Source organism: Humulus lupulus, chromosome 4 (assembly GCF_963169125.1).
Source record: "Humulus lupulus chromosome 4, drHumLupu1.1, whole genome shotgun sequence".
NCBI classification, from domain to species: domain Eukaryota; kingdom Viridiplantae; phylum Streptophyta; class Magnoliopsida; order Rosales; family Cannabaceae; genus Humulus; species Humulus lupulus.
Window position 1 is genome coordinate 216,395,646 of NC_084796.1, and position 72,089 is coordinate 216,467,734.

Genomic DNA, 72,089 nt, shown 5'->3' on the forward strand with positions numbered 1-72,089 from the left:
TACACTACTACAAAAAAAGACTTTTTAGGGCTCGCGGGGGTCGAACCCCCTATTTGAGAGCCTTAAAACGTGAGGATTTTTAGGACTCACACTGGGAGCCCTTAAAGAATATTTTTAGGGCTCGCACTGCGTGTCCTAAAAGATCTCGTTGAGTGCCTTTGGGTGAAGTTTTTAGGGCTCTCTTTGCATGCCCTAAAAGAATATTTTTAGGGCTCGCAATGCGTGTCCTAAAAGATCCCTTTGAGTGTCTTTAAATAAAGTTTTAGGGCTCTCTTCGCGTGTCTTAAAAGTTAATTTTTTAAAATAAAAAATATTGCTCCATTTTTCATTTTGATTTAAAAAATAAATCACATTGAGTTTCCAAAATGTATTAAAATGTAAATAAAAAGTCCAAAATGTTATATTTCTAAAATTTCAAAAGAAAATTCTACAAAAATGTAAAACAAAAAAAATTAAAAATTAAAAATTAAATTTCCCATTAACATGTATTGTAAGCTAGCTTATAACATCTTTCATTTTGCTCTAACCAATTGTAAAAATGACATCGCCCATTCTTCTCGAACTTCGTCAATTTCTTGAGTAGTATATGGTTTGTAAGAGGTGAGTTGAAAAAACAAAGAAACAAAACTTTAATTAGAATTATATTAGTAGTAATAAATTCAAAGCATATAGAAAAATTATACTATATTTATATTATGTAGTTGTATATTCATTGTTACCTGTTTTGACAAGAAATGTTTGATATGAGGGGCATTTATAAGTACATTCTTCGTCATCCTCATAACGTAATATCCACAATCAATTTTGTTTGATTGTTTACGACACTATAAAGATTTGTAATACATGTACAAATCTTAGTATTAAATATCTTAATCATCTATATATATACATAAACTCATATACAAAAAGAAGCGTACCGTAGGTTGGAAATAAATTACTCCCACAGGGCGTTTATTGATCTTTTTACGTGCTTTAATTCTTTCTGTGAAATACATCTCAAATACATCATGGATGGTCTCCTGGATGGTTGTCCTGTTTTCTAATGGTGGATTGAGAGGATTGAAAAAATAACAATAATGCCAATTAAGATATGATAAAAATAACATCCAATCCTCCCTGTTGAAAGAACAAGTATTACAAAGTTGTTAACTTTAGATGCATGGGTAAGAATATTAATTAAACTTACCCATGCATATAAGGCATAACTATCCAATCATGCTTTTTAGACATGCAGTATAACATCCTATCACATAAAGCTTGAGCATGACTATCTGCACGAGTTACGGATGTAGAAACCTTATTCGGAGTCATAAGCAACAAATATCATTAATTAAAAAAAGAAAAGTTAAAAGAAAACTAAATAGTTGATGATACCAAAATTCTTACAATAAATATTATTAACTTCATATAGAGCATACCTCATGTAGAAGACAATGCATGATTTTCCAATCATCTCCTTTCTAAAAAATCAAGTATTTCACCCCGAAACAGAGGAAAGTATTTACTAGCGTGGCCAAACACATCAAAGTCAATGGACACTTCAATGACATTATCATGTTTAGGTCAATTATTGAAGATTTCATATACTTTTCTCAACTTAGGCAACAATGGAGATGGTTGTTGTACCTCTTGTGACAATAATGTCTTAGGTGCTCATTTTGGAACTAGTTTTTATGTTTATGGTGCTAATGATAGACAAGCTTTTTTTTCCATCTTGCTTTCCTATTTTTTCCACGACCTCCTAATAAACCCATAACAAATAATTAATAATGGAATAAGTAAAAAAAAATTTAATAGACATAAATAAAATAATTACCTGTGTCGCTCCATTGAAGATGACTAGCAATTTGGACCACGAATCAAAGTCCCAATAGCTTGTTTGACCCTATGATTCTCACTGGTATGGATTGGGTTAACAAGTAGAGCATTAGGTTGGTCATCAAACTCAATTGCACTATGGTAGTTTTCTCCTTTTTCTTCACCATGGATATCTGTGCTACTAGTAACTAGAATGTATCTCCTACCAACGATGTTGGTGATAGACTCCAATGCAAATTTGCATTCATTCATTTTATCATGCACATATATGTGAATTTGTATGTATAAATATTTTATACAAGTGCAAGAATTTAGATTTAAAAAAGATAAAGTTAGATCTGATTTGAGCCAGAGGTTGGGATAAACACAGGTGCATCCTCTAGCTGTGGGGGTTGTGGTGCTAGAGGTTGATTCTGCGATTTCGGTGATTCTTGATGATATGGTGTAGCCTGATATATGGGTGGTCCATAGTTTGGCACTTATGCACAAGAAGATCCTCCAAAGCCACTATATTGTCCTTAAATCTATTCCATAAATTATCGCATCATTTCCTCTTGTAGTTTGATCATTTCGTGTTGTTGTTTCATTATTTATTCTTGTTGACTATATGTTTTCTTCCGGCATTGCAAATCAATCGTCAACTTAGGAAGTCTCAACTTCTTTTCCCTTCTTCTTACTAGATCGTGGGGTTTTCCAGAATTGGCTAGGCGTTACACCGAGCCCAATACCCTTGACTCACTGTATACTCTCAAGGGTGCCTAATGTCATAGTAAGCAAATCCTTAGACCCATCAGGTTCAAATTTTCCATCACCCATGAGCTGACTATAGTGCTCCTGTAAAAAAAATATAAAAATATAGTTATTATCATTAAAACTAAGTAATCCAATCATATAAAAAGTATTACACTTACTATGTTGCGAGCTACGCTTGTTGCCTCAGTAGCAATCAACTCACCTTTTTTGTTAGAAATTCCCACAAACCACAACTGCGACCTGTCGATTTCAGACACCTCGAATCCAAAATTTTGTTGTCGTAGCCTTTCCACTGCCAAAAAATACACACCTCGTGACATATAGTGGTCAGGTTTATTTTTGTTTTCGTAGATCTTGATGTATTTTTCTCTTTTTCTTCCAATCATCAATCATACATGAAGCACAAAACTCATCCCATTCTGTTTTACTGATCAGCTGTGAGTAACCTCTTGGAATTTTGAACATCTTGATGGTCGGATTTGCATCTAGCTTATTCTGGATGCATACTTTAGTCAAATAGGATTTTAATGCTCTCCATCGTTTTTCCGCCTTTGACATAATTTTGTCTTTTGCTTTATAGTCTATGTGAAACGTGGCCTACAATTGAAAACAATACATATCATTAGTCTATATTAAAAATACAAACAACGTATATTATAGTGATAGAGAAAATAGCTTAATGATATCCCAAAAAATTTCTTTGTCTGATTATGGGATTTTATCCTAACTCGCATGTGTGATTGAAGCACACATCTTTATAGTTGATCTGATCATTGATCCTAATTTTGATCTCGTTGTAACGATAGCTTGTCCATATTCGTTGAGCTTGAGCGGTACCTTAACGCCTTCACTTCGCATCTTGTCTATGTCGAGCATGATACGTAGTCCTCTACCAGATCCCACCTCCTATATACCATTATCTTCATTCTCCTCATGATCACCATCATCATCATCTCCAGGAAGTCGACAATCATCATCAACTCCAGGAAGTGGATAATCATCATCAAAACCTCTTGGATCAGCCATGGAAATATCTGAAAAGGAAATGATGATAAAAAATGTTAATAGACAATCATCAACATAATAGGAAAATTAAATATAGAATGAACACAAACAACTATTATCATGTTTAAAATATCCAGTGTAAGAAAAAAAAAACAAGTCAACATTTATCAACTCATATGATCAACCCATACATCGTCACCATCAAAATGCAAACAAATATCATCGTCATCTACACCATCATCAATAGGGTATTCGGTAAGTTGTGGTTTGGGAATTGTGACAGGTTGTTGAAGGAGTGGTAGGTCATGTACATTTCTCTCTTTGTCTCTCCAATCTATCGGTTGAGTAGGAACAACAACTGACCATTGCTTGTCAGATGGACAGTTCACATAAAAACAAGTTTGGCTTGTGTTGCCATTATGAAACGATCATTTTTGTGCACAATTCGATTTAAATCAACTGATGTAAAACCTAAATCATCAACCTTTACTTCCTTGTCACTTTTCACCCAATCACACAGGAAGACTGGCATTCTAGTTGTAATATAATCTAATTCTCAAATCTCTTGGATTACTCCATAAAATGTCATATCACACTCTAGAGGAATTTTGTCCTTTGAAATAGAGATTTGCATAGTTTTTGCTACAATACATACTCCACTATTATGTGTGGTTCTTACATTATCTCGTTAAAAATTATTGAATTGAGTACCATTTATGATGTATGATGGGTACTTAAACGCATTCAGAGAAGGACCACGGAAAATCCACTTAACTATGTCTGACACATGACTTGATGTTTTAGTCACTTCAATTGCAACCTTTGTTAAAAAGAAAAAAAGAAATAAAAATTAATGACATGTCATGCAATCAAAACAAAAGATATAAATTATTCACCCAAATCAATACCTTGTTCTTTAACCAAGTACTAAATGTACAATAGTGTTCATCGTAGATCCATTTTTTTGTTTTTGACTTAGATGGATATTGTTTTCGAATCCAAATGAAATGATCCCTTCAGAAATGTATACAAAATTAGTATGAATCAATACAAATATCAATACAATGTTTTAATATCAACTATCAAAGATAACTTACTCGATGTAAGGTTGAATCTTATCAATGTTTTGCAATAAAAGACAATGTGCTTCGTGTCTTTCATCTAATAGATTGATCGCCCATGCTTGTCACACCATGCAAATATTCTAAACAAAATTCAATGGCTTCTTCTACAATATAACATTCAACAATACATCCTATGGGTCTACTTATATTTCTAACATAACTCTTAAGAATATTCATGTATCACTCAAAGGGATACATCCATCTTAGGTAAACAGGTTTGCATAGTTTAATCTCTCTAACCAAATGAATTGTAAAATGCACTATTATGTCAAAAAAAGGTTGGAAGAATCGGTCCATGTAACACAAGATTATAGCAATCTCCACTTGTAAGTTTTCCAACATTGACACATCAATCATCTTACAACACAAATACTTGAAAAACAAACACATCATGTGATTATCTCTCTATTCTTTTTAGGTAGCACACCACGAATAGCCACTAGTAGAATCTGTTGGAATAGGACATGGCAATCATGAGATTTCATGCTGACCAAATTCAAATTCTTCATATCCACCAACGTTCTTAAGTTTGAAGAAGACCCGTCTGGAACTTTAATATTGTATAAACAACCACAAAGTTATATTCTCTCATCCTTAGTGAGTGTGTAACAATCTGCTGGTAAAAAAGCTCTCTTAGGGCCAACTTTTGTATGTAGCTTTCTTTGCAAGCCCATTGTAGCCAATTTTTTCCGAGCTTTAATGTCATCCTTACTTTTACTATGAATATTTAACAAAGTTCCTATTAAACAATCACACATATTTTTCTCGATGTGCATAACATCTAAATTATGTCGCAAAAGTGTTCCCAATATTCAAGCTCAAAGAAAATTGATTTTTTTCTTCCAAGGACATGTAGACTCATCTGGAATAGTCATACGAACTTCAGTCTTATCCTTGCCAACATCCTTTCCACGACCCATCCTCTTTTTAATTGATAATTAGTAAGCTTTCCTACCTTAAACTGAATTGCAGATACTTTATTAAGTACTTGATTCCCAGTCAGAGGTTCAGGAGCCAAACCAAACTCTTGATCACTAGTGAATGCATTTTTCCAAGTTCTAAATAATGTCTCCAGGGCAAGAATTTTCTATATCCCATATAGCACACATTGCGGGAATGTTTCAAATATTGAGAAAAAGTATTCTCCTCACAAATAGGACAAGCTTTGTATCCTTTTACATTGTAACCAGATAAATTTCCATAAGCGGAGAAGTCGTTGATTTTCTATAACAACACCGCTCGAAGGGTAAACTCTTCTTTTCGGTATGTGTCATAAGCCTTAACCCCTTTATTCCATAATGTTTTCAAGTCATCAATTAGGGGAGCTAAGTAGAGGTCAATATCATTACCAGGTTGTTTAGCTCCTGATATCAGCAAGGTCAATAAGGTAAACTTCCTCTTCATACATAGCCATGGCGGTAAATTTATATAACTAGTACTTAGTACTGATAGAAGTATGAGGATTAATTTCATTTGTAGAAAGAGCCAGTTGAATATTTGAAGGTTTATTGGAAAATGAAGACCATTCAAAATCCACTGTCTTCTACGTTGGTGAGTTAGCAGGATGTCTAAGTCTACCATCGTTTATTCTCTCATTCGATTGCCAAGTCAAATTCTTAGCATGATCAACATTTCGATAAAACCAAATGAAATGAGGAATTGGTAAAATATGCCACAAAACTTTTGCTAGTACTCCTTTCTTAACTTTCTCATAATTCTTTTTCTTTTGCCATCTGGACACACCACAAGTAGGACACAAATTCACATTTACAAGGCTATTCCAATATAATACGCAATCATTAGGCAAAGCATGTATTTTTTCATATTGCAATCCTAATGAGCACATAGTTTTCTTAGCCTCATAAAATGACCCGGGCATCTCCTTTTTTCAGGCAATAAATCTTTCAAGAAAACTAACAATTCTGTGAAACTTTCATCACTCCATCCATTGGCTTTAATGTTGTACAATCTAAGAATGGCTGACAACTTTGTAAATAAAATAAAAATACAAAAGAAAACTAAGTACAAAAAAATCTACAGAAAATTTGACAGCATGTCCCCTAATTTGCTAGCCTAGCCATCTGTCACAATCAACACCATCAATTCAAACAAATCAAACAACACACAGGTTTTCATCCATATATCACCGCAACACATAGAATTCTCAAAACCTACTTCACTAATACATCCAAGTTTTCAACCTTTTGTTATCACCGCAGCATAAAGAATTCTTAGAACCTACTTCAATGTGGATGAATATCTAAGATATTCAAACTCCACTAAAGTTATACAGTTATTCAAAATTGTAAAAGATTGAATTTTTTTTAAATAAATCAAATAAAACATACCTCTTGCAATTTGTTACCAATCCAATGCTTTAAGACCAATCAAAATATTAACATAAACATTATTATCAACGCTATAAAAAAATGTTAGATGTATGTTCCATATCACACGAGGAATTTTAATTTCTTGTAATAGCAGTTCATTTAACACAAGTCTAACACTCTTGTTGTTACACCAAGTCATGTTATTGCCTCCAAAATGGTCATTTAAGTCATACCAAATTGTCCTATATAGTCTATTTCACGCATGTTTAGTTGTACACTCTTAAAGGCTGAGAGAGTTCAAAAACAAAAAGAAAACCAACACATACAGCAACAGACTTAAAATTTAACATAATTTTATAAACTATCGGCTATAGGCAAGGGACAAATTCTTCTACTACTTCCCATATATGTTTTCATCATCATTACTATACTAGACCACCATTACTAAGCTACCTTGTAATAAGTTAAATCTTGTTATTATTAATGTGAGTTCTATTCGTATGCATTTCTAATATATATATATTTATATATATGCATATACATATAGATAGCAAGGAATATCAAAATATAAAGACAAGAATAAGGAATATAACAAAGAAAATCACGCCTAAGTTTTTGTAATATCTAGATTTATATATTTCCATATGTATACTCAGTAACTATGTATAAAGATAAATTATAATTATATAATATTGCTACACTAATAGTTTTGATTAAACAAAGCTTTCAAATGTGTACGTAAGCAAGAATGGAATAATATATATTATAAATGTCCACACATGAATGAATAAAAGATTTTTAAATATATAATATTTTCAAGCAAAAGATAAACGGTGTGCATAGTTAGTCATGTGACCCAACAATATATATAATATAGTTAAGTCATGTAGCTAACACTTATTTTTTTGTCGACTAATGTCATATTTCAATGAGAAAACAAAACTAAAAACAAACAAAAAAATTTAGATTAAAAATATATTATTCCATACTATCCAAAGACAAAAGGAGAATAAAATATGAAGAATCATCCTTTCATGTATCATCATAATTAAACCAACTCCATAAAAAAAAAAACTCATAATATAACTGTATATTGTAATTAGTTGAAAAAAAGACAAAGAAATATCCTCAATCAATTACTATCTGTTATAACTTTAGATTGTAATATACATAAAGATTTAAGGAGTTTGAAACAAAGAGACCTATCTAATATATATAATTACTCTAATTTTTGGATTTTTAGTAATAGAAACTCAACAATTGACAAAAATTTCATATAACATAAACATAATCAAATAAAAGACTTACTCACTCAATATTAGAAAATAAGACAGACTTCAATTTGAATTTAGGAATTTGAAATTTATCCAAACCCTACACAAATACACAAATTAAAATTCAAGAAAAATCAATATATTTTAGAGAAAGCATTTACATATTTACTAAATAAAAGCCATTATTTATAAAAAAAAAATGAAGAAATAAAGAACTATACATAGCTAAATAGATGTTGCACTGCTAAACTATCGTCGCTTCCTTTTCTTCCCTTTGCAGCAGCCGCCGTCGCCGAGAAATCCAGGAGCAGGTAGCGCTATCGCTGAGAACTCCAGGTGCATTCGCCTTCGCCGAGAACCCCAGGTGATGGTGCGAGTCTTCTCCTCCATTTGCACATTCCCTCCGTCGCCGACCACTCTGTCGTCATGACCTCTCTTCCCCACCCCCTCCCCCCCCCCCCCCCCCCCAAATTCAAAACCAATAACCTTTTTCCCCCATTTGATTTAATATTTTCTAGGGCACACTATGGGAGCCCTAAATACTCTTTTAGGACACCCAAAGTGAGACCTTAAAAGTGACCATTGAAATCCACTCTTAAATTATCTCCTCAAGCTTTTTTAGGACCCACATATTTTATTAGGACACTCATTGCATGTCCTAAAATATATTATTAAGAACTCTCAGTGAGTGTCCTAAAAACTCCATAAATATTTTTTAGAATTTGCATTTAGGTGTGTCTTAAAAAGGTGACTCGTAAAGGGTATTTTGTACTAGTGCTACTACCATCTCTCTCATTTTTACTCTCCATCCTTCCTTTTCTCCATTCATCCACTACGACAATATAAGGGTTTTATGACTTTTTTTTTACAGACATTTAAAGTTTACAATGTCTCCCGCTGGGGGAGAAATCGTAAGTGGGGCATTGTAGGTGTACATCCCATGCCATTGGGAGAGGTGAAAGACATCCCACGTCTTCCAGTGGGAGACGTTGAAAGGTGTCCAAAAGCGTGGACTTTCAATGTCTTCCACTGGGAGACGTGGGATGTCTCTCACCTCTCTCAATGGAAGACATTGGAAGTCCCTAGGAGACTTTTCAATGTCTCTCCACTACTACAAAAAAGGGCAATTGTGTCAGTCAAATGCGTCAGTCAACGCAGTTGACCAAAAATTAGCATTTTTGACAGTTGGGCACTGCCACAAATGAGGGGGCAATTGCGTCATTTCGTACATTGACGCTGTTTAATTGGGTTGTTTCCGTCAGTGGCCCACTGATACAAACGGGCCATTACCGTCAGTGGGGCATTGACGCAAACGACCCTATTGCAAAATAAAATAGCCATTCGTCCCCAACAACCCCATTTTCCCTAAACTTTCAAAAACGAAAAAGCAAGAAACCAGCGGCGCCATTTTTTACTTTTACTCTATTTGGTACGTTTTTATCCATTTTTTTCAATGTTAATGTAAAAATAATTATTTATATATGTTTATGAAACTTATATATAGTTTTTTTGGAATTTTTTTGTATAGATTTTGTATTTTTGAAGATTATTGTTTGAAAACCCATAAACTTTCTTCGTTTTTTGGGGTTTTCTACTTCAAGAACCCACATTGCTCAATTACCACAAGTAAGTGCAATTTTATTAATTTTTATGATTTAAATTTAATTTGTGATTTTTTTTTATAAATTGACTTAAATTTGGATTTTTTAATTTTTGGATAGTTTTATATTAATGATTATGTAATTGTTTTAGGTTTAAACTTTTCATTTTAATATTTTATTTTTTTAGAATTTTTTATTATAATTTTTTTATTATTTATTAACTTTTTTTAAAATTTAATTTAATTTCGAATTTACTTATGTAAATGAGTATATATATAGTAATGTATATATTTTGTATAAGTTTCATTTTATTAATTGTTTAGTTTGATTATTATTAGTAAATTTTTGTTTATATTTTGTTAACTTTTTAAATTTTAGGTTTAATTGGTTAAATATGTATATATTAAAATTGTTTGTTTTTTTAAGTTATATTTTATTATTTATTTAGTTAGGATATTTATAGTCGATTTTTCATTATATGATTTGTTAACTTTAAAAAAAAAAAAATTCTTTCGGGTTTAAGTATATAAATGAGTACATATAACAAATTATTTGTTTTCTTTAAGCACTTTATTGTTTATTTAGTTACAATATATCTTTAATATATTTTTCTTTATATTTTGTTAACTTTTTTATTATTTTTTTGTTTATTGTTATATTTGAGTAGGTATTTTGTTGATAACTTTATTGGTGAGATCAAGCTTTGGAGGATTTTATATTAGAGGTAATATTTTAAACCTTAATGTATAATTAAGATATTGAACTTAATGGAATGTACGAATTATAAAATAGTGGAGATATGTTCTGGAACTGTGTGCTGCGGTGATATAAGGCTGTAATTATGCATGTTTGATTGATTAATTGGTTTGTTGTATTTATGTGATGAATATAGGTTTATTTAAATTTTGGGAAATATGATAGAAATAGGGGAAATGCTGCCCAATTTTTTGTAAGATTTAGTAATTTAAGAATTATGCATGTTTGATTGATTAATTGGTTTGTTGTATTTATGTGATGAATATAGGTTTATTTAAATTTTGGGAAATATGATAGAAATAGGAGAAATGTTGTCCAATTTTTTTTAAGATTTAGTAATTTGGGAATTATGCATGTTTGATTGATTAATTGGGTTGTTTTATTTATGTGATGAATATAGGTTTATTTAAATTTTGGGAAATATGATAGAAATAGGGGAAATGCAGCCCAATTTTTTTTAAGATTTAGTAATTTGAGAATTATGCATGTTTGATTGATTAGTTGGATATTTTTGTGTATACCATGTGCTGTATAAATGCACATTTTAAATTTGGGAAATGTGATAGAAATAGGGGAAATGCTACCCAATTTTTTTTGGACATATTGTTTCCTTTATTTACTTGTCAATTAAGTAATCCACGAACTTAATTGTTAATGTTTCTTGCTTTGTTTGTTTGTTTTTTCTGTGTGAAGTTTGACAATGGATAGAGATTGGATGTCAGCGGATAGGTTATCCATGAAATATAGGAATGGAGTTGAGTTTTTCTTGGAATTTTGTGCAAGAAATACTCAATCTCCTAATAGTATTCCTTGTCCATGTGTTAAGTTTGGTAACGTTGTGAGGATGCCAATTTTTAAAATAAAAGACCACTTATTTAGGAATGGAATAGACAAAAGTTATAAAGTATGGTTTTTGCACGGAGAAAGAATGAAAGTCACTGATGAGGGACCATCTAAGAATAATAAGTATTTTGAAGTGGATTACGAAGTTGATGATATTGCATAAATGATTGATGATGCACAATATGAATCACATGTGGATCCAATTATATTTCAGTCAATCTTAGAAGATGCTGAGAAACTTATTTTTCCTAATTGTACAAGGGTTACTAAATTATCAGCACTGCTTAGGTTGTATAACTTAAAATCCAAACATGGGTGGAGTGATAAGGGAATGACAGAGTTGATAACATTTTTAGGAGAATTATTACCTGAAGGTAATAAAATGTCGTCTTCATTTTATGAAGCAAAAAGACATTGCGTTCGTTAGGCATGCAGTATGAAAAAATACATGCTTGTCCTAACGATTGCATCTTATATCGAAAGAGATTTGTTGATGCAATTGCAAGTCTGACATGTGGCGAGTCTAGATGGAAAAAGAAAAAAAATTCAAATGCAGTTAGAATAGGTGTCCCTGCAAATGTTTTATGGTGTCTACCACCGATACCTCGTTTGGTTAGGTTGTACCAAAATGATGATCATGCTAAAAATTGAATTTGGCATGCTAAAGATAGAGTAAAGGATGGCAAGCTAAGACATCCAGCTGACTCGCCAGCTTGGAAAACTATAGATGTTAAATGGCCAGAATTTTGCAATGAACCGAGGAATATTCGTTTGGGTCTTTCTGTTGACGGAATTAATCCACACAATTCCCTTAGTAGTAAATATAGTTGTAGGCCCGTAATGTTAGTCATCTATAATCTTCCACGATGGTTGTGTATGAATAAGAAGTTTACCATGTTGACCTCGTTGATATCTGGTCCTAAACAACCTGGAAATGATATTGATGTATACCTAGCTCCTATAATTGATGATTTGAGCACATTGTGGTATGTGGGGGTTAATGCTTACGATGCTTATAAGAAAGAAAATTTTAATCTTAAAGTAGTGTTGTTGTTGACTATTAATTATTTTCCAGCCATAGGTAATCTTTCTGGATTTAGTGTGAAAGGGTACAAGGCATGTCCCATTTGTGAAGAAGGGTCTCATTCTGAATATTTAAAACATTCTAGAAAGATTTGTTATATGGGACACCGAAAGTTCTTATCCGAAAAACATAAATTCTGAAGTTTGACAGATGTCTTTAATGGTAAACCTGAATTTGGAAAGGCTCCTCCACCTTTACTTGGAGGACAACTGTTAACAAAGTTGAACAAAGTCCAATGCAAGTTCAATAAACCTAGAAATTTTATAAATAAGAGAAAAAATATTAGACGTGAAAAAACAAAGGAGATTGTAGATGGTACGACAGGTTGTTGGAAGAAGAAATCTATTTTTTTTAACTTGAGTATTGGGAGCATTTGGTTTTGCAGCACAACCTGGGTGTAATGCACATTGAGAAAAACGTGTCGGATAGCTTAATTAGTACATTGCTGAATATTCCTTGTCGGAGTAAGGATGGAATTGAAGCTCGGTTGGATTTAAAAGTAATGGGTATATGCAGTAAGTTACAACCGGAAGTTGGTGAGAGACGAACCTATTTACCACTTGTGTGTTATACCATGTCTAAAGAAGAAAAATGAATTGTATGTCATTCTTTGTCGAATGTGAAAGTACCGGAAGGTTATTCTTCAAATATTTCTTCTCTGGTAGATATGAAAATTTTGAATTTAGTTGGAATGAAGTCTCATGACGATCATACACTACTTGAACATCTTATATCGGTAGCTATCCGTTCTGTGTTACCCAAAACAATTCGATATGCAATTACCAAACTATGCTTTTTCTTTAAATCTATTTGTTGTAAAGTGGTAGATGTGTCGAAGTTGGACAATTTTCAAAAAAATATTGTGATAACTATGTGTGAGTTGGAGCAGAATTTCCCACCTTCATTTTTTGATATAATGGTTCATTTAATAGTTCATTTGGTGAGAGAAGTACAATTGTGTGGACCAGTATACTTGAGATGGATGTACCCATTTGAAGGGTATATGAATTTTTTAAAAAGTTATGTTAGAAATAGAAGTAGACCTGAGGGTTGCATAGTTGAATCCTATATCGTTGAAGAAGCAATGGAGTTCTACTTAGAATACTTATCAGGTGTTGCGAGCATTGGACTATGTTTTTCTAAAATTGAGTTTGAAATAAGTAAAGGTGTTAGAGGTGGTGTTGTTTCTGAAGTAAATAAATCTGATAGAGATGAAGCACATCGCCTAGTCTTACAAAATATTGATGATGTTCAACCATACATCGAGTAAGTTCCCATACATATGCATGGTCAATCTTATTTTTCTCTTTCATTATATTGGAAATGAATTTTGTTTGTTGATATAAATGATATTTCTTGAAGAGAACATTTCAATTGGACCAAGACTACTTATCCTAATAAGTCTCGAAATAAAAAATGGGTACAAGATGAACATTATCGAAATTTCGGCACTTGGTTCGAGAATGAGGTAAAATACTTGTGTTGTTTTTGTTTGACTGTTATTGTATTTTAGCTTGTTAGAATTTAATATAATTTGTTTTATTTTATTGTATTCTAGGTTCTGATTAACACCATAAACAAAGTTTCTGAAACACTAAAATGGATAGCACGAGGTCCTTCAATGAGTGTAATTAAATATCAATGCTATTATATTCACGGTATTCAATTCAACACCATAATACGTGATAATATTAGAAAGACACAAAATAGTGGTGTTACCATTATCGCCCAGACTTTTCAAATATAGTTCAAAAGATAAAAATTCCATAAATTGTGATATGACATTTTATGGGGTGATCAAAGAAATTTGAGAACTAGATCATGTGACAATTCGAATTCCTGTCTTCTTGTGTGATTGGGTGAAAAGTGATAATGGGGTCAAAACAGATGACTTAGGATTCACACTGGTGGACTTAAACCGAATAGGACATAAATCTGACCGCTTTATAATGGCATCACAAGCCAAGCAAGTATTTTATGTGAGTGATCCAGTAGATGCTCAATGGTCAGTTGTCCTAACAAGTCAACCGAAAGATTATTTGATCAAAGAGTCTAGGAGCGATGACATTATACTTGAACAAGAAACATTTACAATTGATTCATCGCCTATTGATGTCACCATTGATAATGATGATGACTATATACACGAGAATGGTGAAGGGTTGTGGGTAGATAATTAAAGGTGTATATATTAATTTTATGATTTTTTTTTTATGTATTTTGTGAAGTTTATACCAGATAATATTTGTGTTTACTTAATTGCAGATTTATTGATTATGGATCCATAATATGATGAAGAGGGCGATCCATTTGTTGATGATCATGGTAATGGTTTGGAGGGGATTAATCCTACTGCACAAACAAATACACAAGATAAGAAGTATAGGGGTAAATCGAACTGTAGTGATGTATTCAAAGCAAGAAGTGAAGGTCGCAATTATGAGGTTGAGTACAATCGTTTTGGTCGAGCGATGGGAAAAGGGGGGATCAAGATGAACAGTACCATCGGTCTTCTATCACGAACAACCCTTCCTTTAGATATCGACAATTGGAAACAAATGCCAAAGGATAAAAAAGAGACTTCATGGGGTCAAATATAGGTAAGCTATAATATTAACTATTAAATTTATCATAACGAATTAATATATTGAAAAAAGTTTAATATTTTTTGGTTCGTTTGTACAGGAAACGTTCAAACTTCCAAATTCTTCTAAAACAGACGTCCTCAAAGAAGCAGGAAAAACATGGAGAAACTGGAAAACAAGACTAACAAAAGATCTTATATATGTATATAAAAATGTAGCTCCTGAGCTTCTTTCCAAGCCGCCATCAGACTACATCGAGTATTACAAACCTGAAGATTGGAAAAATTTTGTTGCAAAAAGACTAACCCCAGATTGGGAAGAGATGAGAAAACAAAAACAAGATGCTCGGGCTCAGAACAAGTATCCACATCACTCAGGGCATGGTGGTTATGCACTGGTAGAGCAACAAATGGAAGAGGAATTGGGTCATGAGTTGACTGAATATGACTGAGCTGAGATGTGGACACGGGCACAGATGAACAAGAAAGGAGAAGTTATTGATGAAGAAGCTCGAGATGTGGTGAAGAAGATTGTAAGTGTTCTTTGATTTTTTAAAATAATTGTAATGATTAATGTGTGTGTTAAATTCGAATTGATTTATTTACTATGTACATAGGCGAAATACAGGAAAAAAGTAGCAGAAGGTGAGTTGGTGGAGGAAGGTTCAAACGATATACTAACAATGGCATTAGGCACTCCAGAGCATGTGGGACGTGTTAGCGGGTCGGTGCACATGTCGCTCCCCGTCAATTTTTTCATGTCCCACCGCCAAAAAGATTCAATCACAAACAAAAAGGTGTCGAAGATGCTCGTTATAAAGACCTTGAAGAGAAATGGTGTCTATCTGAAGAAAGGGCACGTCAACAGGAGGAAAAGTTAAACCAGTTGATGGCGCATATTGCATCTTAACAGAGCAGTGCATTTGGATCATCAAATGCATCTGGTTTAGGTGTAGGAGGAACCTCAAACACACCACAAGCACCATATGCCCCTCCACCACCGACACAGACACAACATGCTCTGCCACCACCGACATGGACATTATATGCTCACCGACCACCCTCACAGCTACCATTTGCTCCTCCACCACCAACACAGGTACCATGTGCTCCCCCACCACCACAGTCAAATTTTCCTGATGAGGTAATAGTTTCTTATTAATTCATTTTTGCATATATTTGTTATAGTAAAAATAAACTAGTTTATCGAAAAGCCTAACTTATTAATTGTAAGTTGTGTCTTGGTTCGACACAAAATATAGTTGCATAGGGGGAACTTTTAAGTACCCGTTGCACAGAAATACATAGCGTTCAACTACCTCCTGGAAATTATCGTGTCAGAGTTGAGGTTGCCATTCAAGAGAACGCTAGTTTAACATATCCGCTTACAATGGAAGGTTATACATTGGTTGGACAAGCAGCCGGGTATGATGTTGGATGGCCACAACATTGGGTTCTTACTAATCAACAAACGAAAGAGCCACTTGCGCCCTCTACTCAACAACCAAGACAATCAAAGAAAATAATAGAGGAATTGACACAGGAGCCTATAGAAGTGCCTGTCACAAGAGTATTGAAGTGTTTGGTGAAGTTTATTGATAAATGGAAAGCTGACCTCGTGGTAGAAATTCCAATTGATTAAAGGTTATTTGGATTCCAAACTATCGCTCTTTTAGGGAAAGATGATATCCTCCACTTTTCCAACTATGAGATGATTGGACAGACTGAGCTAGCATTATATATGAGGTACAATGGTGTTTATAATCTTATAGTTTATTTAGTTTAACTTGAAATTTAATAGTTTATTTACTTTTTTAATTATATGTAGCTTCCTCGATGATTTGGTGCAAACGAAGGGATTGAACCACATGTACACTTTCATGCATCCCACTTTAGTGTCCACTAATGCAGGAACCAATGAAATACGTGCTAAAAATCTCTTCGATTGATTTCTACAGATAGAGCTAGAGACACAATTTCTAATTTGTCCTTGGAACAACAAGTAAGTCAAATTAATTTTATATTCATATATTTTGTTTATTTATAAATATCTTACACAAGTTTTTTTATTGTAGCTTTCATTGGATGTTAGTATTAATTCAGCCACACAGTCATTCAGTGGCTTTTTGGATCTTGCAAACTCATATTTTCGTCTGGAAATCAAGGAGATAATTATCATGTAAGTTTTTCATATTACTTAATTAATTTATTATTTTATTTCAAACTCATATATGGGTAAATATTAATATTGTGTGCAGGGTGTTGGATCAATATGATACACACCGAAGACTAAAAGAGTCAATCAATCTAAAAGTTTTTGTTCCTAAGGTAAGTAAATTATATTACTTATCGTATTCAACTTCTTGACATATTTCCATTATAATAACTTACTAAATATAATACTTAAATTTTGATAACTATGTTGTAATAGTGTCGAAACCAGACTAGGCCAACCGAGTGTGGCTTTTACATTATGAAATTTGCTAGAGAATTGATTTCACAGCCTAGATCGAAGGCCTACTTGAAAAATGAGGTATTGTTTTACTTTTTAATTTTCATTTAAACTATCGTTCATGATTTTATTTGGATGATTTCTAACTTATTATTTTAAATATTTTCTAATTAGTTTACGATTACGAGTCCATATTCGGCTGACGAAATCAACGAGATATAGGATGAGTGGACTGAATCAATTATGGCGTATCTCAATTAGCAAATGAGCAAGTTGGTGAGGAAATTTTAGTTTAAGTAGGTTTAATACTTAGAAATTTAGAACACACAAGAGTACATATATTAACTTTTGTATATGAATTACTTTTATAGTTTTGATCACAAATGTTAACTCTAGATAAATGTTTAAAAAAAATTATACTATTGTTTTTCTGTTCATATTGCTGTTTTTCTGTTCATACTACTGTTTTTCTATTTCTGGTGTTAATTTTTTTATCGAAATAGGTTAGGGAAATTGGCATAAACGTTTGCAATTTCCCTGGTTAATACTTTATGTGACAGTGCCCAACTGACGCAAAAAATACTCATTTTTAACATTTGTGGCAGTGCCCCACTGACACAAACCAAAGTGTCATTTGCGTCAGTGGGGCATTGTCACAAACTAGCATTTGTGGCAGTGCCCCACTGAAGCAAATGCCTGGCGTTTGCGTAAGTGGGGCACTGCCACAAATGCCAGATTTGTGACAGTGCCCCACTGACGCAAATGACACTCTGGTTTGCATCATGGACAATTGCGTCACATATCAAACTGATGGAAAAACTCAATTGTGGCAGTTAAAAACTGACGCAAATTGCCTTTTTTGTTGTATTGCTCATTGGGAAACGCGAGAGACGTCCCACTTCTCCCAGTGGGAGACATTCAAAAGTCTCCTATTTTTTTTTACAAAAAGAAAATTAATTAAATTAAAATTTATTTAATAATTAATTTAAACGAATTTTATTTAATAATTAATTAAACTGAAATTAATATAATTAATTGAATTAAAATTGATATAATTAATTAAAATGAAATTGCAAATCTTCATTAATGAAAATTTAGAATATTGTTTTACAAGATAAGAGATATTTGTTAGACATATGCAAAATTAACAAATATTGTACTATATATGAAGAAAGCAATAAAAAGTAATGAAACCTAATAACGAGGTTGATAACTTTTGATTATCAGTAACACATCTATCGCCCATTCTTTTCGCAACTCTTCAATTTGTGCCATTGTATACGGCGTACTTGTTAGCTGTAAAAAATATAAAGTAAAATATATTAATTAATTATTCAATTACAATTATATATATGGTTTCAAAAATAATTTGTAAACTTCAATTAATATAATACCGTTCTCAAGTAATGTCTTGGACTCACATGTTCAATCGAATCTTTCAACATCCTTATCATGTAGTATCCACATGCCACATTGTCCGGTTGGTGTGGACACTAATTACATAAAAGTATAAGTAATTAATTTGGGCAACATCCCCCCTATATTATTAACCTAACAATCTAACCATTTAATAAAATCAATCAAGCAAGCACAACATAATTTAAATTCAAGGAAAAAAATACATAATAAATACAAGAAAAAACAGTATTCATGACATCTAAAAACTGCTAACCGAAAGTATCTATAACACATCTCAAAATGCTAACGTAGCCGCTATTATTAAAAGTCCCATCTTTTTTATAGCACTTTTCAAATGTTATGTTCGACGCTATCTTAAATTATTCAATAACACATCTTTAGTTGCTATAGTATTGAATGATAACATTTTGTTAGTGATTGATTAACATTTGTAGTTTAATCTTAAACTTTTTGCATAACACTTTCCAACTGTTATGTAAAGTGTTATAAGTGATTATTTTATAACATTTATAGTTTATTTTATTATATAAACCATAACATTTTGTCACACTTATAACATATTATAGAAAATAGTCATAATTATTGTAATTGCTCCCACTAATAAGATATGTTATTTTGTAGTATGCATTTTTAATTGTCGTAAAAGGTTTTTATTATTGTATTTTGATAAAAACAAGATATATCTGATAATTGATCACAAGTGAAATATTAAATAGATCACAAAATCTAATATTAAATATATATATATATGATAAACCATGAGTATTTTTACATTTGAACATGAACTTCTTCAAACTATGATGTTGTCCACTTCAAAAGCTTTTAGTTCTAACTTAAGTTTGAAAGCATACATAATAAAGTTCTACAGTCTTGCACATCTTTTACTTCAAAAGTAAAAAACAAAATGTAAACCATGAAGCTTGCTCCACCCTCAAATTCCTCGTCCATTCCATTGTGCTCTTGTCTTTGTTGTGAGGTTGATTCGCTTAGCTACATAAGAGTTTAAATAATTAATGCGTAGACTTAGAGTTAATAGTAAACTAAAAGAGTGCAAAAAGAAAGAAAGTTAATCACCTCATTATGACTTTATCAGCTTGCCATGCAATACACTACCTATAGCGTCTTCATTAATAGACATAACTACTGTAGGCCCCCACAGAAATGCATCAGCCTTTCTCACAAAATCTATTCCCAATTTCATAGCATTAGGCCTAAGAGGGACATGGTGGACCTCATCCTTTGGATCACTTGAAATAAAATATCATTTTGCAATAATTTCACTAGATCAAATCTAATCTAATGTGTTGCATTTGCTACCAAATGTTTGATTCTTGACACTCTAATAAGAAAATGCAACAACAATAAGAATTGAGTGACTAATATTTCATAAAATAAGTTTCAACATTTGTCAATTTCATATAATTAGTGCCATAATTATCGCAGGAGAAGGAACATGAAGAGAATTTGACTGAACATTGGTATTTGATTGCTCCTCACTTTGGACAAATGTATTCTATTTACAATATAAGCAAGATAAGAACAACAATAATTCAACATCAAAATTAAAAGTAAAAACAAACCTAATAAATAAACAATGAAATCTAGTTATCATATGATGAGAATAAACAATACTAATTCAGCCACATGAAATTGCAAAAATGAAGACAAAATCAATATAATTTCAACCTACACTAACTCAGCCACAATACTTTCAGTTATTTTCTCTTGTTTTAGAGTACCAACATATAGATAATCTAAGCAAATAATTACCAAAGACATTTCAATATAGTTTCAGCCTAAAATACTTACTTAATTTTTCATTAAAGAAACAATGAGTTGCTCCATGTGTTGCATGTTAACTTTCAATTCTTTATGTTGATCTTCTATCATAATCATATGGTCATCTCTTTCCGATACAATTTGCAACTTTGACCGAGTAACTCCTCTTCTGAAAGATATGATGTATGTATTTTTTTTAGGACCAAGCACCTTTGTAAGGATGTCTTCATTAACACTTACAGTTGAAGACATGGTAGGATCTTTCATAAATTATTCAACCAAATCCTTTAAAAATAAATAGAATCAACTTATGTATTAAAACAAATAAGTAGTTAAAAGTAAAGTCAAATGGTTAAGAAATAACAAAGTCATACAAATGCTTCAACCACTTCAAAATTTACAGGTTCACCATTTTTCTTCTTATGTGCCTTGGTCCAAACATCAACTCTAGAAGGTGGTGTTTTGGTTTCACTATCATTCATCTATCCAAAAAAGAAAATAAGTTATAAAAGGCTAAAACAGATTTCATAAAACCACTTCAAAATATATTATGTTTTACCAATTCATCAATCAATAGTGCATAGCCTTTACGACTACAATTGTGGGGCAGCTGTTTTGTCCGTATGTTTTTGTATTTCTCACTTGTAGCCTAAGAATACAGAGTTAATAATGACAAAAAACTATAAATCTCAATCATAAATAAAGTTAAGATTATAAGTAGAACTAAAGTACCTTAAACTCAACACTAGTTTTTTCCCTAATAAAACTTTTCCACTCATTTGCCAATTTAATGTTATCAGGTCTCAATTTTAGTCTTACTTCTTCATTTGGTGCCTTTGTTATTTTAGTAAGCCTTGATTTTGAAGCTCTCCAAAGATCTACCATAATTTTGAATATATAGCTCTTTTGCCAATCTTTATCAAACTTGTATCTTGCCTAGTTAAAACGATAATAGGTTAGTATGTTAGTATAAATGACTTTCAGCATATTTCATGGTGATAAACTAAAATAATTAAATATATAATGACTATAATATATACCTGAATAGATTTCCACAAGACCTCTTTCATTCATGGAGTAACCTTTCTCCAATGTTTTATCGTGACTGGTACAATTTCTCTAACAAGTGCACCCAAAAATGAAGACAAAGATATTAATGTTGTACCTATCGGCTATCCCTTCGAGTTAAACTTAACTTCCAAACGACATCACCATATACTGCAATAGACTTCAATTTACTTGGGCCTCTTGTTTTCTTTTTGGTAATAGGGGCAGCAACTTCTTTCGGTTATTCTTGGTCTTGTGGCAAGTTTTCAACAATGGTTTCTGTTGGGTTTTCGGGAATTTGTAGGCGCTGTGATTTTCTTGTGGTCGTTGGTGAGATGGCATGGTTTTTTGTATGAGCTTCATGTACTAGTTTTGTTTGCCTTTTTACTTTCAAAGGACTAGTCTCAACTCCAACCATTCTTTCAAGAGATCCCTTAGTGTTGGTTGCTGGTGAACCCAAGATTGGAGTGATTGGGTTTGTAGTGAGTATTGTAGCAATTTTTCCAGGAGAGTGTATTGGGGGTTTTCTTGAAATATATTTCTAAGAGATCTCCTTGTCACAGGGGAGCATAGGGGAGCTACGGGTGCTTCTTCTTCATCAGAAGAGTCCCCCCTCATTACCATTCTACGATGTGTCCTCTCTTTTGGAGGGAAAATTTTAGTATTGTTCTGTTCAGCAACCTCATTCACTTCCAAATTACGTCGAAGGCTCCTCCTCTTTTCATTGAGGAGTTGAACTAATTTTCCCGTGGGTATGTGCTTGGGTCGTTTTTCTTTTGCACATGCAGGTGCAATGTCTTGCACTTTACTAAGTCTTTTTCTTTTCTGATCAACCATTTCTATGAAAAATAAAAAAAATTATAGATCAGGTGACATATTATGGATTATCACAAAAAAATCTTATAAGAAAGGTCAAAATAAACATGAAGATGTTATTATAATACAATTCTTGAGCCAAAAGAAAGAAAGAAACATTGTCACTTTTGGCAGCAAAAAAAAAATGATAACACAGAACAATTAAATAGTGCAATTTAAAATCTAGAAAATTCTCAAAGAAAGAATACAAACTGAAGTTTTCATTGATTACAAATTTATATGTTAAGTACAACTCGATCATAATTTACTTAAATAAAACAAAAATCATATCAATAATTGAACTAATATGCCCTCACAATCATCTCTGACATATTGATCATCTTCCACCACGTTATCCACCCTAGATTTAGTATTTTCTTTTTAAATTATAGGCATGAATTCTTGATGATCATACTTTTCCATGTCATAAAATCTTCTAGGGGGTGCCCTAATCACAACATACCAATTGGAAGAATCATGTTCTCTTGAGTAGAAGACTTCTTTGGTGTAGATTAACTAAAGTAAGACTATCTTCCACCTTAACTAATTATCACCAACTTAATTATCTTGTTCTAACCAACAAAGAGCCAAATTTGGATAAGAATATATATCTAATGGTGGATACATACTTGTATCAACCAAAATATAATTTAATTGTTTATAAACCTAACAAGAACTATGCATCAAAGAGTAACTCACTTATTTCAAACATACTTTTGAGTAACTCAATTCATACCAATAACTACACATAGTTTTCTAACTCTATTTTTAAATTTTAAGTAATAGTTTTTTTTAGTTGATTGCTGATTATATAGTGTTTCTAATGTGTTTTAATGCCCATGGTGACTAATTTCTGCTCAAACCAGTATGATAAACTATAGATAAAGCTTATTTAAGGGCTTTTGGTTATTCTAATGTTAAAAGAATTATTTCAGCAAAAAAATGTCAAAAAGAATCATATTCCAAGAATAAACTACATTTATCAAGTGGCTTGATTCCATTTACAAGAAGATGATTTCTATTTAGTTATTGGTGATGATATTTACTTATATACATGCATCAATTCTCAACTGTTGTATGTTATTAGCTTAAATAAAAAAAAATGATATTGTTGTTATTTGACTCATTTAAGTGGGGAGAGATAAAGAAATTGTTTGTGTTGGTTTTGATGTGTATGATTTGGTAGTATAATTATTTTGGTTTGTAGTGGAATGTTTATTTTACCAATATAAAAGGTTATTAAGGTTATTTGACAATGTTTAACTTGTACAAAACTAGAAGAGACTACAAGCAATATAACATCAAATCAGGCTCTATGTCTAACATTAGAGGCTCTTAAAATATCCATCAATAAAATACATTGATTTACCATTTTCACAAGTCTATAATATCCAATTGATAATATCCATATAAATATAAATGCATAAATTATACCTGAATAAAACTATCAAAAAGAAATATAAATAAAAAACTTAATAAAATATAAAAACCAAAAATCTCACTAGAGACACAACAACGATAATCAAAAGCTTGAAATTGATTTTAGAAGTTTTCATCTCATATATGTTTACAAATCTAGTGTGTATCTAACAACCAATATGTAAAATGCCCTAATCTAGTACTTTAGAAAACATTCGCATACTCATGAATTGATAAGAGAAAAGCCACTTATTATAAAAAAAATCCTAGTGGAATCTTGCTAAAAACATGCAAGTTTGGCTCAATAGTTAAAAGAAAATTAGAAGTTTTCATGCAAAGTTCTTAAAACAACCAAAAGTTCAAGTCCCGGTGATAAATTTAAAAACTCTAAATTAACATAACATTATTAAAAGAAAATGGCGTTTAAATTGATCGTTTCTCATCCATAGGATGCCCCCCACGCCATACACACCACGACAATAGAACTCCCCACATCACCACGAGTGCCAAAAAGAAACCTATTTGCTACTTGGAAGGGAAAGTAAGGGGGTAACCTGAAAGCCCAGTAAGCAAATACAAACAACAAACAACAAACAAGTAAATCACAACCAATCACATTCACATTCACACATCATAGCATCATTGTCATAATAGCGTCAATATCGTAAACATAAACATAAACATAATCACATCAACATTAACATCATCATAACATAACATCATATCCTTGTGAACATGGCCTGCTATCTTGTCCATGTCACCCTTTGAGGTAAACAGGATCTCTGGTCCTTGAATAACCTTGGCGCGTCCGCCCTTGGAGTTACGTCTTCATATCCTTAGTAACTTGGGTTACATCTTCGTATCCTTAGCAACCCCTTTTTGATGTGCCGCGTTCATCATGATAACATTCATTCATAGCATACAACATCCATACAATCCAAACACATCATCATATTAAAGCATTTCATAATTCATAGCGCAAAGCATCATAACACTTCCATTCATACAAACAATCTTACCATTCACAGCATAAATAAATAAAATTCTATCTAACTTCCTCACCTCAGGTCCAAGCAAGGTAAAATGAAAACTTCACAACGAGCCTATACCATAATCAAAATAACCTTCCTTAGCATCACATAAACTCTACTTTTCCCACCCATATAACCCATGTGTGCATGGGCCATGCACACATGGTGAAAGTTATTCACACCATCGAAACAAGGCATATTTACATATAAGGTCATTAACGAATAATGCACATTCTACCTATATTACATGCATGGTCTTGATATAAAAACTATATGGTTGCATAAAAGACATTTTTTAACGTAAAAATGAAATTGCAGAAGACATGCATACGTGGGAACGTTGTTTAAAAGCGGCGTTAAAAATGATAATTCTACTCGTCTTACTTCTATCGTTGTGAAAATAACAAAATTGTAACATGCTTTGATTACCATTATTTATCTCTTTATAATTCTCAAGTTGATTAAGCCTCTAAAGAATTATTTTTATTTTATAAAAATAATTTAATCAACAATTTAAAAAAATATATAATTATTCCATTAATCACTTTTAATTTCCATAAAATAACAAAGACTAGCAATTATGTAAAATACTTATAGTTTAACATGTTTACTAAGAAAAAAAATAACATTATAATTCAATTACCAAATTTATAAATTTAATGTGAGAAAAATCTAGTTTAGATGTGGAAAAATATATATTTTTTACTTGAGTTATTTTTAAAGACATAATTTAAAATAGAATAAATTCATATGTGAAAATCCAATGATTATTTTTTATAAATACTTAACATAACTTTCAGCCATGATTTAATTTATTTAAAAATCACAACTAAAATAATTTCACCATTTTTCTTAATTAAAAATAAATAAAACCATAACTTTTAATATAAACTCTCATAGTCATAATAGAAATACCATCTTTAATATTTTCATGGGTTAGGGTGTTGATTTATTTCACCATATACACAAAACTCCTTTTATTTTAAAACGCAACTTCACATTTTTATTAAAATACCAACAACTGACTATATTCTCAAAATCACCATTTCTATGTTTAAAACTCAATATTTTCTCAAAAAGAAAATAATATCTGTAAGTAATTAATTATGCAAAAATATCATTTTAAGGCATCTTAAAACCTTCCATTTAATTTCTTGAAACATCAAAACATTAACAAAATTATTTAAACATCCAAAACATTATTTTCATCATATACTAACCACTTAAACACCAAAAATCAGCAAGCTTAACAAAACAAAAATCCATCTTTACATCATGCTTTCAAAAAATTTACATCATTACCATACATGTTTAAATCTATTAAATTAGTTCACAACCCTAGCATGTTCCTAATATGCATGGGCAACACAAAATCAACAACTTCATCATGTATTATACCCTTTTAACCAAAACCCTCATGAATCAACTATCAAACCAAATTCTAATTTATTTCCACATGCATCCTAGCATGTTACTATCATTATTCATGCATACAATAATTTATTGATACATAATCTCATAAACATACTTATCAAATTTCATGGATTCAATCATCAAGAGTCCAAATTATTATTATACCAAAAATTTATATGGGGTCCTAGAGCATGGATCGAACATACAAATCACAATAACAATAACAAAACATAAAGGGGGTTTCTAGACATGCATAGGCCGAAACATCATGTATAAAATCATAAAATATCATCAATCATCACACATAGAAAATCAACACCAAAACCCCTTCATGCATTAAACCACAAAACCCTTCATGCATGATCAAAATAACATACCACCATCAAAATAATAGGAGCACAATCAGCATATTATTACAATTCATAAATCCTTAATCTCCCCAAAAACAACACCAACACATAGATAGAGGGAGGAATCCATTACCTTCCTTGAGAGAACACAAGAACCAACACCCAAAAGGCAACCTCTCTTGAATACCCTAGGGTTTTTTTCGAAAATCAAGATGGAGAAGAAGACACTATTATAAAACTAGGCTTTCCCAACAGTTTTTAATTGTTGCTATTAAGCAATGATGACAGTTGGCTAACTGTCATATTTGCCTATGCCAGCGTAGGAGTGGTACGCCGACAGTTAAAAATTGTCGATGTTGCTGGCTACACCAACAGTTATAATCTGTTTCTTTCTACGACGAGAGTTAATAATTGTCGTTAAAAAATATATCATAAATAACAAAATAAGTTGCTCAAAAATATTGTCACTAATAATATATATATTTAAAAATTACATTAATATTGAATCAAACGTGAGAATAACAAAACATAACATTCCAACCATAATATAAATTTAAAAACCAAAAATTAATTCAATATAACTCTAAAAATACATCTTTATTGATAGTCCAAAATCAAACTCACATATACAAAACATACTCATTTACACAACAAACTATCCAAAAACAACAAATAAACATCAAAATGAATAAAGAACAATCATAACAAAATTCATATATGACTTCCACCTTTGACAAGAATACGCCTTACAGTCTTGTTGCATGAATCCCGAGCCTGAGTTTTTGTAACTTTCAGATTGAGACTTCCTTTACTTTTAAAGAATACAGTGGACAAATTTGAGCAGTTTACGAAAGAAGAATCTGATCATCCCATAAATTTGAGCATAATCAACATGTCTATATCTGATCTGCAACGACAAGTTTACAAAATGACACACAGTAATAAGTATTATATTTTCCAACATCATAAAAAATTAGAATACAAAATCAAACTTAGATTATCATGAACAAAAACATAGACACACACACTCAACAAAGACTAAACAACAGATGACAAGGTAAACATACATACTTCTCTTTCATCTAATCGAGAATTAAAATTCATCCAAAAAGACTAAACAACAAAACAAAACCAGTGTTTATATCACAAACTAGAGAAGAAGACTTGCAAAAACCATATGCAAATATCTAAGACTTTGATTATTGTTCTTATACTACTAAGCTCAAAGCATAACTATCCTGGCAATGTAATCATAGGGACAAAAGTATATCAGAATTCCAAAACACCTTTAAAAACTATTTGTAATTAATCTTCATGAAAAAAAACAGAAAAAGCTAGAGAAATATAATGAAACAGATAAATGATTAGGTATGACGAAACAAGAAACAAAACACAAAAACTCCATATAACAGAGCATATATCTTTTCATTTTCAAGTAATTGAACATTTGAACTAGACATTATATTCAATAATTTAACAATGTTCAACTAATAAACGAAAGGAATGAACTTGTACTACTTTACTCGCATATTCAAAATAGCTCTCCCAAAAAAGTCACAATCATCAAAGCTTCCTCCACCTTTGCCTTCTACTCATAATACCATAAGCAACAGCTACTAAGGATTGGCCACTGTGATAGCTTATTTGTTAAAGATTCAAGGTTATTGATCCTCTAGTTTTTTATTGGCCACTGTGTTCAAATTTTTTTTTAAGAAATCAAGGGCTTGGCACCACAAATATGAACAACATATAGAATCTAATGGATATTATAGCTCACATAAGAATTGCAATTATTATATTTGACACGCCTAAATTAATACTGTCCATAATCATGTTTAACACGCCTATATAGGGGTGTACTAGTGTCAAACACATGTACTCACCTTATTTGATTTCTCACTGAAAACAGGATATGAAGCTCTCATGTCTCCTCAACTAGCACATCTGGTGCCACTGGTTCTCTAGTGCAAATAATTGTAATAATGGAAGACGTGAAAACTAATTTCTTCAAAGGCAAGATTTTTGAGCATGACCTTAGAACATTAAGTATTCTTCTCAATGTATGGAACGATCAATTTTATCTGAAATAAAGATAAACTACTTAGGTTTCCAAAAAAAAACTATAAACAACGACATTGAAACACACAAGAATAAAAGGAGATATGAAAATGTATCATTGCCAAAAGTAGAACATACTGCAAATGAGAAACAGATTAAAAGATTGACAAAGATATTAAATCATTATATGGAAGTTGAAGATATGAAAAGAATAAATATTATTAATGTGAGGTCACTATGCCAGAGAGGTAGAAAATGACTTTGGTCACGAGAACAGATGCTTTGAAGTATATATAACCAAGTTGTGACAAAAGTTTGACCCAATATGATGCTATGTAAGAGATCTTGATCAGAAGTTGCTATTTAGAAATATAATTTTTAGGTATAGTTAAAATAATTGGAAATAAAAAGCTTTTAAATATACTAGTGTAAACAAGTATGAAAGAGGAAAGATGTAATGACCCAACTACTCTAGACTTTTGGACCATTACGAAAACTATACTGTAAAGAACGCCCTAAACTAATACTTACAAAACATTCGCATAACATAGTTTATAAAAGAATAACATTCATTATCAAAGTCTCAGGGGGACTTATTTAAAACCATGCAAGTTGGCGCCACAAGTTTTAAAATAAAACATAGGTTTTTATGCAAAGTTCAAAGAAACCAAAAATTTAAATAACTGAGTCGCACTGATAGTTTAGGAAAGTCTCTTAAAAACAAAACATAATTTAAAAATGGCGTTCTACATCGATCGTTTTTCGTCCATAGGATTACCCCACGCCATACACCCCATGATGAAAGAACTCCTCATGTCACCACGCGTGCCATAGAGAAATCCTATTTGCTACCTGGAAGGAAAGTAAGGGGGTGAGCTAAGAGCCCAGTAAGGAAGTACAAACAAATAAGCAAGTAAGAATACAACAAATACAAACACTAACGTTCATCTAAAACATCATGGTATATCATAACATAATCGTAACATATCATCATATCATAATATAATCGTAACATATCATCATATCATAACATAATTGTAACATATCATCATATCATAACATAAACGTGACATACCATCATATCACAAACATACAGCATACATGATGAGCATGGAACGCTAGTTGTCCATGTCACCCTATGAGGTAAACAGGAGATCACTGGTCCTTGAATAACCTCGGCGCATCCGCCCTAGGAGTCACGTCTCAATGTCCTTAGTAACTCGTTCGATGTATCTGACATCGTAATCTGTTTGATGTATCTAACATCGTATTCTGTTTGATGTATCTGACATCGTAACTAGTTCGATGTATCTAACATCCATATACATATCACATTCAACATATCATCACGTTATGGCATTCATAATTCATAACAATTCATTCACACAACAGTCTTACCATTCACAGCATAAAATCATAGAATCTATCTAACTTCCTTACCTCAGGTCCAAGCTAAGAATTTCACAATCTTTCAACGAGCCTATATCATAATCAAAATAACATTTCTTAGGTTCATAAAATTACTATTTTGCCCTTCCATACAACTCATGTGTGCATGGGCCATGCAGTCATGATAACAGTTACACAAAACATGCAATTATCGCCATAAAAGAATAATGCTCGTTCTACCCATTTTACTAGCATGATCGTTTTATAAAAACCACATAGTTGAATAATAAACATAATTTTGGACGTAAAAGTGGATTTGCATGTAACATGCATACGTGGGAACATTGCGTAATAAAGACGTTTTCAAAAACGATAATTCTACATTTCTTACTTTTATTGTTTTAAAATCAATAGACATATTACATGCTTTATTTTTCTTAAAAATTTCTAAGTTGATTAAATTTCTCAAAACATTATTTATTTTATAAAATTATTTTATTTTAGCTTAAAAATAAAATATGTGACAAATTTCATTCATTAATCTCAAATTACAAAGAATTAACCAAAAAGCTTGGATTTAATTAAAATGCCTATTTTTAATATGTTTCTTTAGAAAAAATAAATTTTATCATTGTGTTACATAATGAGGTGAAAAATATATTTTTAAGTGTGGAAAAATATATTTCTATGTAAATTATTTAAGACTTAGTTTTATGTGACAAAATCCATATGTGACAATTAAATAACAATTTTTAACCTTTTTAAATCAAACTTTCAGCCACCATTTATTTTCTCAAAAATCACAAATAAATAGAATCTAAATATTTTTCTCAATCAAAATAAAGGAAAAATCATAACTTATCAAAATATGCATTTATACCATTAAAAATACAATTTTTCAATATTACCATAACTTAGTAAAAATAATTTAATCCAAAAACTTATTCAATTCATTTTAGTGAAGCTCACTTTATATTTTCTTACAAAAATTCCAGCAACTATTTTTATCATTAAAAATCACCATAATCAATTTAAAAAGCTCATATTTTCTAAAATTCAATAAAAATTTTGTAGGTAAATAATTCAGTAAAATATCATTTTAATGGGACTTAAAATCCCCTTTTTAATTTCATAAAATTAACATAACATCAAGAACATTACTTATGCATGCAAGTCATCTTTTTATCAACTTTTACCCAACTATTTACAAAAAAAAAAACAGCAAGCCTAATTCCTCATGATACTCAACTTTTATCCCAAAAATCACATAAAATCATACATGTCCAAAACCTCATCATACTCTTATTATATGCATGTTTCTAATATCACCAACATATTCACATGAATTCTTTTAAAACCATTTTTTTGCTATTTCATGAAAACCAACAAAACACTATCAATAACAATAACATATAGTAATTCATAAGCACCATATTCACATATGCCTTATATTATCCTAACATGTTTCTATCATTATTCTCATGCATCTTATAATTTATTCATTCTCAATATAACATACATCTTATCAAAATTTCATGGATCCAAATATCAAGATTGCCAATTATCAACTTACCCATAATACATAGGTCTTAAAACATGGATCTAATATATTGAAAATCACACAACATCACACAAAAATATCAAGAACATACTTAGGTATGCCTAGGCCGAAATCTCCATGCATGCATTCATAGATTATCACCAATTTTTATGCATAGTAAAATCAACATCACAACCCTTTTAAAACAAATCATACTCTCAAAATATACAAATCATATTCACCAATCCTACCAAAATCAACCATTAACATCCTCATCAAAACCTCATAGACAACTCACCAAAACCAATATAAAGGCTAAGAAAAGACCATTACCTCTCTTGATTGTAAAATCAAGAACACAATAAGAACAATACCCAAACTCCACACCCTTGTTCAAGCCAAGGGCTTTTATTGGAAAACCACCATGAGGAGAAGAAAGAACCCAAACACACACAACAATAAAACAAGTCAATAACATATTATCAATAAAAAGAGATTATACAAACAAGAAAAACAAGAGAACATACTCTAAGATGGGTTCCTCTTCACCTTCTCCTTCTTTCTTTCTTTCTTTCTTTCTTCCTCTCTCTCTCTCTCTCTCTCTAGGTCACGGCAGCCACAAGAGAAAATGGCCCTTCTCCTCTTTCCTTTCCCCTTTATCATTATTCTCTCATAAAGCCTCACCAACACAAAATGGTAAGTTTCCTTTTTCCATTTTATTTTCTCTTAATTTCTCTTTATTTTCTTTTATAAAAATGATCACATGCCTATCCTCAAAATAACTATTGTCTTCAATTTTTTATTTTTATTACTTAAAAGAAATAATTCCTTTCCCACTAGGTTCACACGCCCAAACACTCTATTTCCCTTTTCTTTTTCCTTTTTTTTTATAAATTAACTCAAATAAAATCTAAAATAAGGAAATATAAAGTGTGTAGAAAATCTACACATGTGTACCATGCTACCATGCACTAGCACACACTAAATCACTAGGGTGCATTACTATCTATCATGCACCTTAGTGCATTCCACCATAGCTCACATAATTACCTCAATTGTCACACTTAATTAAAATGTAACACTAATAGTAAAATAACATGTTACACAATTATTCACTTATTAAATTAATTAACCAAACAATTCTAACAATTAAATAAAATAATAAACAATCAAATAAAACAAATAATCATCCAAATAAAAATAACAACACTTAAATAAAACAATTCATCACACTTAACATTTAAATAAAATAAATCATAAAAATTTTAAATAATCTAAAAAAAAAAAAATTGGTGCACTACAATATACCCTCCTTAAAAGGAATTTCGTCCCGAAATTCTTTCTTACCAAATAACTCAGGGTTCTTGCTTTCATGTCATCCTCCAACTCCCATGTTGCTTCTCGTTCCATACTATTCTTCCACAGGACCTTGACTAGTGGAATCCTTTTGGATCTCAGCTCCTTGATTCCCTTTTCTATAATGCGCTCAGGCTGTTCATCATAACTCAAGTCCTACTTCAGCTGTAACGGCTCGTAACTCAACACATGAGAGGGGTCTGACACATACTTACGCAACATCGAGATGTGAAAGACATCATGCGTTTCAGCTAATGCTGGGGGCAGTGCCAAACGGTACGCAACTTGCCCTATCCTGTCCAATATCTCAAATAGACCGATATATCTAGGGCTTAACTTCCCTTTCTTTCCAAAACGCATCACACCTTTCATCGGCGAGATTTTCAAGAAAACAAACTCGCCTACTGAAAACTCGATGTCCCTTCTCTTGAGGTCAGCGTAGCTCTTTTGCCTACTCTGCGCAGTAAGCATCCTTTGGCGTATCTTCTCAATTGCCTCACTAGCCTCACTAACTGCTTCAGGCCCTAAAATCTGTTTCTCCCCAACTTCATCCTAGTGCAAAGGAGATCTACATTTACGCCCATAAAGCATCTCATAGGGAGCCATCCCTATGGTAGATTGGTAACTGTTGTTATACGAGAACTCCATTAGAGGTAGATATCGGTTGCAAGACTCTGAAAAGTCCAATGCACAGCACCTCAACATGTCTTCTAATATCTGTATAGTCCTCTCAGACTGGCCATCAGTGTGAGGATGAAAAGCAGTGCTGAACTTCAGTCTTGATCCCATAGCTCTCTGTAGCCCTTTCCAAAAGTTCGATGTGAAAACTGACCCTCGATCAGAAATTATCGACTTTGGCACCCCATGAAGTCTCACTATTTCACTAACATACAAGTTAGCATATTGATCCGCCGAGTATGTGGTCTTAACTGGCAGAAAATGAGCAGATTTAGTGAGTTTATCTACTATCACCCACACTGAGTCATGCTGCTTGGTAGTTCTAGGCAACCCTACCACAAAATCCATCGTGATATCCTCCCATTTCCATTCAGGAAGATAGAGCGGTTGAAGAAACCCTGCTGGTCTCTGGTGTTCCGCTTTGACTTGCTGGCATGTCAAACATCTAGCAACAAACTCAGCAATGTCCCTCTTCATCCCATGCCACCAATATAGTGCCTTGAGGTCTTGGTACATTTTTGTGGACCCTGGGTGCAAGGAATAAGGCGTTGTGTGTGCTTCTTTCATGATACTTTCATTAATTTCAGCACTGTCAGGTACACAAATCCTATCCTTGAATCTTAGCAATCCACCATTAGACACCGTGAAATCGCTGCTGCCACCTTCTTGTACCAAAGCCTCTTGTTTCACCAAGGCTTCATCCAATTTCTGTCCTTCTGGGATTTGTTCTAGTAAAGAGGATTGCAATGTGAGGTTTGCCAAACTTCCTGTCACAATTTCAATCCTAGCATTTATGATCTCCTTCTAAAGAGGTATCTCTATCGCATGCAGCGCTGAGACACTCCCATGTCCCCGCCTGCTCAAAGCATCGGCAACTACGTTTGCCTTGCCTGGGTGGTATAGAATCTCGCAATCGTAATCCTTTACTAATTCCAACCACCTTCGCTGCCTCATATTTAGTTCCTTTTGTGTGAAAAAGTATTTCAGACTTTTGTGGTCGATGTATATCTCACACCTATCTCCGTACAGGTGATGTCTCCATATCTTGAGTGCGAATACTACAGCTGCCAATTCAAGGTCATGAGTGGGATACCGCTGCTCATAATCCTTGAGTTGTCTGGAAGCATAAGCTACCACCTTCCCTTCTTGCATCAACACGCATCCCAAACCGTTGTTTGACGCATCACAGTATACCACAAATTTTCCGCCCTCAGTGGGAACACAAAGGATAGGTGCGGAAATCAACTTATCCTTCATGGTCTGAAAACTCTCTTCACATTTTTCTGTCCATGCGAACTTCTGATATTTCTGGGTTAAGTTGGTCAATGGGGTAGCGATCTTCGAGAAACCCTCGACAAACTTTCTATAATAACCTGCCAACCCTAAGAAACTCCGAACTTTTGAGGCATTCTTTGGCTGGGGCCAGTCTCTAATGGCCTCGATCTTTGATGGGTCTACTGCAATCCCATCCTTGGAGACTATGTGCCCTAAGAAGGTTACCTGTTCCAGCCAAAATTTGCATTTAGAGAACTTGGCGTACAACCGATGTTCCCGTAATCTGTTTAGAGTCAATCTCAAATGCTCTTCGTGCTCCTCCTTGGTCTTTGAGTAAATGAGGATATCATCAATGAACACTACTACAAAGTTGTCCAAGAAATCCTTAAATACCCTATTCATCATATCCATAAAGGCTGCTGGGGCGTTGGTGAGTCCAAAGGACATCACTAAGAATTCGTAGTGTCCATAGCGAGTTCTGAAGGCCGTTTTTGGTATGTCTCCCTCTTTCACTTTCAACTGATGGTACCCAGACCGCAGATCAATCTTTGAGAACACTGAAGCCCCTTGTAGCTGATCAAAAAGGTCGTCTATCCTAGGCAAAGGATACTTATTCTTAATGGTGACCTTATTGAGCTCTCGATAATCAATGCACATCCTCATACTCCCGTCCTTCTTCTTCACAAATAGGACTGGTGCTCCCCATGGCGAATGGCTAGGTCTTATGAACCCTTTGTCCAACAACTCCTGTAGTTGGTTCTTAAGTTCCTTTAACTCTACTGGCGCCATTCGATAGGGTGCCTTAGATATCGGTGTAGTTTCAGGTGCAAGCTCGATTACAAACTCGATCTCTCTGTCCGGGGGTAGTCCTGGTAATTCCTCGGGAAACACCCCTGGGAACTCACAAACAATATGAACATTTTCTGGCTTTAGTTCTAACTCCTTAGACTTATCCACTACACTGGCAAGGAATGTCGAACATCCATGTTGCATCATATTCTGTGCTTCCAGTGCAGATATTATGGGTGTTTGAAGGCCTGCTACTTCACCTTTAAAGGAGAAAACCTCTCCTTCCTTTGGCCTGAACTCTACGATCTTCTTTCGACAGTCTATCGTAGCCCTATGCTTGGATAACCAATCCATGCCGAGTATGACATCATAATCCAGTATACTCAGTTCTATGAGATCTGCTAGGCACTCTCTACCTTCTACCATTACAGGTGTTAACGGTAACCACTTATTTGACAACATCATATCTCCCGATGGCAACAATGTACTAAAGTTATGTGAAAACATCTTACAAGGCATATTCAGTCTATCAATCACATTCATGGATCATAGGAATGAGTTGCTCTAGAATCAATTAAGACGCTACACATTGTACCAGATATAGGGAGCTGACCTGTAACCACGGTGTTGCTATTGGCCGTTTCGTTCTGAGTTAAGGCGAAGACTCTTGCTGGCACCAGATTGTTATTGTTATTCTGTCCCGCCTTCCATTGTGGGCAATTCTTCCGCAAGTGTCCTGCCTGGCCGCACTTGAAGCATTTGTTGGCACCGGCCTGACACTCTCCTGGGTGTTTCCTTGTGCATTTAGGGCAGGTAGGATGCTCAACTCGGTTGCCCTGTTGGTTCCCACGGTTCCGGTCACTGAAGCGGTTATTGCGGTTGCTATGGTTCTGAGAGTTGTGGTAGCTGCTGTTCGGGACTGGAGGTCTAGGCCTTTTATCAACCCCACTATTATGTCCTTCCATAGCCTTTCTCTTGTTGCTCTCATGGAAGTTCTTGTTGCGGTGGCTCTCTCTTCTAGCGGCATTATCCTTCCATATTCGATCCTCCAAATATTCAGCCTCAAGAGCTCTATCCAATACTTCTGCATAACTGGCCACCTCAGCGCTGGTCATCCTAACATCCCTTGCTATCATCGGTTTGAGTCCCTTTACAAACCTCTGAACTCGCATTACATCAGTCGGCACCACTTCAGGGGCAAATTTGGCCAATCGATCGAACTTCTGTGCATAGTCAGTGACCGAAAGGCTCCCTTGAACCAAAGTTATAAATTCATCAACCTTAGTTGCTAGCACCGCTGGACTATAATACTTCTTACTGAATGCCTGGACAAACTGCGCCCAAGTCATGGTATTTGGATCATGGGTCTGTTTAGTCACGTCCCACCAAATACATGCATCCATCTTAAGTAGATAAGCTGCGCAGGAAACCCTTCGGCGATCATCTAACTCCATATGATCAAAAATAGCCTCAACAGACCTTAGCCAATCTTCTGCCACCATTGGATCAGCTTTCCCTTCAAACGTCGGTGGGGCTTGTTTCCTGAAGCGTTCATATACTGGTTCAAACCCATAGGCTACAGGTTGTGGTGCAGGTGGTGGTACTAGCGGCTGCAGTTGTGCCACTGGTACTTGAGGTATAGGGTGCATTTGAGATGTCTGTGGTACTTGTCTAGCTTGCGCTAGCTCTTCATCTCTTAGTCTCAACTCTTCTCTTAACCTTGCCACCTCTGCAGCCAGGTCCACAGTTGGCGCTGCTAGAGCTGCAGGTTGAACAGTTGGCACTTCAACATCAGGGATGGCCGTAGTTTCAGACCTTGTGGAGGTACCCTTTCCTCTGCCTCTACCTCTTCCCCTTCCTCCTCTTCCTCTGGTTGACATGATGAAGTTCTAAGGCAATCACAGGAAAAATCGTAAGGAAGGAACTTGCATATCGATGGATATTTGTAAATCATGCATTCACATCACACCATTAAATTTGCAATAAAATATCCATAGCATTCAAAAATGTTTAAAATATTCCAAAATTAAACAATCCCAAAAAGTGTTTAATTAATCTAAAACATATTTCCTTCAAGTCTTAGAAAAATTATTATTGATCCATCTTATTTATTGGCATCCCGATGCGATGATCATGAAGTGGACTCTAGTCCTCGATGGTGGACTCGTCCCCTGAATCATAGTTGAAAATGTCCTCCGGAATGTGGTAATAGTCAGGCGCATTTGCCATAATCTCCATCCTCGGGGTCGGACGCGGTATAGCACGCAGTACTTCTTCCACATCATATATCGACTCTAAACGCTCCTCTATTTCGCCATCATCCGTCATTACTAATACCAGCTCCTGATGATCTAGCTCGTAACTTACCAAAAAGTCGCGAATCGTAGACTACATAGTGCTAAACTCCATGTCATCTATCACAACGTTATTCCATGATTGATTTAACTGTAAAAGGGCCTCTGGGTACATTGACAACGCCTCACTCATTACCCAGTATTGTTCTATGGTCCAAAGCAAGGCTCCTCTCTTCTTCATCATTCTTTGTATACGTTCGCAAACCTCCTTCGTCGTCTTTAAGACCGCTACCTTCCAATCGTAGTAGTCTTCGTCAAGCTCAACTTTAGGAATTGCACGGATCACCTTAATCAATTGTTTCTTTGTTGTTCTTAACACAGGAGGCATATTTACTACAGAAGTTAACAATAGAAAAAGAATTAAATAAAATAGAAACAAGCAATAACACATAAGCAAATACTTACGACGCGGTGAAGTGAGATTTTCCCATCTTTAGCGTGTATGGGGGGGTCCTTGGAAAATATGGACGACCATCTCTGATACCATTTGTAAAGAACGCCCTAAACTAATACTTACAAAACATTCGCATAACATAGTTTATAAAAGAATAACATTCATTATCAAAGTCTCAGGGGGACTTATTTAAAACCATGCAAGTTGGCGCCACAAGTTTTAAAATAAAACATAGGTTTTTATGCAAAGTTCAAAGAAACCAAAAATTTAAATAACTGAGTCCCACTGATAGTTTAGGAAAGTCTCTTAAAAATAAAACATAATTTAAAAATGGCGTTCTACGTCGATCATTTTTCGTCTGTAGGATTACCCCACGCCATACACCCCATGATGAAAGAACTCCTCACGTCACCACGCGTGCCATAGAGAAATCCTATTTGCTACCTGGAAGGATAGTAAGGGGGTGAGCTAAAATCCCAGTAAGGAAGTTAGATAGATTCTATAATTTTATGTTATGAATGGTAAGACTGTTGTGTGAATGAATTGTTATGAATTATGAATGCCATAACGTGATGATATGTTGAATGTGATATGTGTATGGATGTTAGATACATCAAACCAGTTACGATGTCAGATACATCAAACATAATACAATGTTAGATACATCAAACAGATTACGATGTCAGATACATCGAACGAGTTACTAAGGACATTGAGACGTGACTCCTAGGGCGGACGCGCCGAGGTTATTCAAGGACCAGTGATCTTCTGTTTACCTCATAGGGTGACATGGACAACTAGCGTTCCATGCTCATCATGTATGATGTATGTTTGTGATATGATGATATGTCACGATTATGTTATGATATGATGATATGTTACGATTATGTTATGATATGATGATATGTTACGATTATATTATGATATGATGATATGTTACGATTATGTTATGATATACCATGATGTTTTAGATGAATGTTAGTGTTTGTATTTGTTGTATTCTTACTTGCTTATTTGTTTGTACTTCCTTACTGGGCTTTTAGCTCACCCCCTTACTTTCCTTCCAGGTAGCAAATAGGATTTCTCTATGGCACGTGTGGTGACGTGAGGAGTTCTTTCATCATGGGGTGTATGGCGTGGGGTAATCCTATGGACGAAAAAACGATCGACGTAGAACGCCATTTTTAAATTATGTTTTATTTTTAAGAGACTTTCCTAAACTATCAGTGGGACTCAGTTATTTAAATTTTTGGTTTCTTTGAACTTTGCATAAAAACCTATGTTTTATTTTAAAACTTGTGGCGCCAACTTGCATGGTTTTAAATAAGTCCCCCTAAGACTTTGATAATGAATGTTATTCTTTTATAAACTATGTTATGCGAATGTTTTGTAAATATTAGTTTAGGGCGTTCTTTACATATACATACTAACCCTTAACAAAACTTACAAGTGGAAATACCATAACTTTATTAAGAAAACTTCTAAAAATAAGAGTTAACTTACATAAAATCTCAAGTAGGATATGGGATCCCATTGTTTTAAAAAAACAAAACATAACATTATTTAGAATAAAACGGGATTACATAACAAATGCGGAAAAATACATGTAAAAACCATAAAGACAAAACTACATCCTCGAATTGAATAACGCTCGGCTCTTGAATCCATTCCGCCTCAATACACATTCTCCAAGCTTCCAAGAACCTTTCCCGCCACTAAGACCTATTTTCCTGCACATATAAACAAAAAGGAATGAGCCTAATGCCCAGCAAGGAAAAATCTAACACATAGTTCATATACATAAATTTCATAAAAACATAACATAACATACATTACACTTTTATCATACACATACTATAATGGCCATTACTTGGGGTCCCATAGACTAAACAAGTCATATGCCCATGAGATTAGTGGGGTCCTACTAGCTAAGCAGGTCATATACCCATAATCTATTTGGGGTCTTGTTAGTCATATGGGTCATATGCCCAAGCCTACAAACATACATATCATAACACTAATCATAACATAAGAAACATAAGATAACATATAAAACATATAACATATGAATTTCTATCCTATTTTCCTTACCAAAATTACCGGGATAAGAGGACAGAGTTGGGACTTTGGAACACTCCCAAGAACCATTTGAAAAAGAGTGAGTATAGAGAAGAAGAGAAATGAAAGGAATGGAAGGACTAAACCATTGAGAAAAATACTTACCGAAACCTTTTTGCTCAAGAACTTAGATTTCCTAACCAAAATAAAGATTAAGGTTAAAGGCTGAGTAGAAGACTATGAGAACTTAAAATAAAATAATACCAATGAACTAAGGTGTAGAAATACCTTGAAGACTTGTAGACCAATCTAAACCTCGAACTGAAATACTATGAAACCTTACTTCCCCAAGTGTTTGATAAGCTTATGATGATCAAGCTTATGATTTCCCCACCCCAAGTGTTTACACTCTCGCACTCACCTAGCAACTTGCAGCCTCTGAACTTAGAGTAAAAGGTGAATAATGGCTGGGTACCAGGTCCTATTTATAGAGTTTAGGAATGAAAGAATCTTAATTTTACTTGAATAAAAATAATGGCTTTTTAGGTGAAAATAATTTGAATAATCGTTCAGCAGAGGCTGAAGACTCATTCAAAAAGGTGCTGGACTTATCAAAAGGTTGAATGGCTGAATGGAAAACAAATTCAAAAAACATTCAAAATAAGCTGAAGGAGGCAATATATCGCCCCCTGTAGGCGATATATCGCCTGGGCCAGTATGCCTGAGGCAGTCGTGCATCGTTTCGTGTTTTCTGTATCTACGTGCTGCGATATATCGCCCCCTATAGTTGCGATATATTGGCATTCGCTAATTATTTAAACACGAAATTACACATTTTTAGCTTAATTCAAATTGAGTAAATTGCCTTGACTAAGCCCTTAAACGTCTTCAAAGCTGCTGACTGACCTTAGAGCATTCAAACTTTACCCTTATTAAATTTAATCCTGAAAATACTTAATCCTTAATCACCCATTCATAACATGTGCTTAAAATCCTATTGGTTCTTATCTAGACATTATAGTATAATAAATATTAACCTTAATATCAGCCATATTAATCAAACCTTAGGTTAACATTAATATTCTTAAACTATAGGTTAAACTTATAAAATCTACAAGTACTACTATGAGTGTCCAAATAATTCCCGGTCTGAACCAAAAATCCACAGTCATAAAGATAATACTATAAATACTATAATACTACTATCTAACTAGCTAAGTAAAGTTCTTGGACTCTACAAAAGAGTAATACAAGTCATCGTTGTGGAAAATTACAAAGAATTAGCCTTTCTTGCGATCGTTAGTTACATTGGCGATGTGATCAATAATTGACCAGTCCTCCTCTGTCTCCCTCTGGAGTCGTGGTGTTAGCAATTCGCAAGATTCAATGCTTAGATCAGAAAGAGAAGTGGGTAGTTCTCTAGGCTTAGATACGTACTCTTTTTATTGATCATCACCTTTATACATTATATAATATTAGGAAAACAATGAACTATATTTATATATATATAGAGCTAGTAATAAGGTAAAAAGAAAAAATTAAAACAAAAACAAAGTAAATTCGCAAATGTTAGGATATAATTTAGCACAATTGCATGTACGGCTACTAGTAATATGACCATATTTTTCCAAGTATATATAATATGTTAAAATTCTTAACCAATTTTGATATTGTTGTATGGACATATGAATTTGGCAACGAAATAGAGAAACAGAAGCTATAATCATTGTAGTTTGGTTCAATTATTTGATCAGGTTGGATTATTGGTTGTTGAGATTCTAGTACTATTTTCCATTTTTGAGTAGCTAGCAACTTTAAACTCTTGTATCTCTGAATTTTGAACTAGATATATGTACAGTGAATAATAATAATAATAGTAAACCATAATAATTGTATGTTCATTAATTACGAATTAATCAATTTTCACTTATCAATAAAAAGAGTATGTACGTAGTGCTCTAGGTTACTTATCAATAACTAATTGGAAAATTTTGACAGCTTTCTAACAACGAAGACCACCCTGGAAACCATGAAGAAATTGATATTAAGTTCTTAGGGACAACCCCAGACAAGCAGTACACGTTACAGACCAATGTTTACATAAGAGGATGTGGAGATGGAAACAAAATTCACAGGGATGGATGACGTTTGATTTTAAATGTGCAAACTCAATACTATTAATATAGCTTTTTCTTGTAGTGAACAATAATACTACGCATGACAGAGCATAGTAATTCAGAAAACTAATAGATTAAGACGAAACTTGAACATAAATACTACCAATTAAGCAATATTATGAAACCTGAACATATATCAAATAGAATATAGCATAACAAACCAAACAATTCAAAAAAAAAAATTGAGTTGCTAGTAAGAAAAAGATTGATATTTTATATCACAATTACATTTCAGTTATCAGTGAGAAACTAACAAAAAGAAAAAGGAACAGAAAAACACTTACCATTCTTCATCTTCTACGTTAACACAGAGAGAAACTGCCAAAACCCCATCGCGAGAGCCACCACCCACGACCTCTCTGTGAGACCGAGCCACCCACGAACCCTCTGCGAGACCGAGCCACCCACGACCGTCATTTGCGCCGTTTTCCCAAGACCCCCGAGCCCCTATCATTTGCGCCGTTTGCCCATGACCGGCCCCCAAGTCCCCACCGTTTGCCTAATACCCACGATCACCCGTCGTTCGTCTTGTTTCCAAAACCCTTGCACGCCATTGAGTGAGTGATGAGTGAGTGAGAGAGTGAGCGTGAGGGAGAGGAAGAGAGAAATGTAAGGGTGGGTTGCGGCTGGGAAGTGTGTGTGTGTGAGAGAGAGAGAGAGAGATAGGGTTTAGGGGAGAAGGAAAAAAAACGTGGGCTGTGTAGAATTTTTAGTTTTTATTTTAATTTTAAATACAAAATTTCATGATAGTAAGAAAAAAATTATTAATGACATATTATTAGGTTTTATTTTCTACTTATATTTAAAAATTAACAACTTAATATTTTCAACATGGATTTTAAAAAATAAAAAAATAAAAAACTCATATCATTAGTGAAATTTTAAAATTATTTTACAATATTTAACCAAACAATAAAATAACTCATTTTTAATTAATATTATCATAAATATGTTAAAAAAATAAACTTTAAGTATATTATTCTTTATATCATAATTAATTTAAATTTTGATAGAAAAATTATTATAAATAAAAAGTTAATAAAATGAAAAATTTAGAAAAAAAAAATCTAGAATTTAAAGTTTTTAATTAATATATATTTACATAATTTAGTTTATTTTTAAAAAATTATACTATTCATTAATTTTTTTAAAATATTTTTCCAATTAATAAAACAACTCATTTTTAACTAATACAAAATTTATAAATATGTTAAAGAATAATATAGTTAATAATATAGTTAATTTTATAAATATGTTAAAGAATAATAAATTTAAATTTTGATGAAAAAACATTATTATAAATACAAAAGTTAATAATATGAAAAATTTAGAAACAAAAAAAATTAGTTTTAAAAGTTTTTAATATATACATAATTTTTATAAATATATATTTACATAATTTAGAATATTTTTAACATTAGAATATTCATTAATTTTTTTACAATATTTTTCCAATTAATAAAATAATTTTTTTTAACTAATACAAATTTTTTAAATATGTTAAAGAATAATATAGTTAATTTTATAATTATGTTAAAGAATAATAAATTTAAATTTTGATATAAAAATTATTATAAATACAAAAGTTGATAATATGAAAAATTTAGAAACAAAAAAAAATCTAGTTTTAAAAGATTTTAATTAATACTTAATTTTTATAAATATATATATTTATATTTACATAATTTAGTTTATTTTTAAATTATACTATTTATTAATTATAATTTTAGATTTTTTATTTGAATTTTGGCGACATTTTATGACTGTCGGCATTGGAATTTTAATAACTATCGGTCGGCGTTGGGGTCAATAACGACAACGTTTAACTGTCGGCAGGTCTTGAATTAACTGTCAGCGTTGGGGTCAATAGAGACACCATTTAACTGTCGGCATTGGTATCGAATTAACTGTCGGTGTTGGGATCAATAGCGACACCTTTTAACTGTCGGAATTGGTCTCGAATTAACTGTCGGCATTGGTTTCGAATTAACTGTCGGCGTTGGGGTCAATAGCGACAGTCAAAAGCAACGGTGACATTTATTAGCTGTCGGCGTTGGTCTCTATGCCTACAGTTTTTAACTGTCGGCGTAGAGTCCCGCTAAGCAATTACGACAGTCAATAGAGTTGACTGTCGTGTTTGGGTGTCGGGAAAGCTCAGTTTTGTAGCAGTGAGATGAACACCAACAATTAGAAACAACCCTAATCAACATACTAGAATTAAAAGGAAGAAATCATAAAGCAAAAACAAGAGTCATACTCTTGCTTGATCTCTTCTTCTTCTTCTTCCTTTCTTTCTTCTTCTCCTTCTCTCTCTAGGTCACGCCTCTCTCTCTCTCCCTAAAATTCGACAGCCCAAGAGCATATGCTCTCTTCTCCAATTTCTTCCCCCTTTATCCTAATCCTCTTATAATGGTCCAATAAAAAGAAAAGGTAAGTTTCCTATTTGTGTATATTTGTCTTAATTTGTATTTATTTTGTTTTTATGATAATTGGTAGAAAATAAAAGATGATAACACCCTTACCCAAAATATTATTTGTCTTCCAATTTTCATTTATTTTCTTAAAAAAAAAAAAATCGAATAATCCTCTTCCTTTTCCACTACACCATAGATGACCAAGACCCCATTTCCCATTATTGTTTTTATTTTATTTTATTTTTCTAATTAATTCAATAAATCCAATAAAAGGCAACTTCAAAGTGTGTAGAAAATTCTACACATGTGCACCAAGCTACCATGCACTTGCACACACTCAAACTATAGGGTGCATCACTACCTACCATGCACCTTAATGCATTCAACCAAAACTCAAATAATCACATTTTTAAAATAAATTAATAAATAACATTTAACAAATAATTTCACAAAAATTCTACCAAACAATTCTAACAATTAATTTAAACAAATAAACAATTAATTTAAACAAACAAACAATAAAAAAAAATAATTCACCACACTTACACAATTAAATAAAATAAAACAGCAAAATTCTAATAATTAAAAAAAAAAATTGGTGCACTACAATATACCCTCCTTAAAAGGAATTTCGTCCCGAAATTTTTTCTTACTAAATAATTCAGAGTATCTTTCTTTCATGGCTTCCTCCAACTCCCATGTTGCTTCTCGTTCCGTACTATTCTTCCACAAGACCTTAACTAGTGGAATACTTTTGGATCTCGGTTCCTTGATTCCCTTTTCAATAATGCGCTCAGGCTGTTCATCATAACTCAGGTCCTGCTTCAACTATAACGGCTCGTATCTCAAAACATGAGAGGGGTATGACATATACTTACGCAATATCGAGATGTGAAAGACGTTATGTGTTTCAGCAAATGCTGGGGGCAGTGCCAAACGGTAAGAAACTTGCCCGACTCTCTCCAAAATCTCAAATGGACCTATATATCTAGGGCTTAACTTCCCTTTCTTTCCAAAACGTATAATGCCTTTCATTGGCGAGACTTTCAAGAAAACAAACTCGCCCACTGAAAAATCGATGTCCCTTCTCATAAGGTCAGCCTAGCTCTTTTGCCTACTCTGCGCAGTAAGCATCCTTTGGCAAATCTTCTCGATCGCCTCACTCGCTTCCCTAACTTCCTCAGGACCTAAAATTTTTTTCTCCCCAACTTCATCCCAGTGCAAAGGAGATCTACACTTACACCCATAAAGCATCTCATAGGAAGTCATCCCAATAGTAGATTGGTAACTATTATTATAAGAGAAATCCATTAGGGGTAAGTATCGGTTCCAAGACTCTGAAAAGTCCAAAGCACAACACCTCAACATATCCTCTAAAGTCTGTATAGTCCTCTCAGATGGCCCATCGGTCTGAGGATGAAACGTGGTGCTAAACTTTAGTCTTGATCCCATAGCTCTCTCTAGCCCTTTCCAAAAGTTCGATGTGAAAACTGACCCTCGATCAGAAATTATCAACTTTGGCACCCCATGAAGTCTCACTATCTCACTAACATACAAATCATCATATTGATCCGCCGAGTATGTGGTCTTGACTGGCAGAAAATGGGCAGACTTAGTGAGTCTATCTATTATTACCCACACAAAGTTGTGCTGCTTAGTGGTTTTGGGTAACCCTACCACAAAATCCATTGCTATATCCTCCCACTTCCATTCAGGAATGTAGAGTCGGTTGAAGTAACCCCACTGGCCTTTGGTGTTCTGCCTTGACTTGCTGGCATGTCAAACATCTAGCAACAAACTCAGCAATATCTCTCTTCATTCCATGCCACCAATATAACGCCTTAAGGTCTTGGTACATTTTCGTGGACCCTGGGTGTAAGGAATAAGTTGTTGTGTGCGATTCTTTCATAATACTTTCCTTAATCTCAGCATTGTCCGTCACACAAATCCTATCCTTATATCTCAGCGATCCACCATTAGATATTGCGAAATCACTGCTACCACCTTTTTGTACCAAAGCCTCTTGTTTCACTAAGGCTTCATCCACTTCCTGTCCTTCTCGAATTTGTTCTAGTAGGGAGAATTGCAATGTGAGGTTCGCTAAACTTCCTGTGACAATTTCGATGCCGGCATTTATGATCTCTTTTTGAAGAGGCATCTCTATTGTATGTAGAGCTAAGACATTCCCATGTCCCCACCTACTCAAAGCATCTACAACCACATTGGCCTTGCCTGGGTGGTATAGAATCTCACAATCATAGTCCTTCACTAATTCCAACCACCTTCGCTGCCTCATATTCAATTCCTTTTGCGTGAAAAATTATGTCAGACTTTTTTGGTCGGTGTATATCTCACACTTGTCTCCGTACAGGTGATGTCTCCATATCTTTAGTACGAACACTACTGCTGCCAATTCAAGTTCATGTGTGGGATATCGTTGCTCATAATCCTTGAGTTATCTAGAAGCATAAGCCACAACCTTCTCATCTTGCATCAACACACATCCCAAGTCTTTCTTTGATGCATCACAATACACCACAAATCTCTCGCCCTCTGTTGGAACACAAAGGATAGGCACAAAAATCAACTTATCCTTCATGGTCTGGAAGCTCTCTTCACATTTTTCAGTCCATGCAAACTTCTAATGTTTGCGGGTTAAGTTGGTCAATGGGGAAGCAATCTTTGAGAAACCCTCGACAAACTTCCTATAGTAACTCGCTAATCCCTAGAAGCTTCGGACTTCTGAGGAATTCTTTGGCTGGGGCCAGTCTCTAATGGCCTCGATCTTCGATGGGTCTACTGCTATCCCATTCTTGGACACTATATGCCCTAGGAAAGTTACCTATTATACACAAAACTCACATTTAGAGAACTTGTCATACAACATATGTTCTCACAATCTGTTCAGAGTCAACCTCAAATCCTCCTCGTGATCCTCCTTGGTTTTCGAGTAAATAAGGATATCATCTATGAACACTACCACAAACTTGACCAAGAAATCCTTAAATATCCTGTTCATCATCTCCATAAATGATGTTGGGGCGTTAGTGTGTCCAAAAGACATCACTAAGAATTCATAGTGCCCATAGCGAGTTCTGAAAGCCGTTTTCAAAATGTCTCCCTCTTTCACCTTCAACTGATGGTACCCGGATCGCAGATCAATCTTCGAGAATACTGCTGCCCCTTGTAGTTGATCAAAAAGGTCATCTATCCTAGGCGAAGGATATTTATTCTTAATGGTGACCTTATTGAGTTCTCGATAATCAATGCACATCCTCATACTCCCGTCCTTCTTTTTCACAAATATAACTTGTGCTCCCCATGGCGAATGGCAAGGTCTTATGAAACCCTTATCCAACAACTCCTGTAGCTGGTTCTTAAGTTCCTTTAACTCTGTCGGCGCCATTCGATAGGGTGCTTTAGATATTGGTGCAGTTTCTGGTGCAAGCTCGATTACAAACTCGATTTCTCTGTCCGGGGGTAATCTTGATAATTCTTCGGGAAACACCTCCAGGAACTCACAAAAGATATGTACATTTTTTGGCTTTAGTTCTGACTCCTTGGATTTATCCACTACACTAGCCAGGAACACTAAAAAACCATGTTGCATCATATTTTGTGCTACCAGTGCAGATATTACAGGTGTCCGAAAACCTGTTACTTCGCCTCTAAAGGAAAAGACCTCTCTTCCTTTGGCTGAACTCTACGGTCTTCTTCCGATAGTCTATCATAGCCCCATGTTTGGATAACCAATCCATGCCAAGTATGACATCAGAATCTAGTATGCTTAGTTCTATAAGAAACTGATGTTAACGGTAACCACTTATTTGACAGCATCATATCTCCCGATGACAACTATGTACTAAAGTTATGTTCAAACATCTTATAAGGCATATTCAGTCTATCAATCACATTAATGGAAACATAAGAATGAGTCACTCCAGAATTAATTATGACTCTACACATTGTACCAGATATAGGGCACTGACTTGTAACTACAGTGTTGCTGTTGGCCGCTTCATTCTGAGTTAAAGTGAAAACCCTTGCTGGCACCAGGTTGTTGTTGTTATTCTGTCCTGCCTTCCATTGTGGGAAATTCTTCCTTAAATGTCCTGCCTGGCCGCACTTGAAACATTTATTGGTACCGACCTGGCATTCTCCTGGGTGTCTTTTCGAGCATTTAGGATAGATAGGATGCTCTATTCGGTAGCCTTGATGGTTCCCAGGGTTCAGGTCATTGAAGCGATTGTTGTGGTTGCTGTGGTTCTGAGGAGTGTGATTGTTGCTATTCGTGGCCGGAGGTCTTTGTCTCTTATCAGCGCCACTATTCTGCCCTTCATTAGCCTTTCTCTTGTTTCCCTCGTGGAAGCCCTTGTTTCGATAGTTCTCTCTTCTGGTGGCATTATCCTTCCATATCCGTTCTTCCAAATACTCAGCTTCAAGAGCTCTATCCAATACTTCTGCATAACTAACCACTTTAGCACTGGTCATCATAATGTCCCTCGCGATCATCATTTTGAGTCCCCTTACGAACCTTTGGACTCGCAGAGTTTCAGTTGGCACCACTTCAGGAGGAAACTTTGCCAACCTATCAAAATTTTGTGCATGGTCAGTGACAGATAGGTTCCCGTGTACCAAAGTTACGAACTCATCAACCTTGGTTGCTAGTACGACTGCACTGTAATACTTCTTACTAAAAGCCTAAACGAATTCTACCCAAGTCATGGTATTCAAGTCACTGGTCTGTTTAATTACATCCCACCAAATCCGTGCATCCATCTTAAGTAAGTAAATTTCACAGGAAACTCTTTGGCGATCATTTAACTCCATATGATCGAAAATAGCCTCAACCGATCTTAACCAATCCTCTGCCACCATTGGATCAGCTTTCCCTTCAAAAGTTGGTGGGGCTTGTTTTCTGAAGTGTACATACACTGGCTCGAACCCATAGGTTACAGGTAGTGTTGCAATTGGTGGTATTGGCAGCTGAGGTTGCACCACTGGTACTTAAGGTACTTGGGGTGTTTGGGACGTTTGTGGTGCTTGTATAGCATGTGCTAATTCCTCATCTGTCAGCCTCAACTATTCTCTTAGCCTTGCTACCTTTGCGCCCAGGTCCACAGATGGTGCTGCTGGAGCTGTAGGTTGAACTGTTGGCATTTCTACGTCAAGGGTTGTCGTGGTTTCAGACCTTGTGGAGACACCCTTTCCTTTGCCTCTTCCTCTTCCCTTTCCTCCTCTTCCTCTAGTCGACATAATGAGATTCTAAGGCAATCAACGGAAGATCATAAGGAAGGAACTTTGCATAATGGTTTGATAGATATTTGCAAAGTCATATACTACACCAATAACCCCTTTTTATAATACATGAATATAACACAACTGAAAAAGTATTATAATAGAGTTAAAAATATGGGCAGCAAACACACACTAAAAATAACGCGCTAATTTATTTGTGGGAAATAGATTTCTAACTTTTATTTTCCCTTTTTTTTCGCAGGTCTAATTTATTTCTGGGAAAAAAAAGGGAACTCAACCTCTCTCTCACCTCATCCCGTTAACTCATCCAGGGTCATCTTTTCTTCAATTTCTATCGATCCCCTAGCAATCTTGATTTCCTTCCTTAAGCCTTGCGCCGATCCCCTCCTGGCTTTCCTTCCTTAAGCCTTGCGCCAATCCTGTTCTCCCAAACTCCAGCCATTTTTAAAAACCCAGCTCGGCATCTGCACCATCGAGTTTTTCAACTGGGAAGAAAAAGAGAAATAACAATACTTAGTCTCTCTCTCTCCCACAATCAAGTAGACATTCATCTTAGATCTTCCTATTCTTTGTTGTAATCGTCGTCTCTCAACTTTGGCAACCACATTTTCCCTGTGTGAATTGCTTTCCCTTTTCGGTAAGTAAATCTCTCATTGTTTTTTATTTAGTAAATGTTAGGGTTTTTTTCTTTCCTAAATCAACATTTTAATTAAATTCAATATCTATTTTTATCCAATCTATGGCTGATATTTGATTTTTGGTCTTGTGCAGCTGAGATTTGCCATTTTTTTTTAGTTTGCGTTTGGTGATGGGGCTGATTTTGAGGTAGCCATTCTACTTGTTTTTTTTCTTTTGTCTTTCTCATCTATTCATCATCTTCTCAGATGCTAGGTTCATTCTTCTCTCTATAATCATTATCCACTTGTATATGATAATGCATTTATTTATATATCTTGAATAAAATGTATAAATAGACCTTAAATTTGTAGCGTATTATTATCGATTACAATCTGATTTTTCCACAAATTCTTTTCTCTCTATGTTTCATTTCCCTTCGTCTTCTCTTTGAGTTAAACATTTTCTTCTTTCTCTAATTTTTTATAAGAGATTTTATTATTTTTGCTATGTATGTTTATTTATTTTCTAGGTCCCTCTTTTGTATCTATTCCCCCCCCCCCCCCTTATTGTGCATATATTTTTTTCGTTTCTTTTAAAAAGAAATAAGAAAAATAAGATAAAATTAGTTTCTTTGTAGTGTGAATAAAAATATTAGAAATTTCACAAAATTGAGAGATCACCTATATAATTTTCTTGCTGGAAGCTATTTGAATGACATCTTTTGTGATTCTGGATGCTGTTTACATTTAATTAATGATGTTTTTGTGATATTCCCAAATTAAGGTACCTTGGAGTAGGCTTGGTCAGGACCCAGTTGTAGTTCATCTGGATCGTATTTTTTTGTTAGTTGGACCTGCAACGCAAGTTGAAGGATCCACTGAAGATGCCATTCAAGAAGCTAAGAAAAGCCGAGTGCGGGTAAGACAATAATGGTGTGCCTATCGATATACCTTTGAATGATCCTCTAAATAATTGTTATGTTTGGAAATAGGAAATGGAAATGAAGCTGGTAGAGAAGGCTCAACAATTAAAGTCTGAAGTGGTAAGATTACACAATTCTTTTATCAGTGTAACTTAAATTATAATAGAGTGAATCTTTGACTAGATGGTTCATGGCAACTATTTGTACTGACTGCTGATACAAACAATGGCATGCCTTAGCATCCATACATCTGATATATTTACTTGACTTGACTCTTTACAAAGCAAAGGGTGACTAACATAATTGATAGGTAATAAATTTTTTTATGTATAAGGAAATATTATGTGATGCCTATATTCCTATGTGTCTGTACGTGTATATGAACTTTATATTTGGTTCTTAAGCATCTTATGTGCTATTTTTGAATCTTTGATAACAAATATTGTATCAAGTTTTGGTTGTAGTATTCAAATGCTGTGATGTTATTCTTTTCTAGGATTTACCTTTTGATCTTTTTGAACCATACATATGTTTATACATATATTTGGTTGTCAATTATGATTATAACTGTATTAATATGTATATATTTTTATTTGAAGAATCAATCATGGTTGGGTTCCTTATCAACACTATAGTTGGAAATTTGAAACTCTCAATTTCAAATATTCATATCAGATACGAGGACAGTGGAAGGTGTGTAATAGCAAGTTAAATTTTATATTTTGGAATCTTAACATTCTTATTTTCTATCTAAATTTTAATTTCCTATTCTCTAGCAATCCTGGTCACCCATTTGCAGCAGGTGTGACCTTGGAGAAACTCTTAGCTGTGACAGTTGATGACAATGGGAATGCGACTTTTATTACTGGTGGTTCACTAGACCGTATACAAAAGGGTCCTAATTTTGTTCCTTATAGAATGTCGATTGATATGAATGCAATCAAGTTTAAGTTTTATTCTCTTTAAGAAGGTCTCATATATATAATTTGAAATGCACAGTTGCAAGTTAGTGAGGAAACACACACTTGCAACTTTTTGACAAAACTACTAAATAAAAGTCTTCAATTGTAATTTTCATTTTCTTGTTATAAAAGATCTTTGTTTCTTTTTTAAAGGGAAGAAAATTTGATCGAATGCTTGGCCGAGATGTGTATTCATTTATCATATTTTAAATTTAAAGTATGTTGCATATATTTGATTGAATGCTTGGCCTCCATATATTTGAAGTTTCACCCATAATACACGGTACACCAAAGTTCTGACATGATAACAAGTAGCAATTTGTTACATAGCCAGTAAATTATAATATGATTATCACTAATTTAATCCTTATTACAATCTTGTTTATAATAAGATTTTTATTTTTATTTTTACAGTCTGTTGAACTTGACCGACTTGCACTTTATCTGGATTCTGATATAATCCCATGGCATATTGACAAGCCATGGGAGGATTTGCTTCCTTCTGAGTGGGTCCAGGTAGAACCAATATTTAGTTTATTCTTGCAGTTACATATGTTGAGGGCATGTTCAAACTATGAAACTATGATCATTTATTTGCTTCAGGTTTTTAGATATGGCACTAAAGAAGGCAAACCTGCTGATAGAATTGTCAAACAACACACTTATATTCTGGAACCAATTACAGGAAATGCAAAGTATACAAAGCTAAGGGCAAATGAATTGGCTATGAGTGATCAACCTTTGGAGAATGCAACAGTGAATTTGGATGATGTCATTCTCTGTTTATCAAAGGTTTAAGTTCATAATTCAACTGTGATTGGATACTTGGAGGCATATTTTGATTGGCCTTGAAAATTTTTAGTATCTTGTTGTTACAGGATGGATACAAGGATATGTTAAAACTAGCTGATAACTTTTCTGCCTTTAATCAACGCTTAAAATATGCGCATTTTCGTCCACATGTTTCCATGAAATCTGATCCTCGTTCTTGGTGGAAGTATGCTTATAGAGCTATATCTAAAAAAGTGAAGAAGGGAAGGTAACTTCTTTAGTATTTTTAATATTTTGGTTGGATTTAGTTCTCCCATTCAATAGTTGCTTCATTGCATGATGGTTATTTTCTTACAAAATAAAGATTTTAGATATAATTTTCTGAGGGTTATCACTATATAAACTTGTGAGTAAAATATGGCAAATTTTTAATTGTTATGTTTTTATTTCTGTTTAAACTATTCTACTTTGTACGTGTTGATTTGAAATAGATTTAATAAATAAATGATAACATACTGCAGCTCTTATTTGCTTAGACATTTAGTGAGTAATTTTTTATTCCATCCATATTTTTCTTAGAAATTTATCTTCATTGCAGTGAAAAATCGCCATGGGAACAAGTTTTGAGGTATGCAAGATTGCGCAAAAAATATCTCTTTATGCTTCCCTGCTTAAATCTGAGCCCAGTCGAGTAATTGTTGATGACAATAAAGACCTTGTGGATTTAGATCGTGAACTAGATATTGAGGTCATACTGCAATGGAGGTATTTCTTTTGATTTATGAAATTAATCTTGTTAATTTGTGAGTTGTGACCAGTTAGGTCATGTTTTATTACTTTCTTTTTTTCCCATTCTGGGTATTAGATGTTGTGGGTATTTTGCCCAGTCTTCGATGTTGTGAATGTTTTTTACTCACTCTTGTATTTGCTTGCTAATGGAATTAGCTTCATAGTGGGATTAGATAAGTTGACTTTTGTTTGTGATAAGAGTAATATATCAAGATTATTTATTTCCGGATGGTGGATAAACTTGTGCATCTTTGATTTTCAATTTTATTTTTTGGTACTCTATTTATATCATGGTCATTGGGAGCCCCTTGAAAATGTACCTAAGGGAAAATGCTTTTAGTTTAAATTTATAAAGTATATCTTACAATTATTACTTTAGGCTGGCAACAGAAGCCATCTACACTAGCTTTAGGCACAAACTTCTGTATCAGAAATAGTGGTTCTCAGCCAATGGAATTGTAGGTCATATGTGGTTTAGAATTAATTACATCAAGAGCTTAGAGGCCATCTTACATTTTACAGCATGTTCCCCTATTTTTGAGTGAGAATCTTATATGCAGCCTTGAAAGTGTAGAATGCTTTATCCAAGTGATAGTATGTGAGTATGTGCTAATCATCTATATCTATCTATATTCTAGACGATTAACTTACACAGAAAGTAATTAAATTTAATTTGCTGTTATTTAGATATTTTGTTATTATTATTTTTAAATAATTTACCAATTAATACCGCTCTCTTTTAGTTAATATTAAAGCACTACTATGTTGCCCAGTTCTTAGGTTTCTAGTATATATAATATACATGGATAACTGTGTATAACTCTGTTTTCTTTTGATTGAGTTTTAGTCATTTCATTTCAGCTCCGTTTTTTTACCTTGCTTTAAAGTTATTTTTGTTCTTCTAGAGAGTATATCACTTTTATTTTTTCAGACTGATGATTGGAAGGTTATGGTTTGTTGAGAAAAGAACAATGACAAGAAGCAGAGAGATTAAGTCATGTTATGGTCTGTGCATCTTTGGCAATGAAAGGTACATATATTTCATCTCTATTAACAACAAATGTAACATCAAGATAATTTCTCTCCAATTTTTCTTTTATTTAGAGAAATTTTTGTACTGTTGCAATTCTGAAATCTATTCCATTGATTATTTTTCTTTCTTTCTTAGTGGCTATTGTTTCACTGTTTAGCTAGTAGATGTTGATCATAACTCAAGTTTGTTTGGTTCTTTTTAGTTGTCCACTTTCAAAATATTATATGATCTATAGTAAAGCAACAAAAGCGCTGATATGTCTGATGTGTCTAACATTTAAACATGAACTATTAAGATTATGATAACTTCTATTATTTTGATTACGTCTCATATATTTTATTGGCTAGCTAAGATTAGGATACCTTATATTGTTTTGATTATGTCTCAAATATTTCACATATTTCTAGGATATCTTTGTTATGTTATTACTGTTTATTAAGATTATGATATTTTTGTTATGATGTACTATAGAGAGGCCTTAAAATTGCAAGCATTCCTTGACATGGCTCAAGATGAAGGTTTTTAACACTGTTGTTTTATTTCTCAGACCAATTCTTGTCCTCAAAACTTCCTTTCTTCCTGATTATCTAATGAGAATCCATTCCTTTTGCCCTTTGTGTTTTGGCCAGATATTCTTGGAGGTTATGATACATAGAACCATGTATTATCCGCTCAACTAGATACTTCGGCAGACTTAAAGTTTACATATGTGATTTCTTGTCAATAATTTGGATCCCAAAAATTCGCTGGTGATCCACGTGCACAAGACTTAATTGATTTAATGAACAGGTAATGAACTACGTGAGAAAATGGAGAATATACGTGAAAACATAGTACTAACACCAGTATTACTCACTCTATATGATTAATTTTTTATCAAAGGAACCTAGCTCTCTGCGTTGCTTATGTTGAGGAGAAAGAAGTGATTGTGGAAGATAAGCCTCATAAGATTTACTCTTCCATATTGCTCAAAGTTGTCAACGATTTTGACCAGGTAGTACACAATCTAATTACTGCTACATTGTACATATTAGCTGTGTTATGCACTTTCAAAATCCAGGCAGTTTTTTAAGACAATAATGTCAAGAAAGCTCTTCATCTTGAATGTTTAGCAAAAATAATTAATGAAGCACAAAGTGTCAGTTGAATAAGCATAACTCTTGATCTTCATGAACCAAAGTAGGTTCTTTCAATAGTCTCTTTTGTTGAGTAAAACTTTGTTTTTTTGTAGGAAATATATCGAATTAAGCTTCCCAGTCCACCAGAAATTGGAGAAGGAAAACCTGAAAATCAAAACCATGCTATAATATTTACTCGTGGTGAAGCTCTTCAGACCATTGACATGAATCAAGTATGCTCTTTGTCCAGACCTTGGAAGTTTTCTGTTTCCTCTCTTTTCTTCTTATAGTATCAAGTTCTTTTATAGGATAACTATTTGGAAGATGCATTCAAAATGAGAAATCTTTTGCAAGAATTTCTTGAGTTATGTTGATAAAGAGTGAATTTATAATAATTTAGGATCAAAATATTGTGAATTCATTATTTTGTATGTGGTATCCTCTCTTGGAAATAATTTCTATAGCATTTTTCTTGAAGTAATTTGTGATGCTAGATAATAACAATAAAATATTTCTTTTTTTATTTTGTAGATGTGACAAGCGAAATAGAAAATGATACTTAATTTTGAAGGCTTTGTGTTGGGCAGCTGTAGAATATTTTGTGTTGAAAGTAATAACTTTTCAATATGTTGAATATTTAAGACTACTTGAATACTTAAAGAACATTTTGTTGTTGATGACAGTGTTGAATGTTTTAAACTAATTTTTGGATTGTTAATACAATGTTGAATGTTTTTTCTTTTTGTTATTTGAAAATCAAGTTCATTTGATGATGCTAGTATATATTAGAAAGCTAATTTTAATTATATATAAAAAAATTAAAATATAATAGAATAAATTAGTGTTATATAAATGAATATATAATGAGAATTTAAACTTATCTAAATATTAAAATAATACGAAAATTGTGTTATAATATCTATTACAATAACATTTTTTATGTAAAGAATTTTGTTATGCAAACTTCATTATATAACACAAATAATGTGTTATACTAAAGTGTAGTATAACACAAATTTATAAGTATTGAAATGTGTTATATAATCGAATATAAATAATATAATTAAACACTTATCTATTTATTAAAATAACACAGAAAGTGTGTTATCGTTGACAGTATAATAACACATCTGTATAACAATGATAAAGTGTTATATAAAGTACCATGACCTACGATAACATAGTCGGTCTTAACACATCAAAAAGTGTTATGGTATGTTTTCATAACACATTTTTGGTGTTATTAAAAGCATTTTTTCTTGTAGTGATACATTCAAACCACATCATCTAGAATTTGCAACAAAATAAACCATAGCATTCAAAATGTTTCAAATTATTCCAAAATTTAAACAATTCCAAAAAGTGTTTAATGACCAAAACATAAATCCCTTAAGGTCTTAGAAAATATCCCATCTTATTTATTAGCACCCCATGTAACGATTACGCAATGGACTCGTCCCCGGAACTATAATCAAAGATGTTTTCTGGGATGTGGAAATAGCCGGGAGCGCTCGCCATTTTCTCCACTCTAGCAGTCAGACGTGGCATAGCTCGAATTACTTCCTCAATTGTCAATTCTCCTTCCACATCGTGTACCGTTTCCAAACGCTCCTCTATTCCGCCGTCATCCGAATTTACTAACACCAACTCCAGATGACTAAAATCATAATTTACCAGAAAATCGCAAATTACAAACTCCATGGTACTAAACTCTAGGTAATCTTGCTCAATGTCATTCCATGATCGAGCCAATTGATGAAGGGCCTCTGAGTACATCGACAGTGCTTCCCTCAAGACCCAATATTGTTCTATGGGCCATAGTAAGGCTCCTCTTTTGTTCATGATCCCCTGAATGCGATCACAAACCACCTTTGTTGTTTTCAAAACCGCTATCTCCCAATCGTAGGTATCCTCCTCAAGCTGGACCTTGGGTATTTCGCGGATCACCTTGAGTAGTTGTTTCTTAGTAGTTTTCAAAACAGGAGGCATCTTACTATATTGCAGTTTACGAAACTATAAAATTAAATAAAACAGAAACAAGTAATAGCACATAAACAAATACTTACGACGCGGTGAGGTGAGATTTTCCCATCTTTAACGTGTATGGGGAGGGTCCTTGGAAACATGGATTTCCGTCTTTGATACCATTTGTAAAACGCCCTAATCTAGTACTTTAGAAACATTCGCATACTCATGAATTGATAAGAGAAAAGCCACTTATTATAAAAAATCCGAGTGGGGTCTTGCTAAAAACAAGAAAGTCGAGCCCAATAGTTAAAAAGAAAAATAGAAGTTTTCATGCAAAGTTCTTAAAAAAACAAAAAGTTCAAGTCCCACTGATAAATTTAAAAAGTATAAATTAACATAACATTATTAAAAGAAAATGGCGTTTAAATTGATCGTTTCTCGTCCATAGGATGCCCCCCACGCCATACACACCACGATGATAGAACTCCCCACATCACCACGCGTGCCAAAAAGAAACATATTTGCTACCTGAAAAGGAAAGTAACGGGGTGAGCTAAAATCCCAATAAGGAAATACAAACAACAAACAAGTAAATCACAAACAATCACATTCACATTCATACATCATATCATCATTGTCATAATAGCGTCAATATCGTAAACATAAACATAAACATAATCACATCAACATTAACATCATCATAACATAACATCATATCCTTGTGAACATGGCCCACTATCTTGTCCATGTCACCCTTGGAGGTAAACAGGATCTCTGGTCATTGAATAACCTCGGCGCGTCCGCCCTTGGATTACGTCTTCATATCCTTTGTAACTCGGGTTACGTCTTCATATCCTTACCAATCCCTTTTTGATGTGTCGTGTTCATCACCCTAACATCCATTCATAGCATACAACATCCATACAATCCAAACACATCATCGTATTAAAGCATTTCATAATTCATAGCGCAAAGCATCATAACACTTTCATTCATACAAACAATCTTACCATTCACAGCATAAATAAATAAAATTCTATCTAACTTCCTTACCTCAGGTCCAAGCAAGGTAAAATGACAACTTCACAACGAGTCTATACCATAATCAAAATAACATTCCTTAGCATCAAATAAACTCTATTTTGCCCACTCATATAACCCATGTGTGCATGGGCCATGTACACATGGTGAAAGTTATTCACAACATCCAAACAAGGCATATTTACACATAATGTCATAAACGAATAATGCACATTCTACCTATATTACATGCATGATCTTGCTATAAAATCTATATGGTTGCATAAAAGACATATATTTCAAAGTAAAAATGAAATTGCATGCGACATGCATACGTGATAACGTTGTTTAAAAGCGGCATTAAAAATGATAATACTACGCGTCTTACTTCTATCGTTGTGAAAATAACAAAATTGTAACATGCTTTGATTACCATTATTTATTTCTTTAAAATTCTCAAGTTGATTAATCCTCCAAAAAATTGTTTTTATTTTATAAAAATAATTTAATCAACCATTTGAAAAATATATAATTATTCCATTAATCACTTTTACTTTCCATAAAATAACAGAGACTAACAATTCTGTAAAATACTTATAGTTTGACATGTTACTTTGAAAAAAATAACATTATAATTCAATTACCAAATTTATAAATTTAATGTGAGAAAAATCTAGTTTAGATGTGGAAAAATATATTTTTTACTTGAGTTATTTTTAAAGACTTAATTTAAAATAGAATATTTCATATGTGAAAATCCAATGATTATTTTTTATAAATACTTAACTAAACTTTCAGCCATGATTTAATTTATTTAAAAATCACAAGTAAAATAATTTCACTATTTTTCTTAATTAAAAATAAAGAAAACCATAAACTTTAATATAAACTCTCATAGTCATAATAGAAATACCATCTTTAATATTTTCATGGGTTAGGGTGTTGACTTATTTCACCATATACACAAAACTCCTTTTATTTTAAAACCAACTTCACATTTTTATTAAAATTCCAGCAACTAACTATATTATCAAAATCACCATTTTTATGTTTAAAACTCAATATTTTCTCAAAAATAAAGAAAAAATCTATAGGTAATTAATTGTGCAAAAATACCATTTCAAGGCATCATAAAACCTTCCATTTAATTTATTGAAACATTAAAACATTAGCATCCAAAATATTATTTTCATCATATACTAACCACTTAAACACCAAAAATCAGCAAGCTTAACAAAACAAAAATTCATCTTTACATCGTGCTTTCTCAAAATTTACATCATTACCATACATGTTTAAATCTATTAAATTAGTTCACAAACCCTAGCATGTTCTTAATATGCATGGGTAACACAAAATCAACAACTTCATCATGCATTATACCCTTTTAACAAAAACCCTCATGAATTAACTATCAAACCAAATTCTCATTTATTTCCACATGCATCCTAGCATGTTACTATCATTATTCATGCATACAATAATTTATTGATACATAATCTCATAAACATACTTATCAAATTTCATGGATTCAATCATCAAGAGTCCAAATTATTATTATACCAAAAATTTATATGGGGTCTTAGAGCATGGATCGAACATACAAATCAAAATAACAATAACAAAACATAAAGGGGGTTTCTAGACAGGCCGAAACATCATGTATAAAATCATAAAATATCATCAATTATCACACATAGAAAATCAACACCAAAACCCCTTCATGCATTAAACCACAAAACCCCTTCATGCATTGAACCACAAAACCCTTCATGCATGATTAAAATAACATACCACCATCAAAATAATAGGAGCACAATCAGCATATTATTACAATTCATAAATCATTAATCTCCCCAAAAACAACATCAACACATAGATAGAGGGAGGAATCCATTACCTTCCTTGAGAGAACACAAGAACCAACACCCAAAAGGCAACCTCTCTTGAATACCCTAGGGTTTTTTTTCGAAAATCAAGATTGAGAAGAAGATGAACACCAACAATTAGAAACAACCCTAATCAACATACTAGAATTAAAAGGAAGAAATCATAAAGCAAAAACAAGAGTCATACCCTATCTTGGTCTCTTCTTCTTCTTCTTCCTTTCTTTCTTCTTCTCCTTCTCTCTCTAGGTCACGCCCCTCTCCCTCTCTCTCTCTCTAAAAGTCGGCAGCCCAAGAGCATATGCTCTCTTCCCTAATTCCTTCCCCCTTTATCCTAATCCTCTCATAATGGTCCAATAGAAAGAAAAGGTAAGTTTCCTATTTGTGTTTATTTGTCTTAATTTTTATTTATTTTCTTTTTATCATAATTGGTAGAAAATAAAATATGATAACATCCTTACCCAAAATAACCTTTGTCTTCCAATTTTCATTTATTCTCTTAAAAATAAATAAATGGAATAATCCTCTTCCTTTCCTACTACACCATACACGACCAAGACCTCATTTCCCATTATTGTTTTTATTTTATTTTATTTTTCTAATTAATTCAATAAATCCAATAAAAGGCAACTTCAAGGTGTGTAAAAAATTCTACGCTTGTGCAACATGCTACCATGCACTTGCACACACTCAAACACTGGGGTGCATCACTACCTACCATGTACTTTAATGTATTCAACCAAAACTCAAATAATCACATTTTTAAAATAAATTAATAAATAACATTTTAAAATTATTTCACAAAAATTCTACCAAACAATTCTAACAATTAATTTAAACAAACAAACAATTAATTTAAACAAACAAACAATAAATAAAAATAATTTACCACACTTAACAATTAAATAAAATAAAACAGTAAAATTCTAATAACTAAAAAAAAAAATTGGTGCACTACACAAATTATTTTCTTACATTTTATTCAGTAATGAGCTTTTTATTTTGTTAAGGATGACAGATAAATTGTTTTTAAAAAATGTTTTCCTACAAACTGATACTCTGTAAACTATTACTTGTTTATGTATTGATTAACAACTAAAATAATAAAAATGATTGGTAGAATCAGGTTGTCTTATAACATTTAAAAATAAAAACAATGTAAAATGTTAATATAAAAAAACATAATCAGAAGTATGAAAATCAATAGAAACTAAAAAAAAAAAAAAAAAAGCAAACTTCAAGGTTGCATCCACTAAAACCAAAAAACATAAAGATAAGAAACTTCTTTTATCCACAAAAAAATACAAACAAAGGTATTAAAATCCCAAATATAATTAACACGCTTAAAGAATTTTTTTTATCAAGGTTGCATCATATATCTGCACTCATTTTCAAAAGTTCACATACGACCTAGTAATAATAATAATAATGGAAAAATTATATACTTAACTACATACCAAATTGGATTTATATAATTAGTAGAATTAAACCAAACGAACTCTGAACTGACAACATCATTATGAGTTCAACGTAACATTATTTTTCTGTGAAATTTTGACACATTAAATATTAATAGCCACAACGCAAATATTAATCCAATATATATATATATATATATATATTAATTAACAATTAGGTAATAAAATATTAAATAGTATCTCCATCAAATAGAGTTTGAACACTAGGAGGCAATACAACAAGAAAAATAAGCCCATAAAGGGAGATGAAATAATTTAAAATATAGAAGAGAAAAAAACACAGATAACTCTATGGAGATTTAAAGAGTATCTCTATGCAATGCAATTCATCATTATTGCCATTAATAGTGAAAAAAAAAACAAAGCAATGTAGGATTCTATCACATTGTAATCAGAGTTATCAAAGACCAGAATTTTTCAAAACAACATATGCTGTCTTAGAGAAGGATTTAACTATTCCATTAAACATGTACAGCGGCAACAAGAAAAGCCACAAGTAAATTAGTCAAATTCAAGATCTTCAAAAACTCAACTACATGATCATTTGGAAACAAAAGAAATACCTTATCACAATTCATAGTGGAAAGCATTAAAAAATTAATGGCGTAGAAACTAAATCATGGGTCTCAACAAAGATTACACACTTGGGTAATGGAACTAGGCCCCCTTCCTTTCTTTTTGATAAAACAAAAATACAATTCTCACTTGATTTATTATATTAATATTTTGTTATATGTTTTGGTAAATGTCTAATATTGGGGTTTTCTTTCTTCAGGTATTAGACTTGGTCTTGGTATCAAAATATTTAATTGTGAATTAAATCCATTAATGTTACTCAATTGAAAAGACTTGTTGTTACTCTTTGCATAAAGTCACTCACCAAATGACTGCCTAACATCACCAAGGAAGTAGAAAAAATCTGGTTTAATGACATACCATATATATGTATGAATATCAACCTAATATGCTATGAAATAGCGATTAAAATTTCCTCTCTATTACTTAGCAATAGCGAGAATTTTAAATGTCCTCTCTATAGTTCAGCAATAGAGATAGAGTATTAGCGAGGAAGTTTAATAACAATTTCGCTATCGCTATTCGATATAGCGAGGATTTAGAAAGTTTTAGTGACAAAAAAATTCATCTCTAAAACCTGATTTTGTTATAGTGCCAACACAAAATTGTATTTTGGTTTCTTTAAGAAGAAAAAGGACCCTAAAAAGAGAAGCAACTCGGGCAGAGCTGCTTGCTATACAACTAAAAAGGAACTCAAAAACTATACCAAATGATTATTACACCCCTTACAAGTGTATGTTTTTAACAATCAAATTAATGTACCAATCATCAAACAAACCAAGCAAACACAATTCAATTATAAAATAGTAATACTAGAAAAGTTTATATAAAATCAAACACCATTTCCCCTATACTAGCAACTAACCATCTACCAATATCAATTCCACTAATTCAAAAAAACATGCATGTTTTCTTCTTTATCTCGCCGCAGCACACAAATTTCTCAGATCCTACTTCACTAAGACACACAAGTTCTCAACCTTCTATTATCACCCAGCACACAATAATGATCTCAGAACCTACTTCACTATGGATGAATATTTAAGATATTCAAACTCCTCTAACATTTGCATAATATTAAAACAAAGATAAAAGGCATACCTCTTGCAAAGTGCAAACAAAAGTAAGAGTCTCCCGTGAGAGATTGCTTGCACACCAAGTATCTTGCCTCTTCTCTTGGAGGCAGCCAGCCAGAAAAGTTTAAACTGTTGGGGTTTTATGCCCTAATTAAAACCTAATTTCTTTGTGATCTCATTTATTATCAATAAAAGAACAGAAATCAGTTTTTGACTTGGTGAATCACTTTGCTCACATGTTTTATTTTCATGATTATTTGTTTAATATAAAATTTTATTAAATTCCGAGCATATAGCTAATCGTATTTATGGTGACGTAATCACAGTGGAATATAAATATGATTATATGTTCAAAATATGTTAGTCCTAAGATTAGTCAGTGCATAAGATTTACACTGACTTGCCAATCTACGATATGGTCTACTTACACATTGTAGTGTTATATTCTTTCCAGAACATTAGCAAAGTAGATATGATCGGATGTATTTGTTACATCGGACAGGACCGATATTGATAGTTGATAGGATAAGTAAATATACAGAAAATCTTATTCTAAGTTGTCCATTGATATAACCATCTTACAATAGTTCAACCCTCTAATTAATTAGTTCATAAATTAGAATGGAATAACTACCATTTTACCTTTCTAATTTACTTCATATTCCTTATGTACCATTAATTCACTAGTGAATAATTAATCTCAAAATCATTCAGTTCCAGAATTAACCCTTAAGGGAACTAATATACGATCCGTTAGGAAATATTAGATTTCTTATTGTTGATACATGTTCCCAGCCATCCATGATACTAAATCTCCAAAACAAAAGTCATTAGCCTTATTCTATGAAGAGACCTTAACGAATGAATAAAAAGATTTAATAAACATGAACAAGAGTTCATGAACACTCAGGATTTAGGTTGATCTATAAATGATCATCAATTATGATATGAATAACAAGTCTTTATTGTTAAATGATTTTTGGATAAAGACTTTTATTCATAACGTTCTTTGTCATATATAATCATATTATATAAAGCACCTTTACTGAGATGTCTTACCACATCAATAATCCGAATCTAGATTATTTGTATCAACATGATACTCAGCAAACCGTACTTACAACCCCAATTAAAGAATTCCATAACTTCAATTTATTGTTGTTGACTATTTTTATTCATTCATGTGATCTTAATTCTCTCATACTAATACAAGATCACATCCTCAATAATGAATATGGAATTTTTCTGACATTTAAAAAATTATTCAAACAATAATTTAATAATCTAAATATAACAATAATAAACCATTGTATTTATTTATTCATCGAAATAATAAATTTCTTTTACATGCTTTTAGGACATACTCCTAACAATCTCCCACTTGTACTTAAAGAAAGTAGGGCATTTCTCTCAATCCCATATTGCGTACATAACACTTGAATTGCTTTGTAGGAAGCTTCTTCGTAAACGGGTCTGCTAGGTTGTGTTCTGATGCGATTTTTAAGAATGGACACATCTCCTCTTTGTACGATTTCTCTGACTAAGTGATATTTGCGCTCTATATGCTTTCCTCTCTTGTGGCTTCTTGGTTCGTTAGAATTAGCCACTGCTCCACCGTTGTCACAGTAAAGAACAAGTAGTTTCTCCACTTCTGGAACCACTTCCAGATCCGTGTAGCACTTTTTCAGCCAAACTGCTTCTTTAGCTCCTTCACAAGCTGTTATGTATTCAACTTCCATGGTTGAATCAGCTATACTGGATTGCTTAATGCTTCTCCAGACAACTGCTCCACCATCAAGAGTGAATACTGACCCAGAAGTAGACTTTTTACTGTCCTTATCAGATTGAAAATCTGAGTCAGTGTATCCAGTAGGTTCAAGGTCACTACTCGAATATAATAGCATATAGTTCCTCGTTCTCCTGAGATATTTGAGAATATGTTTCACCGCAATCCAGTGTTCCAGACCTGGATTTGACTGATAATGACTGACAATCCCTACTGCATAACATTGCATACATTAGGCTCCCTACAGCGGATGCATAGGGATACTTTCTCATGTCCTCTTGCTCTTGTGGTGTCTTTGGACATTGGTCTTTGGAAAGAGTAATTCCATGTCTGGTTAGCAATTGACCCTTTTTGGAATTTTCCATAGAGAATCGTTCAAGCACTTTATCAATATAATTTGCTTATGAAAGTTCCAAGAGCTTGTTCTTTCTATCTCTTAGAATTTTAATGCCTAGAACATAGCTCGCTTCTCCCAAATCTTTCATTTGGAATTTGTCAGACAACCATCTGTTTACATTTGATAATGTCTCTACATCATTCCCAATGAGTAGGATATCATCAACGTAAAGAACTAAGAAAACCACAACTTTCCCTTTGATGTATTTATAAACACATGCTTCATCAACATTTTGTTCGAAACCATATGTTTTAATAGTTTCATCAAATGTTAAGTTCCAAGATCTTGATGCTTGTTTCAATTCATATATTGATTTGAACAACTTGCATACCTTTTGATCTTGATCCTTCTTAATAAACCCTTCTGGTTGTTCCATATATATGGTTTCATCAAGTTGGCCATTCAAAAAAGTTATCTTGACGTCCATTTGCCAGATCTCAAAATCATAGATGGCAGCTATGGATAAAAGTATGCGAATGGACTTAAGCATGGCTACCGGAGAAAATGTTTCTTCATAGTCTACACCTTCTCTCTGTGTGTAGCCTTTGGCCACAAGCCTTGCTTTATAAGTCTCTACCTTTCCATCTGCACACCTTTTCTTCTTGTAGATCCATTTACATCCAATGGCTTTGACATTGTCAGGCAGATCTACAAGTTCCTAGACTGAATTGGAATACATTGATTCCCTTTCTTGATTCATGGCAGCATGCCACTTATCAACATCAGGGTCTTCAATTTCTTCTTTAAAATTCAATGGATCGTCCTTTTTAGTATCTGATACAAGAACGTGTGCCTCATGTTCGTAGTGAATAGGTTGTCTCACAATCCTCCCACTACGACGTTGCACTAGTTTTTCCTTTTCAGGAATTGTGGTTTCTTAGCGACAATTTTCAGTGATAGAAAATAGATCGTGAAATCTCCCTGAAAAAATAGAATAGTGATATAAGCATAGGTCACTGTTCTTCAAAAACTTAGGTCCAAACTTTATCAGATCTCATGTATTGAGAACATCTGATAAATGGATTTTGCCTATTGTTTTGTATAGCGAGCTCACACTCGTTCTTTGTGTGTTGAGAACATTTTGGAAGATCCTGGTGTGAGATCTCAAGGATTTTTGCCGTGCAAAAGGATAGAAGCAAGGAAGGACTTGAGGTAATTTTCTATTCATCTCTTTGATTCAAGATATATATATGTATGTGAAGAAGTAGATCTAGAAATCTTGTGGGGTTAAATTAACAATTTTGATTGTTGTTTAGCTGCGTATAATCTCTGATTTGATCTATAAAAACCAACACAGTTGTGGATTTTATAAGTTTAACCTATAGTTTAAGAATATTAATTATAACATAAGGTTTGATTAATATTGTTGGTTCTAGATATAATATTTATTATAACATAAGGTTTAGACAGAGCCATTAAGAGCATGACACTTGTCATAATCATGATTATTAAGGAATTAAGTATTTTGATGCATAGTTTTAATAAAAGAAAGATCTAGAAGCTCTAGAACCTTCCAGCAGCTGTTAGGATCGTATTATGACTCAGTCAAAGCTGTTTATCTAATTCAAATTATGCTGAAAAAGTGAAAATACGTGTTTAATATATCAACGTATGCTGATATGTCGTAGCATAGGGACCGATATATCGCCTATGGAAGATACGAAAAACACGTCGACTTTGCACGAACGTACGAACGAGGCTCGAGATTAGGGTAGAGTCGATATATCGCCTATAGGTGGGCGATATATCTCCTCTAGTGATGATTTTTGTAAAGTTTGTGATTTTTGAATTTAAAAATACCCTTAACCACTTAGACATGCCTTTGAATGATTTTGACCGAGTTTTGGGCGTCACTTGAACAAAAATTCAAATCTTTTTCATTTTATAATCATTTATTTATTCAAATTAAAATGGGTTAGTTTCACTCCTTGAACTCTATAAATAGGACCTAGTGCTCAGCCATTTTCTTCATTCTTCAAGCATTTGATCAAAGCCTCCAAGGTGCTAGTGTTACTATAGAGAGATACACTTGGGTTTTCGGTTAAAGCTTTATCATTCTAAGCTTTTATAAACACTTAGGAAGTGAGAAATTGTGTGATTTCAGTATTGAGGTTTAGGCCAATCCATAATGTCATTCAAGGTATTCCTATTCCTTAAGTCCAGTTCTTTATGATTCTTTAGTTTTCTTTAGTTTCTTTTTATTCAGATCCTAACTCTTGTTTATGATTCTTGATTAGGTATTTAAGTTCTTGAAACTTAAGGTCCTTCTTGGTAAGTTTCTTCTTGATGGTTTAGTTCTCATATTCGTCTTTATTCTTTAGAGATTCTCACCATTTTTACTGTTGGTTTATAGGAGTGTTCTAATCTCGTTCTTCTTCCCAAAAATCCTGGCTTTTGGTAAGGAAAATAGGATAGATTTTATGTGCTTATATGTTATGGTATGTTTATGTTATGATATGTATATGTATAGTATGTTTTATAGTCCTTGGGCATATGACTTGTTTAGTTAGAAAGCCCCAAGAATTTATGGGCATATGACTTGCTTAGCTAGCAAGCCCCACAAATTTATTGGCATATGACTTGCTTTGCCAACGAGCACGAAGAAGTATGATGGCCATTGTAGTCCTATATGATATATGTTTTGTAGTATATATTTATGATATAGTCTTATGTTATATGATTGTTAGTAGATTTTCCTTGTTGTGCATTAGACTCACTCATTTATTTTTAGTGTGATGCAGTAAAATGATTATGGAGGCGGAATGATTCTTGGTAGCTTGGCTTGTGTGTTGAGGATGAATGGAATGAATGGACTGCTTGTCGATTGAGGACGACGTTATTTATTTTTAGTCTTTTAAATTATGTTTTTGATGTAATTCTGGAACTAGTATTTAAAGTTTATGTTTTATGTTTTATCAAACAATGGGTACCCATACTGTATCTTATATTTTATTTTGTAATATGCACAATATTATTTTGGGGTTTTAATAAAGTTATGATTATTTCATATGTATGTTTTATCTAAAATAGTAGCTATGTCTTGTAGTTTTAATAGTGCAAGGTCTTAGAAATAGTTGGGTCATTACAATTGGTATCAGAGCATAAGTTCATTTGCATGAAGTTCTCCTAGATACACACGCTCAAGCTCTGAATCTAACCGCCAATGTAACTGTTTATGTTATAGTTATTATGTTTATGTGTTTAGCTAACGTTTTAGCCCTTATGTTTTCAGTTAAGAATGGACGGACCCTTAACCTATGAGGATATCTGAGCCATTAAGGCCTTGAAAAGAATTAGAGAGCCAAGAAATACAGTAGGAGTGCTAGAAAGAATCACTCAATGATAACTCTTATGCCACAAGGAGATAGTTCACCTCCAAACAACTAAGCAAATCATGATGTGAGCTACGGAATAATATGTTTTAGTGATTAGACTTTTTAAAGATTATCCCACTATAATTGCAGCCTTAGAAGAAATATGAGAGACTATAAATGATGAAGATGAATTACCGGTAGCTATGAGATATTATTTTCTCATACTTAGGTTCACCTCTAAGATGGAATTCCAATTCACTAATGAACAAAAACATTGAATCTTTACGAATCTTCCAAGGGGAAATTTTGAGGCTAAAAATAATGATGATTATGAGGAGATAGATGATGATATGTTAGATGAAGGGTTATATATAGAAGATCCTGATTTTTAGATTAGTTTATTTCTTTATTTATTTAATTTTTTTTTTTTGCAATTATGATTGTACATACATAGTGAAAACCTTTTTCCAAATAAATATCATTGTTATTTTTTAATGACATGTATGAGTTTGATTTTTTTTACAATCATAATAAATAATAAATTTAATAAATAATGACCAAGTTCAGTGAGGGTGGATACAAATCAATGGACTGGGTTCTATATTGAGAGTTAGGGGGCCATAGTAGTGGGAACGATTTTACTGATCCCAACCCTCCCTCAATATGGTTAACTTTGGAACAACGATGAGTTTCGAGCATGAGAATTAAGTCATATAGGATGATTAGAAATAGACTTAGAAAATAATAAAGATGACTTATTTTTCTATGTGTAGAAACACACCCTAATGATAACGAAGCCTTATCTAATTTTTCATAAGAAATCATAAATAATAGGCCCGAGTTATGTTTGCTTAGATTAAATTTTGTTTTAGAGCCTATTAGGGTAAGTTCTAACATGTTTTTCTCAACTGTTAGAACTCTGCTGAAGATATTGCTCAGAAGGTCTGCACGCACCAATGTCAATGCCTCCAATGTTGCTCTTGAGACTAATGAAGCCCCTCCAGTTCGTAGAAGGGGAGCGCGTGCTACCACTATTGCTGCTGCTAACTGAAGTGCACCGCCGCCGCCGGTTGACAACAGCGCAGAAATTGCCAAACTACGACAGCAAGTTGAGGAATTACTGCAGCAACATCGACAGCAAACTCAGACTCAGCCTCCGCCTCCGCCGCAACTGCAGCCTCAACTAATGGCTCAAGTACCCCATCAAGTAGCTCCTTATGGGGGATGACCGATGGAAAACTATGCGCCCTACCCAGCTCAGTACATGGAGCCAATCTACGAGCGGTTTCGTAAACAACAAGCTCCAAACATTGAAGGGACAACAAACCCCTTTGAGGCGAAAGAATAGCTCAGAAATGTAGAGCTGATCCTAGCGCACATGAATCTCGGCAATGCGGACTACATATCCTGTGTTTCGTCTCTGCTTAAGAAGGATGCTAGAATATGGTGGGACTTAGTTCAGCAGACGCATGATGTCGCCACCATGACATGGACTAAATTTGTGGACCTGTTCCACAAGAAGTACTACAACTCGGTAGTCATCGCGACAAGGATCGAGGAGTTCACTAGTATGAAGCAGGGCAACTTAACGGTTGCAGAGTATGCTCGATAGTTCGACTGACTAGCCATGCTTGCACCAGAGTTGGTTCCAACTAATTTTCTCAAAGTTACCAAGTTCGTTAGAGGACTTAGACCAA

General features: G+C 33.2%; 1 protein-coding gene and 1 long non-coding RNA gene across 2 annotated transcripts; one reads left to right on the forward strand and one right to left on the reverse strand.

Moving 5' to 3' along the window:
- Window positions 1-27,519: 27,519 nt before the first annotated feature.
- On the reverse strand, window positions 27,520-43,685 carry LOC133831203 (uncharacterized). Its single transcript, XR_009892439.1, has 2 exons — window positions 43,290-43,685; window positions 27,520-29,018 (listed from the first exon to the last, which is right to left on the reverse strand). It is a non-coding gene; the product is annotated as an uncharacterized LOC133831203 (long non-coding RNA).
- An 8,392-nt stretch (window positions 43,686-52,077) lies between these two features.
- LOC133832890 (intermembrane lipid transfer protein VPS13-like) lies at window positions 52,078-54,552 on the forward strand. The gene is made up of 6 exons (XM_062263169.1): window positions 52,078-52,214; window positions 52,288-52,338; window positions 53,595-53,696; window positions 53,784-53,972; window positions 54,059-54,219; window positions 54,531-54,552. The coding sequence occupies exons 2-6, from the start codon at window positions 52,291-52,293 to the stop codon at window positions 54,550-54,552; spliced, it is 522 nt and encodes a 173-aa protein (XP_062119153.1). The 5' UTR covers window positions 52,078-52,214; window positions 52,288-52,290.
- Window positions 54,553-72,089: the final 17,537 nt, after the last annotated feature.

Excerpts from the sequence above, each read along its gene's own strand:
- LOC133832890 (XM_062263169.1), top strand. The coding sequence starts at position 52,291 with ATGGAAATGAAGCTGGTAGAGAAGGCTCAACAATTAAAGTCTGAAGTG. Across the intron at positions 53,697-53,783 it reads TTCCTTCTGAGTGGGTCCAG|GTTTTTAGATATGGCACTAA; the intron begins GTAGAACCAATA and ends TATTTGCTTCAG. Across the intron at positions 53,973-54,058 it reads TCATTCTCTGTTTATCAAAG|GATGGATACAAGGATATGTT; the intron begins GTTTAAGTTCAT and ends TTGTTGTTACAG.